At 37.7% G+C, this 60,948-nt stretch overlaps 2 protein-coding genes, 2 long non-coding RNA genes and 1 pseudogene across 4 annotated transcripts; 4 read left to right on the top strand and 1 right to left on the bottom strand.

The window, feature by feature from the left end:
- Positions 1-3,581: 3,581 nt before the first annotated feature.
- Positions 3,582-6,944, top strand: LOC126621585 (receptor-like protein EIX2). The gene has a single exon (XM_050290123.1). The coding sequence runs from the start codon at positions 3,684-3,686 to the stop codon at positions 6,786-6,788; it is 3,105 nt and encodes a 1,034-aa protein (XP_050146080.1). The 5' UTR covers positions 3,582-3,683; the 3' UTR covers positions 6,789-6,944.
- LOC126621591 (actin-related protein 2/3 complex subunit 2A-like) lies at positions 6,918-10,162 on the bottom strand (annotated as a pseudogene).
- Positions 10,163-11,171: 1,009 nt separating this feature from the next.
- LOC126621593 (uncharacterized) lies at positions 11,172-13,204 on the top strand. The gene is made up of 3 exons (XR_007623103.1): positions 11,172-11,424; positions 11,508-11,605; positions 13,004-13,204. It is a non-coding gene; the product is annotated as an uncharacterized LOC126621593 (long non-coding RNA).
- Positions 13,205-15,371: 2,167 nt separating this feature from the next.
- LOC126621586 (receptor-like protein EIX2) lies at positions 15,372-18,519 on the top strand. Its single transcript, XM_050290124.1, has one exon. It carries the CDS (start codon positions 15,392-15,394, stop codon positions 18,344-18,346), a length of 2,955 nt encoding a protein of 984 aa, XP_050146081.1. The 5' UTR covers positions 15,372-15,391; the 3' UTR covers positions 18,347-18,519.
- A 31,607-nt stretch (positions 18,520-50,126) lies between these two features.
- Positions 50,127-51,023, top strand: LOC126621595 (uncharacterized). Its single transcript, XR_007623105.1, has 2 exons — positions 50,127-50,362; positions 50,401-51,023. It is a non-coding gene; the product is annotated as an uncharacterized LOC126621595 (long non-coding RNA).
- Positions 51,024-60,948: the final 9,925 nt, after the last annotated feature.

The following is a 60,948-nucleotide window of genomic DNA, read 5'->3' as shown; positions in this document are numbered from 1 at the left end:
GACCCAATCAAGATCGGAAATCTAAGATCGTGTGGGGAAAGAAAACCCAAGATCGGATGGGCAGAGACCCAATCAAGATCGAAATTCTAAGATCGAGTGGGAAAAGAAAACCCAAGATCGGATGGGCAGAGACCCAATCAAGATCGGAAATCTAAGATCGTGTGGGGAAAGAAAACCCAAGATTGGATGGGCAGAGACCCAATCAAGATCGGAAATCTAAGATCGAGTGGGAAAAGAAAACCCAAGATCGAATGGGCAAAGACCCAGTCAAGATAAAAAAGGTAAAAAATTGATTAAGAGTAAATTCAAGATTGAACGGTTTTTTAGATTGATAACGAAAGTGAAATGTTTGAAATATTCCCACAAGAGGAGTTTGAAATGGAAAATCACCTGTAAGCTAAGAGGCCACTTTGAAACGAGAAATCATAGGTTTGGTGAAGAAATTGAGCAGATGAAGTGAAGGAAAATGAGGACGGAGGAACTCAAGGTAATGACATATAAATATATACGCATACATGTGGAGAGATATATGCAAATATATGAGAAGTGCAGAGATTTGCATGTTGTACGCAAAGGTATGCCTATGTTGCGTGTAAGAATGTGCCCATATATGCCAATGTACCCAGATATATGCATAGATATGTCTGTGCAAGTCTGGCAAGGATGTGATGTCTGCAAAAGTGTGCATATGTGTACGTGGGTGTGTGTGAATATATCTATATAGGAAAGCAAGTCAGAGTCAGAATATATATATATATTTAGAAAAGTAAATCTGCTAGGGCCGGACTGAATATATATATATATATATATATGTAAATGCAAGTCAAGGTGTCAGTATGTATATGTACATATAGGACAAAGAAAGTCAGGGTGTCAGGTCGGAATGCATGCATATATATATATATATATGCGTGTGTGTCTGTATAAAGGCAAATGGGTGCACAGACTAGGCGTATTCAGCGAGAGGGACGCGCTTTTACACTTCTGTACTGCAGCTGCTACTTTCGTCAGTTCAACAAGATGGGATAACGGTTCACGCAATAGATACATATATGTATAGCCTGTCAGACCACCTACTCAGTCAAATTTGTATATGTCAGTCCATTTTCGTAGTGTCAGTCCTCATATGCAAGTCCTCGTACGCAAGTTCTTGTACGCAAATCCTAAATCATATCAGTCGACTTTCGTAGTGTCAGTCCTCATATGCAAGACCTCATATGCAAGTCCTCGTACGCAAATCCTTGCTCGTAAATCCTCTTTCGTAAATTCTATCAGTCCGTAAATCCTCGTTCGAGAATCCTCGTGCGCAAATCCTCTTTCGTAAATTATGTCAGTAATCCTCTTTCGTAAATTATGTCAGTAAATCCTCATTCGTAAATCCTCGTTCAAGAATCCTCGTTCAAGGATCAATTGGCTCTGTAAGTCAGGCGAACGAAGCGAAGGTTTTGGTAAATTCACCTTCAGTAAATTTATTCTTAGAAAAAGCAACTTCCACAAATTTGGCCATAGCAAGAAGTGTTTAAAGTTTTAGCTTGGCTTAAAGAGCACAGTTTCAGGGCCTCACGAGATCGAAAAACGCAGTTTTCCCCTATTTTACATGCGTAAAAAAGGGAAAAGGGGGGCACTGTGGGAGAATAAAATCTTGTTTCGACTCATGGGCCAATACGATCATCCAAGGAAAAAGTATTGTGCAAGATAAAAAGCCCACAAGAAATATGCGCGAGGGAAACGCGCCCATAAAACTACCCCACTATGGAGGAGAAGTGGGGGAGGAAGACAGGTCGTGACGGATGACCACGAAGGAAGTGGAAAATGAGGAACGGTCATGGTACTTGATCCTCAAGCATGCGATCCTATAAATAGGGAGAGGAGCCAAAGAACCAGGTACGTAAAGAACACCCGAGAGAATCCAGAGAATAGGAACTAATCGACTGACTTGAGCGTCGGAGTATCTTCTGTAGGTACCCCGCCCGGCCAAAGCTGCGGAGGAACATTATTTTGGGACACTTCGAAGAAGGATTCGGCGAACGTGAGGATTGCGGTCAACAACTCTGTGGAGGTATTTCTCCTTGTGGGAAATCCCGCTCCAACACCAAGTGGTGCTTGTGATATTTGTTGTGGTATATATATATCGATATAATTGTGTCAATGATGATGGTGATGACGAGCGTACATGGTCAAGAAGTTTTTCAGTCACTGTCAGTTTTTAATTATTACAATGGTAGTGAAGATGTGATAACAATGGTTAAAGAGTTCCAGGAATAGCTATATAATATGGCAAAACCTTGGAATTCATGATACTTTTTGGGAAGATTTCATTGTTCAAGATATGAGAAGGAAACCATTGAATAGAAATTTTCAATATGGTTTGAATTATTTCTACTCAATCCCAAATTATGAGTATGAAGTGATTCAGAAGCATTATCTCAAGGTAATTGTTATTGAGGGAAAAATATTGGTGCGTGCATGGTTTATAAGAATGTGGAAAATCAAAAGTTCTTTGTATTGTTTAGTTTCTTGGAATTTTTCAAGTTCTTCAAATTTATTGGTGTTAAATTGGATGAGTGGAAAATGTTAGTTGGACATCCGAAAGATTGAGGAAGACCAAACAAAACTCGAGGATGAGTTATTGCGCAGTGGAAGCGTATGACACGGAAACTGGACTCGTCAAATTATTAGATGGTGCATTCATCATATTTAATTAAAATTTTGTTCAATGTTTCATTTAAGGTCATTATTAGTATTAAAATAAGTTTATGCACAGTTTTAAACCGTGGTTCATGTATGATCATTAGTAAGGGTTAGCCTACTCATGGAAGGTTGTTCCATGCCTAGACTATTTAAAACCCCTACTCATGTACGGAAATAATCATTCAAAAATTGAGAATTGCTTTTAAACTTGGTTTAGTGATGAATGTTTTCTTCTTATCCTTAGACTCTTATTTGGTGAATTCCTTTGAATGGCGAGTTGTTTATCTTTTGAGTGTTTACTTGTGGTTTCTCTTTGATCTCCATTATCCTGTGTCACTCTACCTCTCGTCGCTGCAAACCAGAGTTATAAACAAATGTTTCCGTTCTTGTTTTAAGTCTTTTTTCAGTTGTTAATTGCTATAGTTTTGTTCTTATCTAGATTTTGTTGTCTGCAATGGATGTTAGATAAATTAGTTAAATTATCGCTACTAAAAAAAATTACCGCAAATAATCCTCAATTGCGTTGTCAATGGCCCCTCTTTTCTCTCTTCCAATCTCTTTCATCAATTATGATATATTTGCTGCTCTCTTACAGACGCAGGAGACTAACTATTCAAAGTCTCCGCTGCATATCGATTTTCCAAAAACTAATCGGTGTACCAAGACTTCCGCGGCTAGCCATCTCATTCATGCATTCATTATCATCGGCTCCCACACGGCTTCATTAGAAAAATTCCATAGAAAAATCTTTGTATTTTCCATTAGTGAAAAACAAAATAAGAAAGCGACTAGTGTGACAACGATGATTTTGAGTGTTAATAGTAATTCCCTTGTTTAGAAAATTTATAAATAACGACACAACATTCATCCAAGTAGAGGCTACCAGCATGTGTGGTGTAGGCGATGGACTTGTCAAGGGGGTTGTGAACTCCCGCCTATAAATTAGTTGCTAAACATCATCACCAGCAAAGCAAAGAAAATTGTGTCTAATAATGGATACCAACTATCACCTTAGTATTGCTCACTATTTGCTTCTTTTGCTTTTGGTCTCTTCCTACATGCCGAGTACCACCAAACTCTGTTTCTGTTTCGATGGTGATGAACTTTCAAGCACTGTGAAAACAAATTTATGCATCTACGAAGAAAGACAAGCGCTTCTCATCTTTAAAAAACATCTTGTTGATCCTTCCAGTAGGCTTTCCTCTTGGGTGGGTCGCGACTGCTGTCGATGGGAAGGTATTTCATGCAACAACAGCACTGGTCGTGTCGTGAAAATGAACCTCCGGAATCCACATCCGTATCCTGATTATTATGACGAGTTGGAAGAGTCAGCTTATAAAAAGTCTTGCTTGGGAGGTAAGATAAATAATTCTTTGCTTAAACTGAAACACTTAAATTACCTAGACCTAAGCAAGAACTTTTTTCATAGCAATGAAATTCCTAAGTTTTTTGGGGAGCTTAAAGGTTTGCAATATCTCAACCTCTCATCTGCATCATTTGAGGGAGAGATTCCCCCTTCTCTTGGTAACCTGTCAAGCCTAAATTTTCTTGATCTCGGGTTGAATCATGACTTATCTTCCAGAAATTTGAATTGGCTTTCTCACCTCTCTTCCCTAAAATACCTTAATCTCAAACACATGAACCTTCGCAGCACCGGAGTCAGTTGGGCATATGATATTACCATGCTTCCTTCATTGTTAGAGTTACACTTATCTTCGTGCCAAATTGAAAGCATTCCACTCATCTCACTACAACACATTAATTTGACATCACTTTTGATCCTTGATTTGTCAAATAATATGTTTAGTTCTGCATTTCCCAGCTGGCTTTTTAATCTTACTAATCTCAGAGAACTTGATCTAGCCTCGAATAATTTCAGTGATCCTTTCCCAAGTGAATTTGCAAACTTCAAATCTCTGGAATACCTTGATTTATCTGATACGGGCCTAAAAGGTCAAATTCCCAAGGTCATTGGAAATTTGTGCAAGCTAAAGTTTTTAAGCCTTTCTAACAACAATTTTGATGGGGGGATTGAAGAGTTTTGGAGGCGTTTCTCAAATTGTCCAAATAATTCAGTAGAGTCACTAGCTTTGTCAAATTGTGATCTGCATAGCCAACTGCCGGCCTCCTTAGGAATGTTTAAAAGTTTACAGAATCTCAACCTCCGTGAAAACTATTTGTGGGGCTCAATTCCAGATTCCATGGGAAACTTGTCATCCTTGAAAACATTGGACCTCGCTGAAAATAACATGAACGGGCCCATTCCAGATTCCATTGGAAATTTGTTATCCTTGGAAACATTGGACCTCTCTTTTAATAAGATGAACGGCTCCATTCCAGAAAGTCTGGGACAACTCTCTCAGCTAATTTCTCTATATCTGTCTTATAATTCATGGGAAGGTGTTCTAACGGAATCCCATTTCATAAATCTTACTAGACTACAAGATTTTCAAATAGAAGTTCAAGTCATTGACCTACCCATGTCCCTTGTTTTTGACATGGCTTATGATTGGATTCCTCCTTTCAAGCTCCACACAATTAAGATCACAAATTGTCGGGTGGGTCCTAGTTTTGGGGTATGGCTTCAATCTCAAATTGAACTGATTGACGTCACTCTTCGTGGTAATGCAATCATGGCTTCTATACCAGAGGAATGGTTGTTGTTATCTTCCCAACTCGAAAGTTTGGATTTATCTAACAACCAATTTTGTGGAAATTTCCCTTCACATTTGAAATTTCCAAGTCTAAAATATATTGATTTGAGTCATAATCAGTTGGAGGGTCCACTCCCACTTTGGTGGTCCACTAATGTCACTTACCTTCTTCTTGGAAGCAATCTATTTTCTGGGTCAATTCCCTCCAATATTGACCAGATGATGCCCAATTTGAACACTCTCTCTCTTTCGGAGAATCATTTGAATGGCACTATTCCTCCTTCTATTTTCAACATGCAGCAATTGGAAGTCTTGTCTTTAAGGAGCAACCAACTATCTGGAGAATTCCCTCATGTATGGATTGCAAAGAGCAATATTTTGTATCTAGATGTTGGTCAAAACAGTCTCTCTGGCAATATTCCCACTTCATTGGGAGTATTAAGTTCCCTAACAGAATTAAAGCTCAACAACAACAATTTTAGCGGTGAAATTCCCGATTCCTTGAAAAATTGTTCTAGTTTGAAGAGTATTGATCTTGGAGACAACAAATTATCTGGTAACATACCTCTATGGATAGGAGGATCAAATGTATCCTTATTGTCTAGGCTACGATTACGATCCAACTATTTTAGTGGACATATTTCCCGACAATTGTGCAATCTTCGCCACCTTCATATCCTTGACTTTAGTCACAACAGTCTTTCGGGTACTATTCCCATGTGTTTACATAATTTGACTTCACTGGTGGATGAATCAGATACACAATCTATTGGTTATGAAGAGCAAGCCACACTGACACTAAAAGGACGCGAACTTGTGTACAACAAGACTTTGATGTTGGTCAAGATCATTGATCTTTCTTCAAATAAGTTAAGAGGTGAAATCCCTGATGAAATAAGTAGTCTCCTTCTACTGGGTACATTGAATTTGTCCAAGAATCAATTGACTGGAAAGATCCCCTCCAAGATCGGAAACTTGCATTTGCTTGAAACCCTTGATCTCTCACACAACCGCCTCTCGGGACAGATTCCTCAAAGCTTGTCATCTTTAACCTTTTTGTCCCACTTGAATTTGTCTTACAACAACTTGTCCGGAAGAATTCCTTCAGGAAATCAGCTCCAAACGCTCAATGTTTCTTCCATTTATATGGAAAATCCATTGTTGTGTGGTGTTCCTCTCTCAAATAAGTGCCCTGAAGATAATACTTTCCCAGCTAAGGATGCAAAAGACAAGAATGAAGGTGGAAATCAGGATAAGTTGTGGTTCTATGTCAGCGTGGTACTTGGCTTCATAGTAGGCTTTTGGAGTGTTTGCGGTACATTGATCTTAAAGACATCGTGGAGGTATGCCTATTTTCAATTCTTCGATGACATCAAAGATAAGGTGGCACTAGGAATTGCATTGGAAGTGGGTCGTTTCCAAAGAATGTTTTCTGATGTTTGATACTACTATGTATATGTGATGTTTTTTCTTTTCTGCTTTGTGTTTTTTGCACTTGCAGCTTATGTATTGAATAAAACAGTTTAATCTTTCAATAAATGTTCCGACAAACAATTATGTATTAACCTGGAATTAATAAAAAATTATAGTTTGAATTTATCAATCGCGTAAAGCGAACTATATATATGTGACGGTATCCATTCAATGTTGCAAATTAACAAAATAACACTTTCTTCATAAAGTAGATAAGAGTAGACCAATTTCATCACTATGGTTCTTGAACGAGCATTAAATTGATACAAACCAGCCGTTTGAATGATCTACTTTGAGCAGCGTTCTTTCCATTTTCCGTACCGGGTTCAGCACGATCAAGAGCCTGTGGGAAAAAATATGTAGATTTTACAGATTTGTCAACGCAACCAGGTAAAACAGCAGATAACTTATATGCCACACTCTAATAGACTAAAGGCTGTATGTCAGAATGCAAACTACGGTCAGACTCAACATAGTTTGTCTCCCCAGTCCCAAAATTCAATCCTCTGCATTCGGCTCTGTCACAGATGGGATTCATTGCAAACTAGGGGTCAAACCTAAGTGAAAGAATAGCTGCATCCGATCTCTTTGCTTGTGATACAAAATACTGATCAGTCAAGTTAACAAAACATGTGCATGTACTGAGAGACAAGGGAGGAGGAGGGGGTGGAAGAAGGGAACACAAATTCCATTTTTCATTCAAGTTCTCTTTTCTCAGGGTAAAATCAATTTAAAAATTTTAGAACGGTGGGGGTTAATATAGAACCACTCAAGATACTATCAAGCAACTGAAGAAATACAGATAGTGTAGCTTAAATTATACTGGAAAGAGAAAATTCTACCTCAATAAAAGCTTCCACCAACGTCTCATCCTTGTATGCATGAAACCCTCTGAAACACTGCAAAAGAATATGCACAAAAAGTGATTGAGATCAAACATATCAAATGAAGAAATACATACACATTAATCAGTGAAGACATAGTACGCTTCCAAGCTGCATAGACAGACAGAACAAAAAAGTTGTGGAGGACAAGGACTAACAGCATGAAAAAGAAGTTAGTCCAACATTACTTATAAATGAAGTTTGGAAAAATTGAACGACGGGCTGTAAACAAGAGTAAATCAGACAAAGCAAAGCATATACGACAAAGAAAAAATCTTATTTCATGCACATAAGATACTAACTTTATACAATTTCCTTATCATATCATATCCAGTCATCAATAGAAAGTAATATGACATAATATGTTTAAGTGATGAGGATAAAAGATGGAAGTAACAAGTTTAGGTGAAAAAGGACACACCTTAACATGGTAACTAATATAAGCATGAAAAGTTGATAAACTCCAAACTGTTCGATCCAATTTCTTGCCTTCCACGTAACAAGGAAAAATAACTGCACTGGTACACTGTACAATTTATTAAAGTGAAAATAAAAAAACAAACTGACCATTTCCCTGACATTACCAAAATTGACAAATCCTGGCAGACACTGCTCTCAGTGGGAGCTTCCCTTAGTTCTAAAGGAGGGGAAGGAACAAGGAGGGGGCATTATTAATTCCGGCCATACCTCTTGATTCCACAAATTCCTAAATGGTAATAAAACTATCACACTTAGCAATTAAAACACATCCAAACGAGAGTAAATAGATCCAAGGAAGCGTAGCTTGGAGGGTAGCAGCGTTTAACAAGCTAGCATATAGACTTCACATTCTCTTCCTGGGTAAAAAATTCACATTTCCAATTTAAGATTGTATACTTATCAAACCTGCAAGAAGGAAGTTGCGAGAACAATATCTATAGTCCTTGAATCTCATAGGGAACACTACCGTCACTTTGTCTGCCTGCAAAAAACATCGCAAGTTTTATCAGAATAAGTTTCTCCCGCAGTCCCTCTTAAGTAGCTAAAGGTTAGAACATAAAAGCTACAAAGAGCAAAATGATAACTTGGTAGCCTTAACATGTAATTTTACCTGAGGAATAAGGAAAAAGGACTTGTTTGGTCAATGCAAAAGAGCAACAAGCTCATCAGTATTGGACGCAACAGTCCCTGCAGCAAGCTTCTTCAGAACCCCTCGCAATGGAGCACCTAGCACCACTTCTCTTACAGATGCAATATTTAGCAAAAGAGGATGTCTGTACTCTAGGCAAAATCGACATCCACACAACAAAGTCAAAAAAAGGAAAAATTGGAAGTCAGCCAAAGAAAAATCAATAGATAAATATATAGAATTGGAATGTATAAGAAAAAGGAATGCCCGGAAGAGGATAATCTAGTAGAATCCAAATAAAGTTAAGACAATGTTGGGTTTTACACCAATGGACCAAGCAGTCCAAGAAGGGTTTTATACCAATGAACCAAGCAGTCCAAGAAACTAAAGTTATTTGGAAACAAGCCAAACTTGTCTAACAAGCTAATTGCATACTTAAACGCAATCACATCGAAAAGAATACCACCCCGACTTTTATTCATTGCCTTGACTGGCTTTAACAAGATCTCCTAAATGTTTTGAAAACATATACCCATGGCAATGGCAAGCTTTATAATGAACTTAGAAAAGGAACTCGTTGAACCTTCATCTGGAGGAGTTTGGAGAGATTGAGCTTCAAGGTAAGATTAAACCCATCTCTTTGGGGGTCAAGAATTTGAACCACCGCGTCATATGCAGCCTCTGTAGCTCCGGAGGGAGGGGCGCCCAAGAACACAGTTTCCGGAGGTGGAGTCGTTAGCGATACCAAAAGCAATAAGATATGTGGTTCTTCATTGTCACCTGCATAATATCAATGCCATTACACGACCCATCTAATCAAGACTGTTCAAAATTCGAAATTGAATCCTGGGCTATCACCTGAATGTGGTAGCGAACGTCGTCTAACTCGGCCCAGTGATAGTACCATACCAAAATGAGAGGTTGACAAGGAGGAAGAAGAAGAAGAATTGGACTGTTGAATTGGGAAAAGGGACGAACTTTTGGAGGCGATTGAGTGTCGAGGAGGAATCTTGAGTGGGACTGCAATATAATCATTGGGATTGAATTGGGTTTGAAGATTTGAGGGTTTTTGTGCGTAGGTAGAGAGAGCTCAGAAAATACAGAAATGGCTAAGATGGATCTACGGTGGAGAATTTGACATGGCGATTCAATCAGGGAGTAGGGAGTTCCAATCCAACAATGTATTTTTTTTTTTTTTTTTTTTTTTTGCTATTTGCTCCTTTTGAAATTTGGATGCCGGATGGTTGATGGTTCCAGTTTCGGAATTTTGTTATTAACTTAGGTACCCTAGCACTTTCCTATATTCCAAAATTCCTCCCTCTCTTCTTCTCACTATGCCACTTTGCGTAGTTGCTCTTGGCTTCCGAGGTCTTTGAGACATTCTACAAAATATATTGCTTCCATGGCAGCCTCACTAAGGAGAATGTCCAAGAATACACTAGATAGATTCATGTTTATAGTAAATAGAGAATGATTAAAATGAGAGAAACGCATTTACTAATCCTGTTTCGAATTTACTATGATCTCCACTAAATTTGAATGTTTGATAGGCCAGATAATCAAACATTTATAATTTAAATATTTACGAACAAAACAATTTTACATGAACTTGTAACATTTCAACATGTAATTATTGATGAATTTATCACTTCGCTAATATATCTTATAATGGAGTAAGTTGTGAATTTTTCACCAACTAGTTACTCGCCTTGTGATATTACTCTTTTAAATGTCAAAAAAGTTCCAATTTCAAAACCCGTACCCTATTAATTTAATGCATGTTGAAGAACATAAGAAAGGTGATGATGATATTTGGGGGAAAAAACATTGAAGATGTTTGAAGTTTGATAGGTGAGGAATAAAAACACAAATGTTTGAATTCCTCCGGCTATTGTGTTGGTACTTCTAGCGCAGTGTCGTTTATTTGTATTTGCACCAATGATACATGGAGGCCTTCTATCCAATTATTTTAGGTTTACTTATGAGTATGGCTGGAACACCCACCCCCATTTATAAAAATATATTTATGTAATTACCCCTAAATATTATGAATCTATCAATTTAGTCTTATTTTGACTACCAATTTGGATTTAAATTTTGGATTCCTTTTCTTCCTAAGCTGCCACGTGGCAGCACCCCATCACTTCTCCCATTTCTCTCTGTTCCCCTGGGTGAGGACTTGGATTGTCTGCCCTCCAATTTCTGTGCCCTTCTGTTTTTGTGGTCACGGTTAAGCCACGTCAACATTTTATATTACTATTTTTTTTGTTTTATTATTTTTATAAAAAAATAATATAAAATATTGACGTGACTTAACCGTGACCACACAAAACAGAAGGGGCACCTAAATGGGAGGGCAGACAATCCAAGTCCCCCGGGTGAAACCCCCCATCTTTTTCTTTCTCTCTCTGTCTTTCCCTTCTCTCCCTCTCGGATCTCTCATTTATCTCCATCTCTTCAACTAAATCGCACACACCCACACGCTGAGGCACACTCGTGCGCGGAGAAGCCATCACCATTATCAATTCCTCATCCTTCTCTCTCCCTCTTTCCCGTGCTGCGAGGACAGAAACCTGAAAAGGAATTCCGACGAGATTTCTATTCCTCCGGTTAGGTAAGCCTCGTCCTAGAATATTGTTGGAATGTGGTTTAAATGAGTTTTAATTGGGTTTTATTACGTGATTTTGGAGGTTTGAGGACGAGTTTGGCTCGGGTGTAAGCACACCCATCTCCGGCGAACCGTGGGTGTCGAGGGAAGTTCTGACCATCTCCGACCGTTCTACGACATAAGGAAGGTATAAAGTTGTTCCCCTAGTCTTGTACTTCGATTTGATGCCTAGATCGGACCCTAAAAGCTAGGTTTGAGGCCTGCCGGAGCTGTAGAAGCTCCGGCGTTCTTCTCCGTCGACGCCAGGGCTTCCGGGCCGTTGCTGAGTCACTCGGGCCTTAGGCCCGTGGTGAGCCTAGCCCAATCCCCCTAACCCAGTTTGTTTTAATTGTTTTTATTTAATTATTAAGACCCAAAGGCCTTCGGGCCGTTATGTATAGGGCCTGTAGCCCATTAGACCAACCCAAAACCTTTTTAGGTTTTGTTTATTTCTGTTCTAGAAATTAAGGCCTTAGGGCCAATTAGAAATTGGGCTTTCAGCCCTTTCCCAAACCCATTAACCTTTAATTTAAACTCAAAACCCTTAGGGCCATTCGGCCCAACCCAATCCAAAGCCCAGTTTGACTTTGACCCTTGGACCAGTTGACTCAGTCAACTGTTAGAGTTGACTTTGACTGGTCCACGGTCAATGTTGACTTTTGAGTTGACTTTTTGGGGTTTTGTCCGGGACCTTTTCTAGGCTAATTTCGACGTTCTGGACCCGTTTTTGAGTCCGTTTTCCCAAATTTAATCGTTTGAATAGAGTTTGACTAAAGGTACTCATTTATGTGAATAGGTGCAATTATTGACGGTGATTCCGTTATACCTTTTTGGTACAGCTTTGCACCATCAGAGTACTATGAATGGACCCTTTCAAAAGCATGTTTTAATAATAGAAATGCATACATGAAAAGCATGATTTAATAATTATGTTTTATGAAATGTTTTGTGAGATAACATGCTCACAGAGACTAGATTGAATTATTACTATTTTTCCTATAACCCATGTTCTTATAGAATATCCAATGGATGATGATATGATATTTAGAACATGTTTAGAACATCTCTTTATAGTATAGATAATGGATGACTTTATACTATGAAGTTGTTTTTCAATATAGATATATTCAATGGTTTTGTACTTATCTAGTGGTCATTTCCGCTACGGGACGTAGGGATAGATTCTGGTCCGTCTAGGACGACGGTTTGGTGTTGGCATAGGGTCTGGAGTGTGTTTCCTCTGGCTATTTAGCACAGAGACGGGGAGCCGATACGGGGCTTGAAGTGTATTTTCTTCTGATTGTCTGCTCAGAGATGGGGAGCCGGCATAGGGCCTAGAGGTTATCGGATAAATCACTAGTGTTTATTATTTATACAAGTTGTGAATTTGAGATACTGCACGACATGCTAGGGTTCGGAAAACCTATGTGTTTCATTATATATGTGTTTTCATAAATCTGGGGGTTAGTATGGTGATAACTGTTTTACTATATATATATATATATATTAAATTGGTCCACTCACGTTTGTTTTGCGCCTCCTTCAGGATCTACGAATGAGGATTACGATTTAAGCTACGAGGCATTTCCTTACCAATGATTCAGTGCTATATTTCCTTTGCTTCGACATTTATTGTAATATAGCACGTCTCTATCTTAAATTAAGTTTGTACTATGTAATAGACGTATGCTCTGAACTTGTGTGTATGATCATAATTTTATTAATTAGTAGTTGAACTTTAGTATTATCTTACTAGTTCATTTTGTCTGTTTTAGCTTATTTATGAGCTTTTACTTAAATTAAATGGTTTTCGTTACCCTTCGGGTGTCGGCCAACACGTGACCATCCTGATATCCCGAGGGCATCGGGATCGGGACGTGTCAATGGCGGTTTCGCGCCCTCTAAGATTGTAGTCTACCTCATTGAACCTTATGAGAAAACTATGATCACAACTTTGAAGCTTAGGGATATTGATCAATTGCCTGCTAATTTTCATTCACACTGTACCACTAGTGTTTCATCTGCTGAGGAAATTGACAAGTCTGCCTTGTCATGACGGATTCATATAGGGGACTCATAACTTGCGGGATTCTTGTCAAGACGCTTCAAATTACACCCAAAAAGGAAGGGAAGGAGAGGAGCGTTCAACTCAAGGCTACTGCGATACCAAATCTTTCACAGATTTGTGACCCTGGATGCGCATATTATTATTGGTTGTTTTGTACGTACAATGAAATTCTTCTATCCAATAATTCAGGGACGCCTTCTATCACCCCACATTCTTCTTCAAACCGATTTCATTCTCATCCCAATGTCTTATCTTCCCATCCGCTTTTTAATGAAAATTTTAATTACAAGGTTACCTATTTTTTAAACGACCGATAAAGACCTTAAAAGATAATAATAATAATTTCAGTCACACCTGTACCACTAGCAACACGTAAAGAGACTTTTGCTTCTTGCTCAACTCAGATTTTTGTAAGTTTATTCATAATATGAAATTTTGGTTTGTTCGAATGGTTTCAAGTTTATCATTTTCCAAACTCGCACGTCACTCAGTGACTCCACTAGCACGGCTCGGATAGCAATCGTGAAACTTGTCCTGCGGTGCGGAGGAAGAAAGTGTTAGTGTAGGAATAATTAAGCTTCCTGAACATCATCTTTGGTTAGTTTTATAACCATTCCCTAGATGTCCCAGGCTTTGGGACAGTCAATAGAAGAAAGGGGTATTGTATGCCTAATTCTATGATGGAAGAAAGCAAGCAGATAATTATGGCCAATAACCAGTCTTCTTGTCCCGATGATCTTACTGCATTTACAACTGTTCCCTGTGCTTATGCAACCATGTTAGATGATGGCCATCCAGTTAGAATTGAGAAAGGCCACTGCTTGAATGCCAATGATGTGATTAAAATTTAATAAGTTCGGTGACGGATCTAACCGTGGCGGGACTTTTGTGTTTGTTGGTGACATAATCTTCATGGCACGCTCAGTTCAGTTAACTGCATATCGACCTCGCTGGGCATTTCCTTTGAGTACTTATCTTCCAAATGTACTAGGGAGGATTTTGACATGCACATTCCAAGTCTCACTAACACTTGCCTGATGAATAGTGAGTGAGGGGGCATCAAACCATCGGCAATCCCTGGTATTCCACTTCTAGAGCTGATAGTTGCACTTGCTGTTCCATAAAATCCATAAGTTAGGAGTTTAGAAGATAGATCAACGTTACTCAGAGGATTTAATTAACTTAATTTTGTATGATCAGCTACTTTCTAACTTATTTTATAAGTTAATTACTCAGACGGTTTACGCAACAATACTAAATCAATTAACCCTATCACGTTTGTGTAATGTACTTGCAGGCTACTAAATAAATCATGTTTTTCCATATTTTCTTGAATTTTCCTTTTAAGTATTCTAGTACAAGTTCTCACATAGAAAGCAAACATCATGACTTTGGTGATCTTTTGGAAGGAATTGGATCCTCTCTTGAGCTTGGGCTTAGGAGCCTTCTGACCAACACACACGGGTCGTTGGATTTTGATCTAACGACTTCAAACATGAGGTCCTTCTAAAAATTATAATAATCGTAGTCGTTGAATCAAAATCCAACGATCCGTATGTGTCGGTCAGGAGGCTTTTGAGCCCAAGCTTAGGAGAGGATCCAATTCCATTTTGGAATGTCAGTGTCGGCAATTTGTTTTCAAAAAAAATAATATTGGAACAATGCCTTTGAACCATCAACATCTAGTGCGGAAAAATTGGAGCTTGAAATAAGTGGAAAGCGTCCCAATCAAAGACTCAGGTGCCCAAAACTTAGCGCACTCATGAAATTTGGAATTTAGGAGGCATGATCTCAATTATAAATTCAGCTATGTGCTCAGAACTTCAGAAGCTATCTCCACCTAAGCAAAGAGAAGTTTGTACAACGATGGCTAGCTTTGCAACTTACGTACTCAACACTTCTTATCACCTCAAAATAGCTCACTATTTGCTCCTCTTGTTTTTGGCCTCTTCACATCTACACACTAGTGTGAATTCATGCATCGATGAAGAGAGACGTGCGCTTCTCGCCTTCAAAGAAGGTGTTACTGATCCTTCCAGGAGGCTTTCTTCGTGGGTTGGACTTGACTGCTGTCAGTGGAAGGGAATTTCATGCAACAACAGCACAGGTCGTGTTGAAATGATGAATCTCCGGAATGCGTACATGTATACACTTTCTGGTTTTGATGGAGAGAGGGACGAGATGGAGTACTCTTCTTTGGGTGGTAAGATAAATCCTTCTTTGCTTAGATTGAAACATTTGAATTACCTAGACCTAAGCCAGAATGATTTTCGAGGGATTTCCATTCCCGAATTCTTTGGTCAGATTAAAAGTTTGAGGTATCTCAATCTCTCATCTGCTTCATTTGGAGGAGAGATTCCACCTCATCTTGGTAATTTGTCAAACTTGAACTATCTTGACCTCAGCGAAGAATCTCACAACTCTTTGCTTGAACTCCCTTCCGAAAACTTGAATTGGCTTTCTCGTCTCTCTTCCCTAAAGTACCTCAATCTCAAAGGACTGGACCTCAGTGACATCAGGGTAAGTTGGCTAAATGTTGTCAACATGCTACCTTTCCTAGTAGAGTTGCACTTGTCATCATGCCAAATTCAAGGCCTTCCACCACTTTCACCGGCAAATTTTAGTCTTGCATCACTTTTGATCCTTGACGTGTCATACAACGATTTGAAGTTTCCGTTTCCTGAATGGTTTTTCAATCTGACTAACCTCAGAAAACTTGATTTAAGCGGAAATTCTTTGAGGGGTCCCTTGCCAAGTGAATTTGAAAGCTTCAAATCACTTGAACACCTTGACTTATCTTTCAATAGCCTCGAGAGTCAAATTCCAAAACTTATTGGGAGTTTTTGCAATCTAAAGATCTTAAATCTTGCACAGAACCAATTTGATGGAGGGATTCAAGAGCTTTTGGGTGGTTTATCAAGTTGTCCCAATAGTGTTTTAGAGTCACTGGATTTGTCATCGAATATGTTGCAAAGCAAATTGCCTGCCTCTTTAGGGATGCTACACAATTTGAAGTTTCTTACCCTCTACGATAATAATATGAATGGGTCCATTCCTGAAAGTTTAGGGCAACTCTCTCAGCTAGTTCACCTCGATCTATCGTTCAACCCGTGGGAGGGCTTTTTAATTGAATCCCATTTCATAAATCTCACAAGATTAAAATACTTTGCATTAGGCAGAGTAGACCCAAAGCCAATTCTACCTATTCCCCTCACTTTTAAAGTGTCTTATGATTGGGTTCCTCCTTTCATGCTTCACAAAATTAACATTGGCTACTGTAAAGTAGGTCCTGCCTTTGGGGTATGGCTTCAGTCTCAAACTGAACTACTTTTTGTCAAACTTCATGGTACTGAAATCTCAGATTCCATACCCGAGAACTGGTTCTTGAAGATATCTTCCCGTGTTCAGTACTTGGATTTATCTCACAATCAAATCCATGGAAAACTTCCACTCCAATTGAAATTCCCGAATGCAGTGATTTTCGATTTGAGTCACAACCAATTTCAAGGGCCATTACCACTTTGGTCAGGCGACAATGTGGTTAAATTTAAGCTGGAAACCAATTCATTTTCAGGGCCAATCCCATTGAATTTGGACCAAAAGTTTCCCAAATTGGAATCACTCTATCTTGCAGAAAATCATTTGAACGGTACCATTCCGCCCTCCATTGGCAACTTGAAAAACTTGTTACTCCTTTCTCTGAGAAGCAATCAGTTATCTGGAGAATTCCCACAAGAATGGAGTTTATTGACTGACATAATGATTTTAGATGCTGCATACAACAATCTGTCAGGCAAGCTTCCTAGTTCAATGGGTGCCTTGGGTTCTCTTTTCATGTTGAAGATGAACAACAATAATCTCGAAGGTGAAATTCCTCAATCCTTGGAAAATTGCACTTGTTTGAGGAACATTGATCTTGGGGACAATAAATTTACTGGGAAAATACCTTCATGGATAGGATTGAACGTGCCGTTCGTGTCAATCCTAAGAATGAGGTCAAATTTTCTAAGTGGACATATCCCTCAACAGTTGTGCAATCTCGAGAACCTCCACATCTTAGACCTTGCTCACAACAGCTTTACAGGGACTATTCCCAAGTGCTTGAATAATCTCACTGCTCTGAAAGTTGCTTATTACAGTGCTTATAATATATATCTGGAGTACGCTCAACAAACAGGAGTGATGAAAGGAAGAGAACTCCAGTATAACACATCTCTGATGTATGTAAAAAGCATTGATCTTTCAGCGAACTGCCTTGAAGGTGAAATCCCTGAAGAAATATGCAGCCTCGTTCTGCTGCACAACTTGAACTTATCGATGAATCAATTAAGCGGAGACATCCCCTTGGAGATTGGAAATTTGGTGCAGCTCGAAAATCTTGATCTCTCACTCAACCAACTTTTGGGACAGATTCCTCAAAGTCTTTCATCCTTGACCTTCTTATCTTACATGAATGTATCGTATAACAACTTGAGTGGCAGAATTCCTTTGGGCAACCAGCTCCAAACACTGATCGATTCATCCATTTACGAGGGCAACCCGTTTCTTTGCGGGTTTCCTCTTTCTACTGCATGCTCAGAAGATGGCAATCCTACTGCCAAGGATCCAAAAGACAATGACAATGAAGATGGACATGATGAGTTGTGGTTCTTTGTTAGCTTGGTACTTGGCTTTATCGTAGGCTTTTGGGGCGTTTGTGGCACATTGGTTTTGAAGAAGTCATGGAGGTATGCCTATTTTCGGTGGTTTGATACCATCAAGGATAAGGCAAAGTTAGCAATTGCAGTGAAAGTACTTGGTCGTTTTCGAAGGAACTTTTGATTATAGCAGTAAATAGTACTTTTTGAAATCAAAGTACTTGAGTAATATGTATGTAATAAGTTACCAATGCATTTTAACAGTATTGTATGTAATAAGTTACCAATAAATTATGAATGGAGTATATATACTATTGCTTGTTTTGCAAGGGTTTCGACCTAATACAACAACCAAAAGAGATTCATGTTCATTTGTTTTTTATTTTGACAAAAAAAAAAAAAAAAAAAAACTCAGCAAGAGTCTTATTAAATTAAAAAGAAAGTTACACCTGACATCATGTTTAATTAAGTCATTAACTCAAAGAAAAACTAATGAAAATAGTTTAAAAACTTTGAGTTTTAATGATAAGGACAAAATAAAGGGTAAAATGAATAGTACCATAATTGATTTTTTAGTGTAAAAATATAATTTTTCGTTAAAGTGAATAATACCAGAAGCTTTTTATTAAAGTTTCTTTAAATCAAGTGGGTTTACAATTTAAGGTTTAGGATTGTTTTATGGGTAATACTTGCGTCCTCATCGGGGAGGACCCAATATACTGACATTGTCATGTGGTCCTGTTAAATATAGTTACGTGTAATTTACAATAGCTCTCTAAACCTATAACCAAACAACCAGCTATAACCTTGCACCTATAACCAAACAGCCAACTTCTGCTTTAAGCCTATGCCCCATATCTCATCCCGTCCCTGTCACTTCCGTCGAACTTTGCTCCGTCGATCTCTTTCTTCCAACCTCTGGTTACATCAAATCCAACCCAAATTTTTCCATCAATCCCCACTATTCTTGTAACCAAACGTCCAGAAACACCCACACTCCCTCCCGTGACTGTTCATATTCGAACCCGACGTCGTCGAAGAGCATGAGAGAGTGGGGTTGGCTGGGGTCGACCGAAAAGAGAAATATTGGTAATTGCTCGCCGGAGAAGAGAGGGATTAAAGAGGAAACACGTTGGTAATGAGGGAGGCGATTGGGTGGAGAGGTGAAGGGGGTGAGTCTGACGGCAGCCATGGTAGATTTGCCATGGAAGCACCAAATCAAGGGAGGAAGGAAGGAGATTGATCAGTGTGTTTAAAGGATGGTTGATTGGGCGACTCTGGTTGGTGGTGGTCGGAAAAGATGGCGGATTGGGATGGACCGCTGGGTAGTGTTTCACTGAGGAAGAAGACATGTGTTTGGATAGCAGAATAACACATGTTTGGCCAGAAGAATAAAGGCCGATTGGTTATATGTTAAATGGACATGTGTCGTTATTTAATTGTTCCACGTAATAAAATCAGTATATTGGGTACTCTCTAGTGAGTACCCAAGTATTATCCTTGTTTTAATTAAACAACCTTAACAGAATTTGTTTAACTATTTATTATCAGATGCTTCAACACTAACCTAATATATATATATATATATATATATATATGTTGTGATGTAATAATTTAACTAGGTCCTATATTGAAAATCATAGTCATGCCCTTTCATTTCTCAAAAAAAATTAATATTCTTGCTTTGCTGTGAAAGAGGCATAAAAATAATGACATACTGGAATATAGTACTGAATAAATAAAATCCTAATATTATTTCTTTGTTGGCAATCAACGTCAAAACACTTTGAAGATAAAAAAAAATAGAACGAGCCATTAAAACACGAAGGTATATTATGCATTTATTTTAGGCCAAATTAGATTAATCATCCCCACGGTCATTGATTACTTGCATAGTAACGCATGTAGTAAAGAAAATTAGGAATTAAATCTTTGTAGTCAAGACTGTTAGCAAACTTACCCCATAAAGAAGATTTCCGTTAAAAGTCGGTTAAAAGCATAGATAAGAGGATAAGATGTATTATAATCCAAATTTAGCCTTATTAACTCATTTATCTTTCATCTCTGAGAAACCAATTGAGAAACCCACCAACCCACTAAAGACTTTAATGCCAAAACATTACATGGTCTTATCTATTTCAATCCGTATTTGCTAATCAAATTCAGTAGACTTGCAAGTGGCAAACATGGAAAATGGATTGAACACTTGGAATCTGGCGGGTAATAATTTCAAATATTGATTTTAACTTGCCAACCTCCATACAATTCGGTTATTATGCTCAGTAGCCCAAACCCACTATGTTTTGCCCGTTGGCCATCCTAATTTCTACTTATCAATCATAAAAAATTCATAGAAAATGTCTTGTATTTCCCATTGAGGAATGAGTTTTGCCCGTTGGCCATCCCAATTTCTACTTATCAATCATAAAAAATTCATAGAAAATGTCTTGTATTTCCCATTGAGGAATGACTATGTAAGGAACGTGACAACCCCATCGCACAGCGGTCTTGCAACTTAAATTGCAATCTTCACCATGTTCATTGGAATTTTGACAAATACCTAGGCGCTTAGAATTTTGACGAACTCCTAGGCGTTTAGGCATGTCTAGACGTCTTTTTGATTTTTTAAATATCTAGTGATTAATCGTAGCGGTGGTCAGCCACTTAGCGTTTAAACAGGCCCTAAGCGACCTTAGGCGGGACTTTTTAGAATAATGATAAAAGAACAAAAAAATAGATATATGAAAGTCAAGAAATACTTTGACTGCCATTTAATACTACTGTCTAGTAGTATTCTTCTACATTGGTAAGTTAGAGGTCTTCAATTCAATTCTCGCCAAAGGCAAATTTCAATCATATTATTGTTAGCTTATTGTGAGGTTTAGCCCACTCTCCCACCTCTTAGTGTAAATAATATCATTTGTTTAAGAGAAACAGGAAAAAGACTTTGACTAGCTGAGAGTTGACATTATTGCCTCTGTATTATCTACGAGCAATTCATTTGACAAATTCTTTCTTGGGGTCCGGTACGAGCATTTCCCAGACATTATCAAAAAGTGACATCCTGCATTGGCACAAAAGAAATTTGGATAAATAATTAAAAGGGAAATTTTATTTAAACTCATTTAACCTCTTTTTACGTCAACTTAAATTTTAAATGTTAATTGTCTATTTTATCATATTGCATAATCATTATTCAGTACAAAATGAAATTAATAATAAAAATCAAATTTATCAATAGAACCACATACGATAATTAAACCCTAGCATCACCCTTTGTTTATCCTACGTTCATTCCGACCACAATAGCTCTGATAGAGAAAAACAAGCTTTTCTATTGATAGATGGTGATTTTGAAGTTTTTAATTCTCCAACTAAGGTGTGACTCAATTTATGGATATTTTGTTTGTTTGCTTCTTCTTTGGATTAAATTTCATACTTTTTATATTATATTATATTTTTTTTTTCTGCCATCTATATGCGCCCCAAAACACCAGTGCCATGATTTTTTATTAGTACCGCAAAAACATAAAACTTGATTCTTGGTGCAAATAAAGATTGCTCAACCTTAACCACGAACTAGCGGGTGGCATGTCTTGCACCTTTTTTATTTGAAATAGCACCAATTTGTTTATTTGTTTATTAACGTAGCAGCAAAACACCCAACCCTATGTCACTTCAAAATTTCTTAAAAAGTACATGAAAATGCTCGATTTAAAAAGGACTGAACTGGAGCTTGCATAACATTCTCTTGGCAAATTCAAGTTTATGGAATGATCTCTTGGATCCCAAGTCCATGGATGGGTTGTGCTAGCAGAAAGAAAAAAAGCAGCCATGGAAATGCTAGTCCTATACGGCATATGCAATTATAGAGGGGCAAGGACTCCTCTTTGAAAAGAAAAAACATTCAATTAGATATGTTATTTTATAAAGGGAATGAGTGTAAAGATACTTTTACATTTTGAATTGAGTTTGAGAGGGTAGTTTAGGTAATAAATTTGGGTTTAAAGAGATATTAATTCTTTAATAAAAAAACACTATGGGTGAATAGAATAAGTTGGGTGTAGAAAGAGGTTAGATGAGTTCAAATAAAATCTTCCTAACCAAAATTTGAACTCCATATAGAATTATAGCCACACTTTCAAAATTATGATAATTATAACCAAAAATTAATGTGAAAGCACTAATATACCCTATTTAACCATATGTGTCTGCGATGTCTCAAGCTTTTCTTTTCATGTCAAGTGTTGTCGCTGTGTTGCTCTGCACTCGCACTGCAATGGAGACACAACCTTTTTTCTTTTTAAGGAAAACTAATGAAAATGGCTTGAAAACTTTAAGTTTTAATCAAAATGACAAAAATGTGTTGTAAGTGAATAGTACCGAGAGTAACTTTTTAGAGTAAAAATGTCTTTAACATTAAAAGTAAATAGTACCATAAGTGTTTTGTTAAAACTCTATTCTTTTTATTTATCAAACACAAGGACAAGTTGCAGTAGTAACATTAGCACCTTCTTGCTTATAATATCCTCTTCAACCAACAATGATGCCATTTCATCCCCAAACCACCGTAGGGAGGGGCGGATCCATTACAGGACCTGGGTGGTCCCAGGACCCTCCGAAAGATCGGAAAAGCATTTGTGAAGATCGTTGAGGACCACCCGATTGCCTGGTCCCGTGCTGGTTTTGGAACTCCATGAATTTGCAGCACAACACCCAGCATAATTTATCTAAGAAGAAGGAGGTTTAATATTGTTTTTAATGACCTGGCCAGACGGTGCCGTTTTGAGCCAGGCCATTCAAAAAATTAACACTCTTTTTCGTCTACAAACCCGAGGCCCAACTACTTCTCATGCAATTCCCTCTTTTAATTAGAACAAAACCCCAAATCCACCCATCCAATACAAACCTTACCCCGGAACCCCACCACAATTATTCCACCTCTATCTTTCCATCATCACCTCATTACAATATTGAATTTCAAATAAATTTTATGATTTTGGTCTTATGTGTATTAGATGAAAATATTCATATGATTATTGTGATGTAGTTTATGATTTTTTTATAACAATTTGATCATTGTTGGTTAATTTATAGAGAATTTTTATCTATACTTTAAAAATCACATTTTGCACTCCTCATAAGTGTAGATTTCTTTCTCATTTTAGAAAGTTTGAAATACAAAGTGATATTTTTAGAGTGCAAATAATAATTTTTAATATATATATTATGTCTTTGTTAGTTCATATGATTTTTTATTTTGATTAGATCAAACAATCTGATATTGGAATGTTTATCTCTAACATCAAATAGTAATTTATTGTAAAAATTTTCAATGTTATTTTCATTTAAGTTTTTTTGAAACTTTTACAATTAGGACCACCCAATGTTCAAATCCTGAATCCGCCACTGACCGCAGGTACCCTCTCTCTTGAATTTTTCCTAAAATCTAACTGCATTTTGTTTAATTAATGGTGTTTTGGGATTAAAATGGTAGTTGGGTTATGATCCTTCCGAAGACTCATTCGTGCTCGAGGCCAATTAAAAGCGAAGGTTTGTAAATTTGTAAAATTTCCAACTTTCAGGTTTTCATTTGTTTATAGTATCTCACTGGCTGCTATGGCCCTTCAGGCGCTCGTATGATGGCGATACGGAGTAGGAAGAGTTGGTCAGGGCTTCTTGTAGAAGCCTCTTGTTCCTAAAATCAGAGCTCATGATTTGCTCCACGGCTGCCACGGATTGTTGCGTTTTTTGCAATGGTTGGACCTTACAATCCACCATGGAAATCATCATTTGCATATTTTTTGTAATACTTTTTATGTCACACCCCGATTGCAACGTACGTTCAGGATCGACATGTGACGTCATCAAGTATCCATACATCTAACATATCCCGCCTCCAAAATATGGACATGCACCACTCAAGATCCGAATCGCATAGTAATTTTCATATACTTTATGGCAGCATCTAACCTCCTTGTTAGATTGCCTACGTACCCTAAATAGGGATCAAGCCATTCGTAGTTCACCATTCGTCAAACTCTAAGCTTTTTCGTAAAATACTTCTAGCAGAAACCATAGAATACCATACTGCACATCAACCTTACGCCAAACAATTATTATCACCTTGTCATGCACGCAGGTAAGCCATTCTCACACATATGCATCATATAAATCACTATGTTTCACATAATACCGCAATTCATAGTATGCAACATCTCAAAGAACAGTCAACGAAGCACAATGCTATTCTCTAGCCACATCGGTTAACAAGTCTAATCATAATGACAACAATCACAACCAACATCATTCCACAATCATATCAATCAATAATACATATCATAGACCGAAATGCAAAGCTAGAGCAACACAGTTTGACTGAAGCCTACATCTCTAAAGCTGAAATCAAATCCAAGGAACCAAGACGTCACATGATACGATTTCGGACCACACACCAAAATCCAAACCAAGATACGATTCCGGACCATCACTCAACAAAATCGAGGATTAGAAGGGATTCCGGACCATCACTCAAAGAAATCCATGTGGATACAATTCCGGACCATCACTCAACGGAATCGCGGAGTAGAAGGGATTTCGGACCATCACTCAACGGAATGCATGTGGATACGATTCCGGACCATCGCTCAACGAAATCACATAGTATAAGGGATTCTGGACCATCACTTAACAGAATCCATGTGGATATGATTCTGAACCATCACTCAACGGAATCACGGAGTACAATGCATAACAACCACTCAATGAAACAAACATGGATCAAGTTACTCTCTCAACGAAACGAGAAATGAAATAATGAAACGAGAGGTGAAACATGTTTTAAAACAACAAACCCTATGACAAAGGGTTAATGGTCCACTACTAGCCCTCACATTTCATCATATCAAGTCAATCAAACAAAACAAACCATTCCAATATGCACCTCAAATCCCACTTCATAAAACTACATCGATGGCTAAATATAAAAATTAACAATTTTATAGGAAACATAATTATAAAACCATCTCATCTCCACACAAGATAATAGTTATAAAAATAGGGTAATCACCTATATCACATATATTAAAGTCACTCACATTTCACAAGTAATTCAATATGCATTTCAAATCACATGTCACAAACACTTCCAATACACGAGTCAAATCACTTTTCGTAATAATAGATCGATGGCTAATTATTATAATCACATTTCATCACATCAAACCAATCACTTTGCTCTCAAAATCGTAAAGAAAACACCCCATTTCATCCATCTGAAAAAAAACACCCCATTTGAAATAATTTCTTAAAGAAAACACCCCATCTAAAAATCGTAAGAGGGTTCTTAGCAGTTAAGCTTTTGTGTGCCATCTTAAATAATTTCTTGAAGAAAACACTTCATCTGAAAAAAAATCAAAAGAGGAATATTTTTTACAGCTCAATCATCAATCTACAAATTCTACTTCTCCCAGTTCATAATCCAGATCCTGAAACATTTTTACATCTCAATCATCAATCTACAAATTCTAACTTAAAACCCCTAAAAATCCCTTCACCAAAAATTCACATTAATAATAAAACCTAATTCAAAATTACCTAAATTTTAGAGGGATGATGGTTGGTACTGGTAGTAGCAGTGTCCTCGACGGTGGTGATGTGGTGATGATGGTGGTCGCGACGGCGGAGGTGGTCCCGTTGTGTTGGTTGCTACAATGCTGTGAGAGTCTCAGAGTTGGAGCTCGACGGTGGTGATGAGGTGAGTGATGGTGGTCGCGACGGCAGAGTTGATGGTGCTGTTGTGTTGTTCCTGACGGCGGTTAGCACTACGAGTCGAGGGAAGGGATAGCGAGAGGGAGTCGAGGAAGAGTCTGAGAATCCGAGAATCCGAGAGACTGAAAGTCTGAAAGTGCTTGTGGAACTCGGGAGGTGGAATTAGGTAAGGTTGAAACTGCTGGTTGAGATTGGCTAGGGATGATATCTTAAATCTCGTCCGTCCATTGTAACACAAAAGGGCCGGTTCGAGTACCCGCGATTCCTATACTTTTGGAACCGGCCCGAATCAAAAACTTCATTTACCCAGCCCGCCCTGCCACAATCTGTTTTTACAAAATTAAGAACCGGCCCGTACTCGCATTACCCTCCCCGACCCGCAGGTCCAGGACCCGTTTGCCCAGCCTTAGATCTAATTCCTGAAATTAACGGAATTAAAATTAACTGATAAAGATAATGTAAACGTGAAATACGAATTTAAATAACGAGATACGTAATCAATAGTAAAATTCTGAGGACGGGATTTCACATTTTAAATTTTTAATATTTCTGGGTTTTTGTTGGGTTTGATGAGACTGGAACTTGGAGACTAGTATGAACTTGGTTTTGAGTTTGAAACACGTGTTGTCTTTTTGGATCTTCTAGAAACCTTATTTTTAGGGTATATTAGTACTTTCATCTCAATTTTTTGTTATAATTATCATAAACTTGAAAATGTGGTTATAATTCGATATGGGATCTAAATTATGGTTATTTTTCAAAATTTCCCTCGGCACACAGTGCTTCAATGGGAGCTTCGATTAGTTCTAAAGTGGTGTAGAAGCAAGCGTGCGGAGCTAGAATTTTTTTTTATAAATGAGCTAGATAAAAATATTACACTAAAATCAAATGATATTTTTTTGCTACATGTGTATTGTATGCAAAAATTTAGGTTTAACTTTTATATTTATATACTTTAAAATTTGCTTGGCATGAACACAATAAAAATCGCAATTGCAAACTGCAGAAATTACAATAAATCATTCAATTTCACATATATTTAGATGCAAACACAAGAAGAAGATAGAAAACTTGTTACATGGACTATATCAATTACAAGCAAACAACCAGCCCAAAACAAAACAATGAAAGTAGAAAGTAAAGGCAATCTTAAAAAAAAATTGATTGAAAATAATACAAAGTCCACTAAATCAAAGTAGAATAATCTTGAACAAAATAACATAACAATTTTCATGGTAACTTTTATATTTTTAGTTGTGCTAAATACTCGTTGGGAGTTTAATTAAAAATTAATTTTTCTTGCATTTTTTTTGTCAATTATATTTGGCTATACACTAAAATACATACATGTCGACACAAACCCTCCATGAACAATAGCCCACCGTGGCTTTTGGTGTGGCTCCGCCGGTGGGTAGAAGACATATCCGGATCCCCTCCTGACCTTAAAAAACTGAGTCTGCTGAGCAGGCGATCGTGGCCGTTGAAATTTGATCTAATGACTACAATTATTATAACTTTTAAAGGACCCCCCTGTTTGTAACCGTTGGAACAAATTTCAACGGCCACGATCGCCTGCTCAGCAGGCTCCGTTTTTAAAGGTCATGAGGGGATGAGGGGATCCAAATTCTTCTACTACAAACAAGGAGGGGCATTATTAATTCTAGCCATACCTTTTGCTTCCACAAATTCCTAAATCTAAACTACACATTAATGAAACATTCATTGTTAACCAAATCATAATGAAATTACCACTCTAACCTTCTAATTAAAATTGAATAGAAATAAAAAATATGGGCAATTCAGTATTTACATGAAAACGAATTTTACTATTTTTTTTTCATGAACCTCATAGGTAGGTAATAATAGCAGTCCTATTTAAAAATTAAAAAAAATTAGCATATGCAATTGAAGTGATTGGGGCTGGGGATTTGGTGAGTAGCTCATTTGGATGTACTTTTAAAATGACTTAAAACGCTTTTAGATAAAATGTTTTTGGGTTCCAAAAGCACTTAAAGTGTATTTTTTTTTTGTTGCAAGAAACACCAATTATGTGCTTTTTCTATGAAGCACTTTACGTGCTTTTTCAATATTTACTTCTATGTTTACTAGGGATTAGTTTTAAAACATTTTCACCCAAAACGTTTTCAGTATTTTTAAAAGCACATCATCAGTCTCTTTTTCTTTTCTTTTTTTTTCCATTTTCTTTTTCTTTTTTTCAATTTTCTTTTTCTTTTTCAATTGTCATTCTTACTAATGATATCATTCTTACTCATGATAAGTTGCAGTAAAATAAAAAATAAACTTAATTGCACACGTAAAGCGTGTTACTGATTGCTAGTGGTAATGAAACCATCACACTTTTTTTTTGTCGAAAACAAAGCAAGCAATTTCATTGAAAGAAGAATGCTCAGTACAAGTACATCAAATTAGCCAAGAAGTGGGGATAGCCAAAGGCAAACTAGCAAAAATGCAGAAAATTAAAAAACCCTAATCCTCAACCCGCACGGCCCAACCTCCACCGCCGCCACTACCTCGCCAGACATTGGTAGTCAACAGAAGAAAACCAACTCCGCGTTGAACTCGATGAAGGGATCATAGTGCAAAACAAATCAACCTGCAACAATGAAAAAGTCCCAACCAATTTTTGCCACCAAAATTGCAACACCGGAGAAGAGCCAATAAATATGAACCCCGAACAGAAGCACCTTGAAGTAGAACCAAAAACCAAAACAAAAAGAAGGGGATGGGGCTAAGGGGCATCTTAAAACCATCACACTAATCTAGACTTCATCACATTCTCCTCCCGAAGAAAAAGTTCATATTTCCAGTTTAAGATCATATACTTATCAAACCTGCAAGAAGTTGGAAGAACAATGTCTATAGAGTCCTTGAATCTCATAGGGAACACTACCGTCACTTTGTCTGCCTGCAAAAAACATCGTTTTATCAGACGAAGTTTCTACCGCAGTCCCTCTAAGACCATCTCCAATCCTGATCTAAAACCTAAAAATATTTAGCCCACAAAATTTAGGTTTTAGCCCAGAAATAGCTTTTTTACTCCAACCCTTTTGGCCTAAAATTTTAGCCCCAGATTATCAAAAAATGAATTAAGGCTATTTTTTTTAAATTAACTTTAAAAAAAAAACAATTATGTAGACTATCCTAAATTAATTATATGAACATTTTAACCTAAAAATATTTAAATTCCGATAAATTTTAAAAAATCACTAAATCAATACATGAAAATCATGATAAACCACATAAACTTAAAAAAAAGACAATTAATAAACTACATAAACTTAATACAATCGAAAACTCATAGACTACATAAACTTAATAATGATATCCACCATCTTGACTTGGTGGTGGACTTGGGTGATAGTCTTGCGATGAATCATCATCTTGAAATATACTCCTTGTGGCATTCCTTCGTAAAATTTCTTTTTGCTTACCACGTAAGTATCTCTTCCTCTCTGGAGTGTATTTGTCGAGGTCCGCCATTATCAAATTAGTTTCGTACCTTTCTTGCTCCCTATCCCCTTCTTGCTTCATGGCCAAAAACATTTGGGCCGATTCTTCTTGCCGACGACACTGGTTTTCGTTCATTCTTGCCATTTTGCTAGCAAATTGTTCACGTATCGGATCTTGGGACTTCCCTTTTCTCTTTACTTCCTTCTGCTTATCTCTACCCGAGGGCCTTGGCAAAGAAGAAGTTGGGCTTATTTGGTTGACACCTTCATTGTCGGCAAAATTCACACCTTCATTGACATCATTTGGAGGTGGGGCTTCATTATGAAATAATCTTCCACATTGTTGATTCGCATCGATTCCCCACCTCGGACAATCCTTGAGGATGTTCCAAGCATGATGCAACTTAAAAGCTTGATTTTTTGATGTAGTTCTTGTCTTGTAAATTGCCATTGCTTTGTCACCCTATGCAACAAATACATAAAAACAATTAGTTGCAAAATACTATTATGTACATGACAACAAAAATATCAACAAAGAAACTCACAATTTCTGAGACGCCCCTTCCACTAGGCATGTCAACCATGGCTCTCTCCAAGCTTCCCTTCCACAAAGTGTACGCTTTGTTGATAATCTTCCACCGATCATAAACACCACCAGCTTCCCTTCGATCGGCGTTGGAGTTTTCATGGAACTTATCAACGATTTTACCCCACAAATCCTTTCTATTTTGATTGGTGCCGACGACACCATCTTCACTAACAGAAATCCATGCCAAACATAAAGCAATATCTTCGTCAAAGGTCCAATTACAACCTCTAACATGCTCTTTTGCCATCTTGAAAATTTTGGAAATGAGAAGAAATGGTAGAAAGAAAAATTGGAAGAATTGTAGGAGAAAAGTGAGTTTTGTGTGGATGTTTGAACAAATACATAGGTATTTATAGAGTTTTTTGTTGAATTTTAAGTTAAATAATTTTTTTAAATTATTTTAGCCGTTGGATTTAAATTTGGACTGTTAGATCTTTTTTTACCGTTAGATTTGATTATATTCGATTTAAACCGTTGGATTCAATAAATATATAAATATAAAACAAAAAAATAATAATTTGAACCTGGACCGTTGGATTAACCAACAGCCCATTTAAACACAACTGTTGGATCACCAAAAGTAGCCGTTGGGCTGCTTTTGCTTTCTGATAGCAGGGAACACCCCCACATGGGGCTATCTGCTTTCAACAATCTGCCAAACGCGTGTGGCGCGTTGGCGGGTGGAGGTTGGGAAGTGGGCAACACAGCCCTGGTTTCACTCTCAGTTGGTGGAGCCCATTTTGCTTTGTGGCCTAAAATTGGGCCGGAATTTGACATCCATTTGGGTTTTAGGTTTTAGGTTTTAGGTTTATTTTAAGTCATGGGTTGGAGTGAATTTGGGGGGGGGGAATGGTAAATTTTAACTTTTAGGTCAGGGTTGGAGATAGTCTAAGTAGCTAAAGGTTAGAACTAAAAACTACAAAGAGCAAAATGATAATTTGTTAACCTTAACATGTAATTTTACCCGAGGAATAAGGAAAAAGGACTCGTTTGGTCAATGCAAAAGAGCAACAAGCTCATCAGTATTGGACGCAACAGCCGTTGCAGCAAGCTTCTTCAGAACCCCTCGCAATGGAGCGCCTAGCACCACTTGTCTTGCAGATGCAGTCTTTAGCAAAAGAGCGTGTCTGTATACACTGCGCAAATCAGCATTCACATAACAAAGACAAGAAAAAAAGAAAGGAATATTGGAAGTTAGCCAAAAGAAAAAAAATCAATAGATAAATACATATATTAGAATGTACAAGAAAAAGGAACGCTCGAAAGAGGATAATCTAGTAGAATATAATCTAAAGCAACACAAATAAAGTGAGGCAACGCTGGGTTTTACACCAATGGACTTATCAGTCCAAGAAGGGTTTTACACCAATGTTAATGCACAAAATAAGTGAGGACTTTGGTACAACAGAAAGTGTCAAGTTTGTGACCTTCGCTAGATTGCTTCGGTCACTAGTGTGGATAAGTATGGAAATGGATAGAGATAGGAAAGCAAACACAAGATGTACGTGGTTCACCCTGATTGGCTACGTCCACGAAGTAGAGGAATTCTCATTAATTGTGAAGGGTTTACACAAGTACATAGGTTCAAGCTCTCCTTTAGTGAGTACTAGTGAATGATTTAGTACAAATGACATTAGGAAATATTGTGAGAGAATGATCTCTATTTATAGAAGAGAGTTTGTAGTTTCATTATGACATTGACACGTGTCGTGTTGTGATTGGCTTCTGATGTTGACACATGTCGCACTATGATTGGCTTCTGATGTCGACACGTGTTGCGCTGTGATTGGCCTCTTGGTTGGAGGGAAACTCTTCTGGGTCCTTGACGGTATAACGTTGACCGGTGCTCAGTAGTTTCAGGATTGGTCAAGTATGGTACAAACAGTGCTCCCCTAAGTTCCCGAGTGAGGGAAGCTCCTCGGTTAGGGACTTGCAAGATCCAAGCCATTGAGTAATCACGAAACTTCTAAGTACCGAAGTGTGGTATCATTTTCACTTGCCTTATCTGTCTCATATGTGGATGTGGCATCTTCTCTGGAAGTACCTTTCCTCCATCCAAGGGTGGTATCTTTAACCGATGAAGATGCACAAGGTAATGTATCAATTTCAGTTAAAACTTACTTGTAGTTTCGGCCTTGGTCAAGTGCAATACAAACCCTATAGTAGGAGTCCCCTAAGTCGCTGAGCTAGGAGATTTGCCGAAGAAGGTAACAGACAAGGTAAGCAATCAGACTTCTAAGCAAGCAACCTGGATCGGAAGTTCGACTTTGGCTTCCGATTGATTGTTCTCCTTCTCTTTGTGTCGTAAACAGCAACAAGGATAAGGAGAGGCAAATGGAGAATATATGATATGAGATACTTTTGCTTTTGAAGAAGTAACTTTCCACAGGCTTATCCTTGAACTGGGCTAGAGGGTTTTCTGGTTTCCTCCAGAGTATAAGGTCGACTAAAGAATTTGAAGGTCAAAACAAGTCCATCAAATCTAGAGTACGTTCGACCCTGATGATATGGGATACTTTTGCTGTTGACAAAGTAGTGGATGTATCGGCATGTGTTTTGTTACGCTTGTCTCCACATGCTTCCTTGTATCCTTCTCACTTGCCCTATCTTTTCCTCAGGCATATGTGGTATCTTCTCTGGAAGCATAAGATTTGAAGATGAGTACTCGAGAGCAATGCCAGGTAAGTAATCAGGCAAGGGGTTCCAGGCAGTCAGTTCCTGACTGAAAGCTTGATTTCAAGTGCTGACTTATTGCTCTCTTTCTCATTGTCTTGTAGGTAAGAGCAAGGGCAAAGGAAAAGACAAGGAAAAAACATGATATGAGATACTCTTTTTTTTTACCCTGATGATATGAGATACTCTTGCTCTGGTTCGGCTGGTTTGCATAGGTATTATTGGAGGGGGAAGAAAGTTGAGTATTTATAGAGGCTTCATTGGGAGTGCCCTTTCAGATATGAGGAAGAGTTGAGCATTTTTGCAGGTCTGCCTGTCCGTAGAGGATGAAGGTCGACATATATAGGAGTCTCCCTAACAACAAGTAGCAATGCTATTCCTTTACCCTTCTTGGTCGTAGCAATGTAGTGGGAGCTGCAAGCTTCACTGTTTTAACTTTGTCAGAGCACTTTGAAAAAGTGGTATGTGGTATCTGGAAAGCTGATGTTGCGTGTGAAGATTGCAGACAAGCTTTATCCAAGGAAATCTTGCTCTCGAAGTTCGGAGAGCGATGCCTCTTCGGTTTTTGAACAAGCAATCCTATCGGGGATCTGGCTCGCGAGATTCGGAGAACGGTGCCTCTTTGATTTTTAAGAAAGTAATTCTGCTTGAGATTCGGAGAGCGGTGCCTCTTCGATTTTTGAGAAAGTAATCCTGTTGGGAGTCTGGCTTTCGAGATTCGGAGGGCGGTGCTTCTTCAATTTTTGTGCAAGTAATCCTGTTGGGAGTCTGACTCTCGAGATTCGGAGAGCGATGCCTCTTCAATTTTTGAGAAAGTAATCCTGTTGGGAGTCTGGCTTTCGAGATTCGGAAGGCGATGTCTCTTCGATTTTTGAGCAAGTAATCTTGTTGTGAGTCTAGCTCTCGAGATTCGGAGAACGATGCCTCCAGTTGGGAGTCTGGCTCTCGAGATTCGGAGAGCGGTGCCTCTTTGATTTTTGAGCAACCAATCTTGTTGGGAGTGTTTTCTTCAATGTGAGTAAAGGTTGGCCATTTTTACCAGTCTACCTTGCCACGAAGCACGGAGGTTGACACACATAGGGACTTTTCAGTTATCAAGTAGTGGTGTTGTTCCTTTACTCTTGTGGGTAATAGTAGGGTTGCTGGACCTTCAAAATTTATGTGTCTAAACTTTGTCAGAGATCTTTGGCAAAGTTATATGTGGTACCCGAGGAGCTGATGTTGCGTGTGGAGAGTGGTGCCTCTTCGAAATTCGAAGAGTGGTGCCTTTTTGATTTTTAAACCAACGACCCTATTACCCTTTCTTTTATAAGGGCACCAATTGTGTGCAAGAAGTACATTCAGAGAATTATTGCTTGTAGGAATTTTCCCCTTATTTTTTTACTTAAGAGATTTATTGCACCTCATTTCTCCTTCATCATTTCTGAGAATGTCTGGCCCATCCGATCGTCGTTTTGACTTGAACTTTAGTGAAGAGGCAGCCATGCCTTCTCAAGACAACATATGGCGCTCATCCTTCTTATCTCCTACTGGTTCTCTTACCGTTGGGGACTCTGTGATGAAGAATGATATGACCGATACGGTGGTGGCCAGGAACTTTCTCACTCCTAAAGATAATAGACTACTTTCCAAATGGTCTGATAAGTTGGCTGTTAAGGATTCTCTGGCTCTCAGTGTTCAGTGTGCAGGTTCTGTGTCTAATATGGCCCAATGCCTATTTGCTCGAACCCGCCAAGTTGAATCATTGGCGGCCGAAGTGATAAGTCTCAAACAAAAGATCAGAGGGCTCAAGCATAAGAATAAACAGTTGCACGGGCTCGCACATGACTATGCTACAAACATGAAGAGGAAGCTTAACCAGCTGCAGGAATCTGATGGTCAGATTTTGCTTGATTATCGGAGGTTTGTGGGTTTTTTCAAAGGCATTTATTGCCTTCGTCTTCTGGGGCTGTACCACGTAATGAAGCTCCAAATGATTAACCTTTGGTGCCTCTTCCTTCTAGGGTTCTGCCCAGTACTGAGGCTCCGAATGATCACCCTCCAGTGCTTACTCTTTCTGGGGCTCTGCCGACTGTTGAGACTTCTTATGAGCAACCTTTGTGAAGGTTCCCTCTTGTCTGTTTATTTTGATTCATGTATATGTACATATTTGTAACTTATCAGAGATATCAATAAACAAGCTTTGCTTCATTTCAATGTATTGTATTAAATACACCAAGACCTTCTTCACTAAGTTCTTTGAATTTTTTCTTTTGTTGAAGCTTTGAGAGTGAAGCATGTATGTTGAGGTAGTGCTCCCTTAATTTCCCGAGTGAGGAAAACTTCTCGATTGGAGACTTGAAAAATCCAAGTCACTGAGTGGTCGTGAGACTTCTGAGTATCAAGGTGCATTAGCATATGGTAGGAGTCCTCCAAGTCTCCGGTCGAGGGAGTTGACGAATAAGGCATTTCTTTTCTAAGTGGTAGCCCAAAACTCCTCCTTCATATATATTTGTTATGAAAGTTGTTAGGCCCAAAGAAGATGAGGCCTAGGCAATTTTTTTTTTTTGAATTATTTTTTTTTCTAATTTTCGAATTTTTTTTTCTTTTCAAATTTTTGAATTTTTGAATTTTTGAATTTCCGAAAAAAAATATATATATATATATATATTTTAAGCTTTGTAGGTGAAGCTTTGGTGTTGAAGCTTTGTAGGTGAAGCTTTGAGGTTGAAGCTTTGTTGGGTACCATGAATTGATTTTGCTTCACACTATCTTGATCAAGATAGTATGAAGCTTTTGTAGGTGAAGCTTTTGTGTTGAAGCTTTGTAGGTCAAGCTTTTGTGGGTCAAGCTTTTGTGGGTCAAGCTTTTGTAGGTGAAGCTTTTGTGGGTCAAGCTTTTGTGTTGAAGCTTTTATGGGTGAAGCTTTTGTGTTGAAGATTTTGTAGGTGAAGCTTTGGAGTTGAAGCTTTGTAGGTGAAGCTTTGGAGTTGAAGCTTTTTTTGGGTACCATGAATTGATTTTGCTTCACACTATCTTGATCAAGATAGTGTGAAGCTTTTGAGAATTTGTAGTTGTCCTCCATTGATGAAGCTTTTGTTGGTGAAGCTTTTGTGTTAAAGCTTTTGTAGGTGAAACTTTGGAGTTGAAGTTTTGTAGGTGAAGCTTTAGAGTTGAAGCTTTTGTTGGGTACCATGAATTGATTTTGCTTCACACTATCTTGATCAAGATAGTGTGAAGCTTTTGAGAATTTGTAGTTGCCCTCCATTGATGAAGCTTTGTTGAATTTCCCTTTTTTTTTTTATGGGAAACTAGAAATTTGAAAATGTGGGAGAGACAATATATACAAATTTTGCTTCCACACTGTTGAGCAAGAGATTGTGATGCAAGCCACACTTTGTAGTAGTCGAAGGTTTGGATGAACCATATAAATTGAATTTGCTTCAAACAGTCTTGAATTTGCTTCGAAGGTTTGAGAATTGCAGTTGCCCTCCATTGATGAAGCTTTTGTTGGCACCATAAATTGGTTTTGCTTCACACTGTCTTGATCAAGAGTGTGTGAAGCTTTTGAGAATTGTGGTTGAACTCCTTTGATGAAGCTCTTGTTGGCACCATAAATTGGTTTTGCTTCACACTATCTTGATCAAGAGTGTGTGAAGCTTTTGATAATTGTGGTTGCCCTAAATTGATGAAGCTCTTGTTGGCACCATAAATTGGTTTTGCTTCACACTGTCTTGATCAAGAGTGTGTGAAGCTTTTGAGAATTGTGGTTGAACTCCTTTGATGAAGCTCTTGTTGGCACCATAAATTGGTATTGCTTCACACTGTCCTGATCAAGAGTGTGTGAAGATTTTAAGAATTATGGTTGTCCACCATTGATGAAGCTCTTGTTGGCACCATAAATTGGTTTTGCTTCACACTGTCTTGATCAAAAGTGTGTGAAGCTTTTGAGAATTGTGGTTGAACTCCTTTGATGAAGCTCTTGTTGGCACCATAAATTGGTTTTGCTTCACACTGTCTTGATCAAGAGTGTGTGAAGTTTTTGAGAATTGTGGTTGCCGTCCATTGATGAAGCTCTTGTTGGCACCATAAATTGGTTTTGCTTCACACTGTCTTGATCGAGAGTGTGTGAAGCTTTTGAGAATTGTGGTTGAACTCCTTTGATGAAGCTTTTGTTGGCACTATAAATTGGTTTTGCTTCACACTGTCTTGATCAAGAGGGCTGAATAGCTTGATCTTCGTATGCCATGCACTGAAGTTATTGTTGGCTTGCAATAAGACTTTGTTGGTGACTATAACTCTTGTTGGGCATAAGTTCTCCCCTAGTTAAGTTGTCAAGCTTGAGGGTTTTTGATTATTTGTGAATGCTAGAAGCTCACATGTACAAGTTGTACCACTCGTCTTCTGGTAGGTGGAATGAATGGTGAGTTACTTTCATCACTTGGTTAGTGGTACGAATGTGAGTTCCTTCATCACCTTTCATCACATTTCATCACCTGGTTGGTGGCACGAGGATGAGTTCCTTCTTCCCCTGGTTGGTGGCATGAATGGCAAGTTACCAAATAATATTAGAGTACGGGTTGTACAATTCATCACCTGGTTGGTGGCATGAAGGAAAGTACGGGTTGTACATTTCATCACCTGGTTGGTGGCATGAATGGCGAGTTACCAAATAATATTAGAGTACGGGTTGTACAATTCATCACTTGGTTGGTGGCATGAAGGAAAGTACGGGTTGTACATTTCATCACCTGGTTGGTGGCATGAATGAGAGTACAGGTTGTACATTTCATCACCTGGTTGGTGGAATTAAGATGAGTTCCTTCTTCACCTAGTTGGTGGCATGAGTGGCAAGTTGCCAAATGATATTAGAGTACGGGTTGTACATTTCATCACCTGGTTTGTGGCATGAAGGAGAGTACGAGTTGTAGATTTCATCACCTGGTTGGTGGCATGAGTGGCAAGTTGCCAAATGATATTAGAGTAAGGGTTGTACATTTCATCACCTGGTTTGTGGCATGAAGGAGAGTACGAGTTGTACATTTCATCACCTAGTTGGTGGCATGAACATGAGTTCCTTCTTCACATTTCATCATCTAGTTGGTGAGAATAAAGGCAAGATATCTAGGCACATTGTAGCAAGTGTCGAATGACACAAAGTATGTTAAACCCTTTCAAAGCATAGTTGGCTTATGTATGAATGTGTTGGAATGTATAATTGAACGAATATACTGTGAAGCTGTTCGTTTATTTGTATAGTCTTGTTAACATATACTTAGACTTTGTTTCATGTTGGAAGCATTCATGTTGAAGCTTTGAACCCGAGTGTTTCATTGCTAGGAATGTAAGAGGATTAGGACCGAGTTGTCTAAATCACCTCTTTATTGAATTCATGCCAAATAGTCTTCATTACATAGGATGCCGAATGGCTGAAGTTTAACACATGTAGAATGTGAGTTTACTTGTAATAGTACTTCAAATAATCAGCGTTCCATGGATGGCCAAGGGTCTTGCCATCGAAGCTTCTAAGCTTGTAGGAACTAGGGCGACCGATGCCAACAACTTCAAACGGTCCATCCCAGTTTGGACTAAGTGTTCCTTCACTCGGGACTCTGTCTTAGAGTAATCTTTTCTTCAATACCCAGTCCCCCACTTTGAAAAAACGAGGTTTGACCCTTAAGTCATAGTAGTTGGAGATGCACTGCTTGTAGGTGACATTCCTCAAGTGAGCCTGGTTTATATGTTCCTCGACTAGATCTAAGTTGAGGGTAAGTTGTTTGTCATTTTCGCTTTGCACGTAGTTTTGGACTCGGAACGTTGCTTGCTCAAGCTCAACTGGGACAACTGTATCTGTACCAAAGGCAAATGAGATGGGTTTCTCCTGTTGATGTTCGATACGAAGTGCAGTATGACCAAAGAACTTAGGGTACAAATTCTGGCCAACAACCTTTAGCCTTGTCCAAGCTGGTTTTCAAAGTTTGCTTGATTATTTTGTTGATGGCTTCAACTTGTCCATTAAACTCTAGATGAGCTGGGGAGGCAAAACATAAGTTGATGTTGAACTTAGAACAGAACATTCTAAACTTATTATTGTCGAACTGTCGCCCGTTGTCAGTGATTATCGCATTGGGAATGCCGAATCTGCAAAGGATGTTCTTCCATATGAAGTCTTCTATTTTTGCCTCAGTAATGGTTACCAAGGGTTCTACTTCGGCCCACTTTGTGAAACTGCAACGATTGCATAGCGAACCTTGCCCTTCCCTGCAGGCATTGGGCCAATCAAATCAAGTCTCCATTGGGTGAAGGGCCAAGGGCTGATTATAGGAGTGAGCGGCTCGGGAGATGAGTGAGGAATAGTTGCGTAGCATTGACACTTATCACATGAGCGAGATATTCTGATGGCATCTTGGTAAAGTGTTGGCTAGTAATATCCTTGGCGAAAAGCCTTGTGTGTTAGGGATCGAGATCCAGCATGATCTTCGCAGACTCCTTCATGTATTTCCCGAATGACAGTTTCCGCTTCTGCAGGCGTAAGACATCTTAGGTATGGTAGGTTAAAACCCCGCTTGTAGAGTTGATCATTAATGGTTAAGTAACGGGTAACCTTGTATCGAATCTGCTTAGCTTGGATTTTGTCATTTGGAAGGATACCATGAGTAAGGAATCTATAAATCGGGGTAATCTAACCATCCCCCTGTTGTAAGTTGCACGCTTCCGTAGCCATGGTGCTTGGTGCTACCAACAATTCGACCTGAATTTTTCTCCCAATCTTGTCTTCCACCGCTGAGGCGAGACGAGCCAAAGCATCTACATAACTGTTTGCCACTCGAGGAATTTGGGTGATCTGGTAGTGGAAGTGCTTGAGCAACAATTGTGTTTGTGCTAGATATGCTGCCATGAAGCTATCCTTAGCGTCAAAGTTGTTAGTGACCTGGTTAACCACCAATTGGGAGTCACTGAAGTTATCAATTCGTTTAACCCCAAAGTGTTTGGCCAAACGTAAGCCTGCTAGGATGGCTTCATATTCGGCCTCATTGTTCGACGCCTTGAATTTGAAACGAAGAGCATACTCCATCGCCACTTTGTCAGGGGTCGTAAGGACTAGTCCTGCTCCACAACCCTGTTTGTTTGACTAGCCATCAACATATAGACTTCATGCTGGGGCTGTTGGTTTTATTTTCTAAGCTTCCGAGGGTAATGAAACCACTTCTTTAGGCTTAGAAACAATGTCAACAGGATATGTGAATTTGGCAATGAAGTTTGCCACTGCTTGGCCCTTCTCAGCTGGTTATGGTTGGTAGGAGATGTCAAACTCACCCAATGTTATTGCCCATTTGATCATTTGCCCAAAAGTGTCAGGATTTTGGAGTATCTGTCGAAGAGGATGATTGGTAAGCATGATGATGGAGTGTGCTTGGAAGTAAGGGTGAAGTTTTCGAGCAGACATGACCAATGCTAGAGCCAATTTCTCAATGTTGGAGTATCGTGTCTCCACATCTTGTAAGGCCTTGCTAGCGTAGTAGACAGGCCGTTCGACATTACCATCATTTCGACTAAGAACAGAACTTACTGCTGAAGCAGATACCGACAGATAGATAATGAGAGTGTCACCAACCTTAGGTTTGGAGAGCAAATTGGCTTTACTCATGTAGTCTTTGAGGTTCTTGAATGCCTCAACACATTCATCAGTCCATGTAATGTACTTCTTACTTCCCTTAAGTGCTTTGAAGAAATGAGCACATCTATTTGTGGCCTTAAAGATGAACCTAGTTAAGGCTGCCACCTTGCCAGTAAGGCTCTGGATGTCTTTTGAAGTTACCGGTTCCTTCATGTTGAGGATTGCTTTGATCTTCTCGGGATTTGCCTCAATGCCTCGTTGGCTTATCATAAAGCCTAAGAATTTGCCAGAACCTACGCCGAAGGCACATTTGTTGGGGTTCAACCTCATTCGATACCTCTTCAGAATGGTGAAAGTTTCAGATAGGTTGGTGATGTGTTGGTCAACATGTTTGCTCTTGACTAGCATATCATCAACGTAAACTTCCATGCTCTTCCCAATCAGTTCGACTAACATTGCATTGCCCATTCTCTGATAAGTTGCTTTTGCATTTTTTAGGCCGAAGGGCATGACTTTATAGCAATATAGTCCCTTGTCAGTAGTGAAGGCTGTGTGTTCTTGGTCCGGAGGGTTCATGAGGATTTGGTTGTATCCTGAGTAAGCATCTATGAAGCTCAAAAGTTCACACCCTGTCGTAGAGTCTATAAGTCTATCTATGAGAGGAAAAGGAAAATTATCCTTCGGGCATCCTTTGTTTAGGTTGGTGTAATCGACACACATTCTCCACAAAACCTTTTGGAGCAGGAGACTTTCCTTGGTCGGATTCTTCTTAACAAAGACAACATTTGCTACCCACGTTGGATAATTAACTTCGCGGACGAAGCCTATGCCTTTGAGTTTTTCAACTTCTGCCTTCATTGCCTTATACCGTTCAGCGTCATAAGATCTTCGCTTCTGTCTCATTGGCTTGGTCTTGGGGTCAATACTTAAGCGATGACATATGATATCGAGAGAAATGCCTGGCATATCCTCGTATGACCAGGTGAAGACCTCAATGTTCTCTTGCAAAAAAGAGATCAATGACAACCGAATGGGTGGTGACAAGGTGGTGCCAATCTTCACCATGCGATCCGGATAATCTTTTGAGATAGAGACCTTCTCCAACTCTTCAATGGGTTGTGCTTGCTGGGTGAAAGAGTCATCTCGAGGATCGTCGGGTTGACTATTGCCACCGTGAAAATCTAAGTTAGCTTCGTCTGGGCTGGTCTTTATGACTTGGTCATGTATAGAAAGGGTTTCCTTGGGCACAGGCAGGTGCTGTTGCTTGACCGAAGTGTTGTAACATGATCGTGCACTAAGTTGATCTCCTCTGATGTAACCATTGCCATAGGGGGTTGGAAATTTCATCAACAACATATGTGTGGATACCATGGCCTTGAGATCATTGATGCCTGTGCGTCTGAAGATGACATTGTATGTCTTTGGGCAATCAACCACCAAGAAGTTAGTGGTAATGGCAGTTGTGTAAGGGCATGTACCAATGGTGAAAGGTAAATGTACGCTCCCTAAAGGTTGCACGATATCACCGGAGAAGCTTATCAGAGGGGAAATCGAGCGATCGAGCAAGTGTTCAGCTACATTAAGTGCCCTAAAATCTTCAGCAAACATGATATTGACCGAAGCCCCCGTGTTTACTAGGATTCGTCGTACTTCAAAGTTGGCTATGTGAGCTTCCACAATCAGTGGGTCGTTGTGAGGGTAGATGATACCTCTTTCTTCCTCAGGGTAGAAACATATTGGATCCCAGTTAGGCTTTTGATACTTACTTCCCCTGATGTCTTCCACGTGAAACACTTGGTAGCCAGACCTTAAAGCTCGTTCACCATTTTTCATGGCCCTGTTGGAAGATTTAGATATAGGTGTGCCACCACTTATGGAATATATCACATTCACCTGGCGTTGGTTACGGTTACCCCTTGGAGGGTGAAGGAGGAATTGATCAATTTTTCCTTCACGTGCCAAAGCTTCAATATGATCACGAAGGGTGATACACTTCTCGCCGTCATGGCCGTTATGCTCGTGGTAGCAGCAAAACGTGCCTGTGTTCTTCGTGGGCTTGTAATTCGGGTGCCTTGGCGTTGGCTTCGGTATCAGGTATGCTATGCTGGGGTAAATGGCCACGCATGTGGTGTTCAAAGGTGTGTATGACTCGTACCTCGGGGAAAGGGTTGTCCTGACACGTGCTTGACCCATTGTGTTGATTGCCTGGGGTCGGGGATTATCATGGCGATACCTTTGGTTATCGCGGTAGTGTCCTTTACTCATTTTACTAAAATAAGACTGGTGAGGATGGAAATCTTTCTTTTTGCCTTGAGATTGATATGTCTGTTGACTTGGCAAAGTATTAAGTAAGGCAGGGGGAGGCACCGCTGCCTTTTGTTTTGCCCAGTAGCCCAAACCCATTATGTTTTACCCATTGGCCATCCCAATTTCTACTTATCAATCATAAAAAATTCATAGAAAATATCTTTTATTTCCCATTAAGGAGGAATGACTACGAAAGGAACTTGACAACCCCATCGCACAGCGGTCTTGCATGTTGCAAACCTTTAAATTACAATCTTCACCATGTTCATTGGAATTTTGATAGGCGTTTAGGCATGTCTAGACGTCTTTTTTATTTTTTAAATATCTAGTGATTAATCGTGACAGTGGTCTGTCGCTTAGCGCCTAAATAGGCCCTAAGCCGTCTTAGGCTGGGCTTTTTAGAACAATGATAAAAGGACAAAAAAAAATAGATATATCAAAGTCAAGAAATACTTTGACTGCCACTTAGTACTATGGTCTAATGGTGTTCTTCTACACTTGTAAGTTAGAGGTCTTCAGTTCAATTCAAAGTCAAGAAATACTTTGACTACCACTTAGTACTACGGTCTAGTAGTGTTCTTCTACACTTGTAAGTTAGAGGTCTTTAGTTCAATTCTCGCTAAAAGCAAATTTCAATCATATTATTGCTAGCCTATTATAAGATTTAGCCCACTCCCTCATCTCTTAGTGTAGATAATATCATTTGTTTACGGGGAAAAAAAAGGAAAACTAATGAAAATGACTTGAAAACTTTGAGTTTTAACGATAAGGACAAAATAAAGGGTAAAGTGAATAGTACCATATTTGACTTTTTAGTATAAAAATGTGATTTTTCGTTAAAGTGAACAATACCGCGGGCTTTTCGTTAAAACTCCAATAAAAAAAGACTTTGATTAGTTGAGAGTCGGCATTATTGGTTCTCTATTATCTACAAGCAACTCATTTGACAAATTCTTTCTTAGGGTCCCGTCATTTCCCGAACATTATAAAAAACTGACATCCTGCATTGGCACACAATGATTCAGTGGGAGCTTCGATTAGTTCTAAAGGTGGGGTAGAAGCAAAGAGCGCGGAGCTAGAATTTTTTTTACAAATGAGCTAGCTAAAAATATTTCACTAAAATTAAATGATATTGTTTGCTACATGTGTATTGTATACAAAAATTTAAGTTTAACTTTTATATTTATATACTTTAAAATTTGTTTGGCATAAATTCAATAAACTTCGCAATTGCAAACTGCAAAAACTACAATAAATCATTTAGTTTCACTATATTTAGATGCAAACAAAACAAGAAATAGAAAACTTGTTATATGGACTATCTCAATAACAAGCAAACAACCAACACAAAACAAAACAATGAAAGTAGAAAATAAAGGCAATCTTAAAAAATAAAATTGATTGAAAATAATACAAAGTCCACTAAATCAAAGTAGAAGAATCTTGAACAAAATAACATAACAATTTTCATGGTAACTTTTATATTTTTAGTTGTGACAGCCCGTTCTGAAATATATATATATTTTTTTCCGATGGTGTGAATTGACTAGAATACCTTTGGATGTTGAGTATATCGTGTAGTGTTGTGGTTTGAGTTTGGGTGTTAGACTAATCTAATTAGTTCCTAAGTTTTTAGAACTTAAAAATTATGGTTTTGTGGTTGTTAGTAGCCCAAAACTGGACCACACACTCACACTCACACACACCACTTCCGTTGACTTCTCTCTCTCATCCCTCCCTCGGATTTCTTGCCATTCCGTACAACCTGTACGAAAAACCCTCAAAACCCTTTTAAACTTCACAAATCGAGGTTGTGATCAATGTTTTTGGACTCCTTGCAAGCTTAGGAGTTGAATGGTAATGATGGTTGGACGTGAAAATCCTGAAAAACCAGAGAAACCATAATCTCCGATTTGAGCATTGTTCATGCACTCGTGTTTTCAAAAATTTTAGAAGATTTTAAGCTGCTAGTGAGCTTTAGGACATCTTCACAAAACTCGGAAAAGAAAAACTAAGTGAATTGGACGTCAGGAAGTTGAGTTTGGCGAGTTTCAAGTTTGGCCAGATTATCGAGGGTTTTCCGGTGAAATCCCTTGGATTTTAGGGCTTTAAAGTGGTAAGGTTTTGTTCCTATCATCCTAAGCTTCAAATTGGTATAAATTTTGTGAATTTTGGGTGAGAATCGAAGAATATATGAAGGTTTGATTGTTTTTCCAGAAACCAGCGCCGGCGACGATCTCCGACAATCCAAGGAAGACAAAGACGAATATTCCGTCAAGTATGATGGAATATTTTAAAGGCATCAGGTAACGTCGTTAAATTCTGTTAAGATTTAACGGAATATTCCTAATAGCAGTTAAGCTTTAGTTAGAGTTTGGCCGCACGTGGGGGCTCGTCTGGTCGTGCCTTGGCCGGCGCGTGGGAGGTTGGAAATTTTTTCTAAAAATATGGGGATCTTCCTTAGGTTGAGTAGATCATGGTGGTATATTCAACTACCTCATTTGAGCTTTGTATGAGAAGTTATTTCCTAGTTTTGTATATGTGCTTTAAATAACATTTATTCAGTTATTTCGCATATAGGTGAAACCTATCCTGAGGACGAGCGCCATCAATCGAGGCTCGGGGGCTATGACCCTTCTACATATCAGTGAGTGGGCTTTTGGTTTTCCGTATATACCTATATACTTGAGTTTTTCCCAGAAAATGAATTTGAATGATTATACGTTTTGAAATGCCATGCAAAGTATCTGTCTATTTTATTATGCATTAGTAGTTGCATATATTTATGATTGGTACTGCGGACGCACGAGTAAGTGTCAGGTAAGTTCATAAATTAAAGATATGAGGTTACTTCAGTTATGTGAGATATGATGTGATGTATTGAGAGCTCATAAACCTGCACCCCGGTGTTAGTGCTCCCACCCAGAGTTAGGGCACAGTCCTTCACGTGATGTTCACCTCCCGCACCATATGCTCACCTTGGATCCAAGTTAGGGGCACAGGCTTGTCGTACATACCACTTTAGGTGGTTTCGACTTGTAGGTGACCTGCGATTATTCGCACAGCCTTCACGTGATCGGAGCACTATAGCACATTTACTTTACACCTAGTCTTGTCGTACAGACCACTTTAAGTGGTTCTGACTCATGTGCAAGATTTGATTTGATATGATTGAGATTGGTTATGAGCTATATATATATATATATATATATATATATATATATATATATATATATATTCAGCCGTGCATATTAAGTTAGAGGGATTTGGCTGATGCGGTATCTGGCATTGATATATTTGTCTGGATTACTTATGGCATTGCATTGAGATACTTTGGCATGGTATACTTTTATGGATTTTCATCTTGAGTATGATTTCTGATACGGCTTATTATTACTAGGGCTGGAAAAAAATCCCAAAAATACCAAACCAAAAATCTCGAAAATTTTGGTACAAATCCCAAACTGATCCCGAACCGTTCGGTACATGAATCGGTCTTATATTTTTCTTTGTTCGGGAATCCAAACCGATATATATAAATAGATATAGATATATATATACACACACATATATATTATTTAATTAACCATTCCTCTGCCCAATAACCCCTGGGAATCCAAACCGATATATACATATATATTATTTAATCAACCATTCCTCCGCCCGATAACTTTAATCAACCATTCCTTTGCCCAATAAACTTTCTTCACTGCCTTTTCCTTTTTTTTATTCTTTCTTTATCTCATGACTTATTGTCTACCATCTTCACTAACCTTTCTTCTTTATTTTATTTCTTGATAACTCGCACTCTCATCCAACAGACAGCCACACACTCTCTTTCTCCCTCCACCGACTCCCTCAAATGTAGAAGCAAGCTCAAGGCCTCCAAATGCTTTCTCAATCTTCAAAAGCAGCCACACCCGCAGCCTGCTCTTCCCAAAACGCCATACCCATTGCAACATTCGTTTGAGGAACCCAATCGTTCTTCCAAGACATCAGATCTATCGCTCAAGCCTGCAAAGTAGAGTAGCCCTCTGATGGCGATTTCGTTTGGCAAGACATGGAAAAGCTCACACATCGATGATCGTCGATACCTGATTCTGTTCAATGCACTTCGCAAAGCCCTCCAACTACCGAAGGCAGCAAAGACAAGTCCAGGAATGAAAGGGATAGAGATGGGGGTGGGAAGGTCAACGAATCTAAGATGAGGTGTGGCTGTGTGGGCTGGTAGGGAATGTGGGAGGTCGATGAATCCCGAACCATACCGAAATCCCGAAATTTGGGAATACCTTCATTTCTGTTCGGTTTTGGTTTTCAAAACTATGTCCCAAAAAAAATCGGTTTGGGATTTGAGATCCTATTTTTGGTTTGGGATCCCATACCGAACTAGCCCTAATTATTACTATTATTTTCTAGGAAATTATACAAGTTTTACGGCGAGGGGTTAGAATTTATAAGAAATGAAATGATTTTGAAAAGCTTTGTTTTTGCCCACTCACACTTTATGTTTTGCACCCTTCCACGTTTTAGGTAGAAGTGCTTGGTGGATCACGAGGATTTCGACGGGGGTTCTAACAGAATATAATTAATGTGGGATCACTTTTGGGTGTTGAATAATTAGTACTTGTCCTGCTTGACTGCACTTAGGATATTTATGCTCTGGTTGTGTAATTCACACTTAATAGCACTCTATCTTAGCTATTACTCTAGTTGATTTGGTTTTTATTATCCGTAATTCCTTATATCTCTATTGCTTCTGCACTATGCACTTGGCTATGTCACCCTCACGTAACGGCCCGCACACCCTGATTTAGGTCGGGGTGTGTCATTAGTTGTGCTAAATACTCGTTGGGCTAGTTTCATTAAAAATTTAATTTTTCTTGCATTTTTTTTTTTCAATTATATTTGGCTATACACTAAAATACATACATATTGACACTAACCCTCCATGAACAACAGCCCACCATGGCCTTTGGTGTGGCTCCGCCAGTGGGTAAAAGACCACAAACAAGGAGGGGCATTATTAATTCTAGCTGTACCTCTTGCTTCCACAAATTCCTAAATCTAAACTACACATTAATGAAACATTCGTTGTCAACCAAATCATAATGAAATTATCACTCTAACATTCTAATTAAAATTGAACAGAAATAAAAAAATATGGGCAATTCAGTAATTTCATGAAAATGAATTTTACTGTTTTTTTTTTTTCATGAACCTCATAGGTAGGTAATAATAACAATCCTATTTAAAAATTAAAATTAAATTAAAAAAAATTGGCATAGGCAATTGAAGTGATTGGGGCTGAGGGAGGTGCCTTGGGGTTTCCATATTGTATTTCTTTAAATTTTACAGTTAAAATGATTTTAAATTCCGACATCCGTTGGAACCATGGCGCCACCAGTAGCGATTCAGTGGTTCGCAGTTGTTTGGTACAGTGCGAAAGAATGTGGGAAGATGGAGAAGAGAGAGCAGCACTGATCGATCTCTTTTTCTTTTCTTTGTTTTGTATTTTCTTTTTCTTCTTCAATTGTCATTCTTACTCATGATAAGTTGCAGTAAAATAAAAAACAAACATAATTGCACACGTAAAACGTACTGATTGCTAGTGGTAATAAAACCATCACACTTTTTTTTGTCAAAAACAAAGCAAGCAATTTCATTGAAAGAAGAAAACTCAGTACAAGTACATCAAATTTGCCCGACATGTGGGGATAGCCAAAGCCAAACTAGCAAAATGCAGAAAATAAAAAAACCGTAATCCTCAACCTGCACAGGTCGACCTCCACCGTCGCCATCACCTTGCCAGCGACCACACTAGTAGTCAACGGAAGAAAACCAACTCCACATTGAACTCGACGAAGGGATCGTAGCAAAAAACAAATCAACCTATAACAATGAAAAAGCCCCAACCAATTTTCGCCACCAAAATCGCAACACCGGAGAAGAGCCAATAAATCTGAACTCTGAACATAAGCACCTTCAAGTAGAACCAAAAACCAAAACAAAAAGAAGGGGATGGGGCTAGGGGGCATCTTAAAACCATCACACTAATCTAGACTTCATCACATTCTCCTCCCGAAGAAAAAGTTCATATTTCCAGTTTAAGATCATATATTTATCAAACCTGCAAGAAGTTGCAAGAACAATGTCTATAGAGTCCTTGAATCTCATAGGGAACACTACCGTCACTTTGTCTGCCTGCAAAAAACATCGTTTTATCAGAATAAGTTTCTACCGCAGTCCCTCTAAGTACCTAAAGGTTAGAACATAAAGGCTACAAAGAGCAAAATGATAATTTGTTAACCTTAACATGTAATTTTACCTGAGGAATAAGTTAGAAGGACTCGTTTGGTCAATGCAAAAGAGCAACAAGCTCATCAGTATTGGACGCAAAGGCCCTTGCAGCAAGCTTCTTCAGAACCCCTCGCAATTAACGGAGCGCCTAGCACCACTTGTCTTATTACAGATGCAGTTTTAGCAAAAGAGCGTGTCTGTATACTCTGCGCAAATCAGTATTCACATAACAAAGACAAAAAAAAGGAAATATTGGAAGTCAGCCAAAAGAAAAAAATCAATACATAAATACATAAATTAGAATGTATAAGAAAAAGGAACGCTCGAAAGAGGATAATCTAGTAGAATAGAATCTAAAGCAACACAAATAAAGTGAGGCGACGTTGGGTTTTACAAGAATGGACCTAGCAGTTCAAGAAGGATTTTATACCAATGAACAAAGCAGTCCAAGAAGCTAAACTTGATCTATAAGTTGATAACTTGACGGGTTTACGCAACAAAACTAAATCAAATAAACTTGACGGTGATGAGTGACATGTAATCTTAGTTAATATTAATCATATAATCTCGCCTATAAAGAACAATAAATAAGATGATAAGTTGTGATTCATATAATGGACGCTGAAGACCCTTAATTCAAAGTCCCTCCTGCATGTTTCTACAACCCGACACATATATACTAGGGGTGGGTTCAAAAAACCGAAAACCGAAAAAAACCGACAACCGAACCGAACCGAGGCCGAAAAAAAACCGAACCGAAACTGTCAAACCGAACCGAACCGAATCTGACCGGTTCGGTTTCGGTTTTTGAGGTTCGAAAACTGAACCGAACCGAACCGAACCGATATATATATATTTAATTTTTTTTTCAATATTATAAATAGTTTAGGCATACAATCATAACAAAACAGAACTTGTTGCCAAGTTGGTTTAAGCGAAAATTTTCACACTGGTGGCAATGGGTTCGAACCCTCATGCCTTTAGGATTTATGAGATTGTTTTTTAATTTTGTTGAGAAATCAACAAAATCCTTTAACCCTAACTTTTTTATTTTTCATTCCCCTCTTCTCTCTCTTGTTCCCTGCCTCCAGACTCCCTCCATGAACCCTAACCCAGTAACCCTCTCGCGCCGCCTGAGCTTCCTGTCTCTCTCGCTCGGTCTTCAATCGCTCTGTCTCTCTCAATCTCTCAGGCAATCCGCGACAGCGCGACCCTTCTCACTCTCAATCTCTCACACCTCGCCCTCTCCATCAGTCTCTCATCTAGCCGTTTCGAGTCTCGATAGCAAAAGGTTAGCCTCCTCTCTCTCTCTCTCGGTCTTCAACTTCAATCACTCTCTGTCTCTCTCAAACTCTCTGTCTCTCTCGGTCTTGAATCTCAGGCGACCCACGACGGGGCGACCCATCTCACTCTCAATCTCTCACACCTCGCCCTCGCCGTCAGTCCTTCATCTCGCCGTGAGCTTCTTCTTGCCATTTCGAGTCTCGACTGCAAAAGGTTAGTCTCGCCGTGAGCTTCTTCTTGTTCGTTCGCAGACGGAAGCTCTCTACTCCAAACTCTACGAAAAGTACACAAAAATCAAGGTGTTCTGTGTTCTTTCCCACTTCTTTACAATTTTTTTTGCTCATTCATTTTTTTTTGCTTAATCAGTTAATTGTATGTTAAATTTGCTCAGGGGAGAAATTTGAGGTTAGGGAAATAGAAAGTAATTGTCTTTTTTTGTACTTCTGAATTTTTTTTGCTCATTCATTTTTAATTGCATGCTAAATTTGAGTTGGGAACTTTTGCTTACTTGTTACCCAGTTGGATTTTTTTGAGCTACTTTTGCAGTTTCTTTCTTCGTCTTAATTTGGGAACAATTTGATCATGTTTGACTTATCATTTTGTTTTTGGGGTAATCTGTCAAGCTGGTAATATATGTGGAAGCTCGGCTATTGGAGGAAATCAGCAGCTTTATGGTTTGGCAAGGTGTAGTGACGATAGATAGCCTACTTTTATGTATAATTTGAAAGAGGATGGAGATAAGTATATTTCTCTGGGAATCAGAGCTTCCATGATATGTGATTACCTGTTATCTTTGAATTTCTCTGCCGACTCTTGTATTTCCTTAAGTGAAACTATGGCCCTGCAAATTTGACATGTTGTTGAAGGTTGTAAATCATATGTTGTTCTTTTAGTGGTAAAAATCTTGTTAAACATGTATTTTCATTTAGGTTATGGACTCTTGGACTTGCTAAGTCATGATGGAAAAGACCAAAGATTCATTGGTAACGTGTTCTGAAAAGTAGCATAGGCATTGCAATTCTCTGAGTAGCGTTTTATTATGGATAACGTTTTTGGTGCTGAAGGAAGATTTCCATCAAACCTAGCATCAATAGAGCATATTGTTTCTTGACTACATTATGTATGAGTATTAGAGTTTAAATTGTAAACGGATCTGGACAATATATGAAGTTGGTATTGATTTCTCAGAGAACAAATAGAATTGAACATCCAGGCTTGTTCTTGTTGACATGATTTATATAAGATATACTTATATCACTTTAGAGAAAACTGGTTATATGCATCTGTATTGTCTCAAATTAATTTTAGGCTTCCCTTCAAAGCGTTCTTTTTGTCCATCCATCTGGGTGGTGTTCAATTTTAGATTATCCTTTGAATACTAGACGTCCAGATAATGGCTTTGTGGTCCTTCAAATAAATTACTGATAATGTTCATGCAGTTGATGGTGAAACAGGTATGGTAATTAAACGACTTCATGTTTAGGAATGATAGGCTTGTACTTTGTATTTTAAAGATGTGTGCATTTTTCATATAAATTTTGTTCATTGTGTTAGAATGCTTATATTATAATTGTGTTGGAGATGTTAAAATTTTAGATTTCAATTTTGTTTTCATTTTTCCCAAAAAAAAAAAAAAAAAACCGAAAAAAACCGAAACCGAAAAAAACCGAACCGAAAAAAACCAAAAAAAAAAATGGACCGAACCGAACCGAAATTTCGGTTCGGTTTCGGTTTTGGCAAAAAACCGAACTGTTTTGAACCGAACCCAGCCCTAATATATACTAGCATCACATTCATCAACCACAGCGATTGAATTAAAAAACAATATGCATTGTTCTTCCGACAACCTTGGCGATAACCAAATAGATCGATGATAGGTCCCGTACTCCAGAGCATCTGCCCCCGTATCATGTCGCGAAAAGTCCCCGATTTTTGACATTTACAAATAGAGATAAACTCAATGTGCTAACCGCAATCCCAACAATCCCACCAGCTTGCTCGTCTTTAGTTGGTTCAGTACTAAGTAAAACTTGTGCAGACGGTTCAGAAGTTCCATTGTTCAACAAATTGATTTTAGTCACCTTGTTATCTGCAACCAGATATATCTGCCAAGACAACTGCACAAATAAACAACTTTTTCAAAAAGTGCTTTCAAAACTTGGACCACACTTCAGATGTCATATTCAAGCAGATTTACTCCGTCCGGTCGCTCTACAATCTACATATTATACATGACCAAAAGCTGACCAAAAGCTAACCAAAAGTGCTTCAATAAAATAATAAGTGAGTAATGTCAAATTTAAAACATCGATGATATTTGATTGCTTATATGACAATTTGATTTTTTTTAAATATTGTATGCTCCATTTCATATGTTAAATAATAATGTTATTTAATTTATTTCATCTATTTGCGAGCTCCAATTATTAAGACAACCAATCAAATACTTAGAACACACAACCAAATTTATTATATATTGCATCACATCTATTAAAATAATCATTAAATAAATTTGACAATTTTGATATCTTATTTAGAGATGCTTTCAGAAAATCAGGAGTTCCAATGTCGGTTTATTTGGCTTTACCTCTCTCTCTCTCTCTCTCTTTTTAACTTTTGGCTCTCTTTTTTGGAGGTCGATTGTCTACCCTTTTATTACCATGCCCTTGCCATCCCCTCCTACATTGTGCAGTTACAGTTAAGTCATGTCAACATTTTATATTGGTTTTTTTATAAAGATAATAAAACATGTTGACGTGACTTAACCGTAACCGCACAAATAAGAATGGATGGGAAGGGCATGGTAAAAGGAGGGCAGACAATCTGCCTCCCTCTTTTTTAGCTATGTGCTCATCTTGGAATTTGGATCCCGGATGGTTCCAATTTGGAATTTTATTATTATTAACTTGGGTACCCTAGTTCTTTCCTATATTCCAAATTTGCACCCTCTCTTCTTCTCGTTATGCCACTTTGTGTAGTTGCTCTTGGCTTCTGAGGTCTTTGAGACATTCTGTCAAACATATTGTTTCCAAGGCAGCCTCATTAAGGAGAATGTCAAAGAAAGCATTAGGTAGATTCATGGTTATCATAACTAGGGAATGAGTAAATGAGAGAATTTCATTTACTAATCCTGTTATGAATTCATTATAATTTCTACTAAATTTGAATGTTTGATAGATCGATCAAATAATCAGATATTTAGAATTCAAACATTTACGAGAACAAAATAGTTTTACATTATATTTTACGTAAACTTGTAACATTTCAACATGTATTTATCAATGAAGTTGTTGCTTCAGTAATAGATCTTGAAATGAACAAGGAATTTTTCCCCAACTAGTTAATTGTCTAGTGATATTACTCTTCTCAATGTCGAAAAAAATTCAATTTCAAAACCTCTACCCTATTAATTTAAGTTATATAGTCTAGAAGATAGATCAAGGTTGCTCAGAGGATTTAACTTGTTTAATCTTCTGTGGGTTCCTCAACAGAACGAAGAAATGCTTGTGCCATTTTATATGGGAACAAACCCAGCTCAATTTTGGCGGCTTACGTTCAATTTGTGTAAGCTGTGATTGTAAAACGATTTAAGTTGTGAACCTTTTTTTTTATTATTTTCTGGAACAGTATAGAAGGAAGAACCTTGATTGTACAAATGTGTCAACCAAATGGTTTTGCTTCTGCTTTCAACTCCTGCCACAGAAAGCCTAGGTTTTATTTGATAGATTTGGAGGCAAAGCCCATATTTTTATTTGTGCTTTGCTTTTATGGATGCAGATGTGCATTCAGAATTTATCAAGGGCCTTGAAAGTAGGGTTAGATCCATTTCTAAATTGATTTGGGTTTTTGGTTTCAACAATCACAACCCTTTTTTTTTTATCTCTGTTTTCTCTCTTTTAACTAATGAGGGACATAGGATTAAAACTGAGAATCCTTCAATCATCGAGAAGAGAATTAGCACTAAACTAAGAGCTACTTAATACATGCACAGTTTGACCGAAATTTCTTGAATGAGAAAATAATTACCGTTAGTTAAGAGCTAGTTTTTATGTATGGTGTTATTCTGCCAAAAGGGAAGTAAAATTAAATATATAAAGAAAGGCCCAAAAGAACATGCCTTTATCGTAACTATGATAACAGGTATTGGGTTTCAGCCCACCAATGGATCCAGCCAGGCAAAAGCAGATGGTGGGAGAAGTTGTAGAGGTTGCAAAATGTGGGAATCGAATGAACCTTTTGAAAGATATAAAAGGGTTGTCAAATTTTTCGAATCATATAAATGTTTAATTATTCCTGAAAAGAAGTAAAGATTGTTGTGCTTCTTGTTAAACCTCAATCTTGGAAACAATCAAAAGTTGCAGTGGTCAAGAATCCCATTAGGTCATCAAGCATGAAAGCAGCAAGCCCGGGTTGGAGGATGCAGCATACCACCACCTACCTTGGATTTCAACTGTAAAAGATTATGATAGAATAAAACACAAAGTCATTACTAAAAAGGAGATAAAAAATGATAATTTATAATTGAAGCGATATTTTAATCAAATTTAAACTATTAGAATGAAGATTCGAAATGATTACCACAATCTTTAACCAACACTAATATGTAAGAACAATTGATTAATGATCAAAATAAACCATATACAAAAAGAAATAATTTCAACAGACCCATATTGTTCATCTTATGCCCATCTTTCTTCTTTGTAGTTATTGTGTTGAATAATTAAAAGAGAACCAAGAGCCAAAATTAAGACGGGATGCAGAAAATGAAAAACGTTTGCAGTAATCACTCCCTAATACAAAAACGGCATGTGGATTCATTGTAAGGATGCTGCGTGTTTTCACCCCCAATGGACCTAAGACTACTTTCTCACTAAGCATCCTAAGGGTCACCCCCAAGTTGATTAATATAGGTATATATGCATTTTGGATAAGGTTTTTTCATTTGCTGCACTCATCTGTCCCTCTTTACATGTGAAGGGGTTTTGATTCAATAGGCGCAAAGGGGATTTCCATTCTTCCCCCTTCTATTTCTATTCGACCCCAATAATTATATAAACATTTAAAAAATCACCTAACCTTACTGCCAACTTTATAGTTTTTTTGCAACTACTTTAATATTTCGTTCAGTTCACATATGCGTATTTCATGCACCCAACACAGAGCCAGATGGAAGCAAGGAGGACCTATCTGGTAAGAACTGGTATTGTGGTCCAGTACTTAATCATGCTGAATGCTATTCAGCTCCTTATTAGACCTCCCCTAAGATCAAAGAACAATTGATTCAAATCTTTTGTATGATCAGTTACCTTTTAACTTATTTTATTTGTTAGTAACTTTACGATTTACACAGCAATACTAAATCAATTAGACAATCAAACACATTGAATTGAGAGTGTCACTTAGTTTGACAAACTAACAAAGATGTATAGAACGAGTCGATAATCTCGAAAAATTTAAGCTAACAGATAATGAGTTGAGCAATGTGTGTCAAACTTGCAGAAAAATGATAATTAGCCATCAATCACGCGTAAGATGGACAAAGTTTCAAAGTTTCGAGTTATATATATCAAGCATCCTTAAAAATGCATGTCCGGATTCAGTTGGCGGGAAGGCATTGCGTTTGCTTTTATCATGACATGTTCTGGCGCTTTATTCCATAACTACCGTAGCTTCCCCATCAACCATCACATGCAACTGCCTTCCCTTATTTGTTGGCGTCTTTGAGATTTGACTCCTCTCTCTCAAATGTATCTCACACCACCTACGCACACAGTATTTCACTGAATCAAACCATGTTGGAGAGAGGAGAGGCCCCAACTATCGTACACCAGATCTGTTTTTATTATTTTGTAAAAGATCATTGTCGGTTAGGTGCTTGCTTCTGTTTTACCTAATCACATTTCTTTTATGTGTGTTTATAAAGCTCATGTATATAATCACAATTCCTTCGAAAAAAAAAATCACAATTCGGTAAATTTTCAGTTATGTTGTTACGCCAATAAGCACTTAGACGCTCGAAATAAACGCCGTTGAGCATCTAGTATTTAGTTAAAGATCCTGTAAACATTGTTGTAGTTAGGTGAAATTTAACGCCTGCTGAATAATAGGCAATTGCTAACACCTATTTAAGTTTTCAAATGATGGATTCTGTTAATACATCATTTAATTACAATAATCTTAAAACTACTTTAAATATGCATTGAATTTGTTTATAGATACACCGATAATATTATATATAACTCCTCTCATAATAGGTAGGTTATGATATCAATATCGATGAAACGACCAGCTAGTATTATTGAATCCGAAGGCTTTGGTGAATCAATGACAGATACATTGTCGGCATATTACCCATTCGACGAGGCAGCAGATATGACACTCACATATGGAGCTAAATATACATAGTGCTGTAAGCAGTAGTACTCTATCACCATCATTCATACCTGCCTTTTGGAATTTCTGTAAGATGATCTCTCTCTCTCATGTGTTCCTCTATGTTTTACAAGAATCCTATCACTTTTGTTTTGGTTTCACTATCACAATTAAAATTAGGGTTTCATGATTCCCCAACTACTCGATCGTTTTGAAAATGTGAAGGCATATATCATTCTTGGCCTGCATCATCATTTTTCCGCTTCCACGTACTTTTGATTCTTAAATTTCCTATTATGCATCATATCATGAACCAAACAAGTTAGTACTCATTATAACAATTTATAACATATATATATATATATATATTATATCTTTGTTTATCGAACATTTTACTAAACTTTATTCTGAAAAACAAGTTGTCTGCCATCATGTGAAATTTTACTACTTATATTACAAGGTAAAAAACAAAATCATGTGAGCTTTTTCTTCAAAGAACAATGCTTCTTGCATAACAAACAAACAAAAAGGGTATGTAATTCACATGTTGATGTAGGACAAGAAGGAGGTCCTTTTTTACGAAAAAAATTTAGGAAATGAATTCGACTCAAGATTAGAATTGTGTTCATATAATAAATACAATCGTAAAAGGGAATTCATCACTGGTTAATGCATTCCATATAGGCTTTGGTGCATTCCATCTACTCATGGTTAATGCATCTATATTATTTGTAGTCAAGGTTCATCGTTTTTGTTAGAAATTCTACATCGAGAGTTTGACAAAATAAATTACGATGTATTACCAAATGATTTCATTATTACACCGAGGCATTCCATATAGGCTTTGGTGCATTCCATCTACTCATGGTTAATGCATCTATAATATTTGTAGTCAAGGTTCATCGTTTTTGTTAGAAATTCTACATTGAGAGTTTGACAAAATAAATTACGATGTATTAACAAATGATTTCATTATAACACTGAGGCATTTTAAGATAAAATCATATATATTCAATTTTGAACGAGCAGATTGTTAAGTTGAAGACAATATTTGAGTTGGACAATTTGGGCCATCTCCTTGAATCTTAACATGGTGTCAAAGAAATTAGGTTTACCATAAACTTAAATGACCAATGTAGAATTGGTTGCATGTGCAGAATTGGTTGTATGTGTGGCCCACTAAATAGTGATCTCACATGAGGAGGTGCGATGAGTAAACCATTACAACTTAAGTTAAATGATTTGATTTCTAATTGCACCTATAGGTGTTTAAATTGTGTGCAATATGGATATGATTAATGATGGACCCTTGGCCAATCTATGAAATCTTAGAGTTTCAGCTTAGGTTCATCATTCGTGTTAAATAAAGTCCATGCATTGTATCTCTCAGTACATGTATGCATTTATATATCTAGGATCAATGTATGTAGCATACGCATGTATCATCTAGCTACATTAGGGTAGCTTGTACTCTTAGTTTCTCATTTCTCATCTATCAATCAACAATATATCTAATTTGTCTCATTTAAAGTGTTCTTTCCCATGTGGATTCAAGGATTTCCTAGTTGAATACGTAGTTATTCTTCTAGTTTGGCTTTTATCATGCGTAACATATGTAATCTGATTTTTTTTTTTTAAGAAAACATCAACGGTACAAGGAGAATTTATTGATATCGAGAAAATGGTACACCTAGACAGGACGAACATAAACCTAATCCCTCATAATACAAGAAAAAAAGGTTAAAAAATACATGAAAAAGATTGGATTTTAATCATTAATTTGATGGACAATAATAAACCGCAAATATGTATTTCTGTGCATAGTGTACCTAAATAGGTCGCAACATATTTCCAATGGTCCTTTTCAACCTAGCAGTTAATTTGGTTTCAACATAAAACTACAACAAACATTCGGTGTTCAGGCTATATCTGTGTTTCTTTTCCAACTTATTATATCGATCATTCACATACACTTGTGAATTCTGAGACAGTACTGACTACTGAGACAGGAAAATAACTAGAAACAAGGTACACATGGGGTATCAAATATCACTACCCACATGGCTTTGCCTACAGAAGGCATCTTCAACCCAGAGATAGGGTTAGGTACGCGGTTGTTGCAAAGTCCAATTCCCTCTATCCCTTGGTCTTGAATATAATAAATGTACTAGTATAATATAATTGTTTTCTCTATAGTTTCAAAATTGATTGCTTTTTAAATGCATATATGTCGTTTTTGATATTATGGATATAGTCATTGTTAATGAGTCGTTAATTAATGAATTTGATCTGCACATTTTTTTCTCTATCTGATTAATTAATTTTACATAAACGTTCGGTTAGATTCCTTAAACGTGGTGGGGCCGATGAAACTCGCTTGATCAAGAGGAGTCAAAGCACGGCATTGATTAATTATATATGTCTATAGTTTTGTTGATCAAAGCACGCGCAAGCAATTAAGCAGCGTAGACTGATCCTTAATCTGCGTTGTCTCTGACAAAGCACATCCACCCTCTCGAAGAAACAAAGAAAGAAAAAAAAAAGACTAGCTAGAAGATATGACTAATATTTATTTTGATATATATTATCACTATAAAATTATTCAACATTGTATACAGAAAAGAAGCACGATAATATATATATATATATGTATATGTATGGATGTATGTATGTATGTGTGTGTGTTTACATTTTCAATCTCGTTGCATGTTCAACTTTTTGACTTGATTGCGAATTGTTTTGCTTTTGGAGATTTTACGTACAAAAGTAGAGACAATATGTTCCAGTGCTTCCAATGTTTTATTTTAAGGAAAACTAATGAAAATAATTTGAAAACTTTAAATTTTAACAATAACAACAAAATAAATAGTAAAGTGAATAGTATCATGATTGATTTTTTAATGTAAAAATATAGTTTTTCGTTAAAATAAACAGTACCGAAAGATTTTTTTTAAAATTCTCTTTATTTTATCTATATTATATTAAAGACTTGATATGCATGGTATTTCGTGTCGATAAAATAAATGTATTTGTACATACTTTTGTCCACATATCTACTTTATTGACACAAGACATAATTCGTACTATGTAAGTTGTTTTTATATTATATGTATAGGACCATGGTTATGCACGGGGACCCGTTTAGATCTTCTTGGTAAGATTATGGATCAAGAAGAAAATTAAATCAGTTTAACATCCATCTTTTGCTTATGTGTACACTTGGTTTGTGCTCCTGCAGGCAGCAGGATCCAAATTTTTTGCTAATGCCCTCATGTCACAGTTAATGTATATGTTAATTCTTTTATACATGGATTCTTTTATCTTGTTATCTTGTTTTTCATGATCTAAACCAAAACAAGAGACAAGAAAACAGCTACCAACGTAAATACAAAAAATCTAGATCCATCGATATTAATTCATTTTTTAAATCCTTGACCCCTAAAAGAATATTCTGTAAGATACAAAGTATTTAATGACTGGTGAAATAGTTCATTCGGATCATTGATAGAATTGACATGCATCAACGAGGTGGCTTGCCCGATCGCAATCTGAGTTCAAAATATTGCTCTATAGTCAAAGCTAACTGCTCTCCTCCAAAAGGCTAGCTTAATTAGCTTAATCTTCGTCTCTCTACTCATTGACTTATTTCTAGGGCCACTGGGTGACTTGGTCAGCTACTTCTCTGAAAAGATTCATGTCATACTGTAAAACTATTCATTAGTGTTTGTTTAATGATTTTGATTGACAATTGAACAATGTAATATATGTGAGAGTACGTGTTGTATATATGAATAAAATCGTATTCTAATTATGTTTTATCTCGTTTCATTCGTTGATTCTTTTTTATGGGATAAATTGACCTGCCATCTTTTTTTTCCTACAATATTCGATGTTGTGAGCCTGGAAAATCGAACATTGTAAGAGATTAAAGACATATGTTAAAATCAGTCACGCCCTAAGGCCAATGGTCACAACTTATTCATGTGATTAAAATTCTATATCATTTCCTTCTAAACGGTAAAGTAGAAACTTCACTACTTGAATTAGGGTACAAAACGTTTGCCTTGGATAGTATATATAAACGAACACTTTCAAAATATTTCTCCACCGTGACAATAACTAAACGAAATGTTCAAATTCAGTTAGATGGCAATCAAAGAACGAATTGTCCTCTCTGTTTAATTTCAGCCTATATATATGCATTGACAAACTTGCAAGTGCATTCCTAGAGTAAATCATTGATCATGCCGGACAAATTGGGGTTCTTCGATCCTTGGATTAAGGGCAGACTCCATCTGTGCACTGTGTCTCAGTGCACAACGACATGAATGGTCGCCAAATAGGACAAGTCAAAAGAAGCAGCTGATCATATGGTGACGTTGATCGGAATCAGTTTTCTGGCGTTTTCTGCGACATATACACCAAGT

Source organism: Malus sylvestris, chromosome 5 (genome assembly GCF_916048215.2).
Source record: "Malus sylvestris chromosome 5, drMalSylv7.2, whole genome shotgun sequence".
Taxonomy (NCBI): domain Eukaryota; kingdom Viridiplantae; phylum Streptophyta; class Magnoliopsida; order Rosales; family Rosaceae; genus Malus; species Malus sylvestris.
The sequence above is the reverse complement of the archived record's forward strand: the minus strand, read 5'-3'. Positions and strand labels throughout refer to the sequence as shown.

What these genes read in the sequence shown, in the direction of transcription:
- LOC126621585 (XM_050290123.1), top strand. Translation starts at nt 3,684, where the DNA reads ATGGATACCAACTATCACCTTAGTATTGCTCACTATTTGCTTCTTTTG.
- LOC126621586 (XM_050290124.1), top strand. Translation starts at nt 15,392, where the DNA reads ATGGCTAGCTTTGCAACTTACGTACTCAACACTTCTTATCACCTCAAA.